Source organism: Miscanthus floridulus, chromosome 4 (assembly GCF_019320115.1).
Source record: "Miscanthus floridulus cultivar M001 chromosome 4, ASM1932011v1, whole genome shotgun sequence".
NCBI classification, from domain to species: domain Eukaryota; kingdom Viridiplantae; phylum Streptophyta; class Magnoliopsida; order Poales; family Poaceae; genus Miscanthus; species Miscanthus floridulus.
The window spans coordinates 15,010,689-15,070,845 of NC_089583.1; the positions used below are offsets into that span (position 1 = coordinate 15,010,689).

The 60,157-nt window shown below is 47.3% G+C and overlaps 1 pseudogene; it reads left to right on the top strand.

Annotated features, from left to right (window-relative positions):
- Window positions 1-4,161: 4,161 nt before the first annotated feature.
- LOC136548098 (D-amino-acid transaminase, chloroplastic-like) lies at window positions 4,162-43,993 on the top strand (annotated as a pseudogene).
- The last annotated feature ends 16,164 nt before the right edge of the window (window positions 43,994-60,157 follow it).

The following is a 60,157-nucleotide window of genomic DNA, read 5'->3' on the forward strand; positions in this document are numbered from 1 at the left end:
GACAAGAGAAGCACACAAGTAGGGGGAGCAAGCTCATGAACTTTGATTGATTGCATTTGACATGTGCATATTCATGTGCTTGCTTGTATTGCATAAGTTCTTAAATTCAATATGCATGCTTGTGTGATGTATGCTAGTTGTAGAATTTGATTGATGAAATGAAAACTAGCATGCATAGGATGATAGCTAGACACTTGGTATGCTTTTCAAGTAATGCTAGTACCTTGCTTTTAATATTGATCTCATGAGGTATCTAGTGTTTTTATTTCCAAGTGATATCTAGCTAACCATGGTGCTAATGCTGAACTTAAAGGTGCAACTCCGATTGGTATCATGCTTCAAAGGTTTATTCTATACACCTTAGCATCATTTGGTAGTAATTACTCTCCCACAATTTCAATCTATGCATATGTGTGAGCTTCAAACCAAACACTCTAGCACATATGTAGGGGGAGCTAATACTACCATTTTGGGTTTGTGGTACTTGTCCAAAATCATTTACACATGGTAAAATTGCTTGGCAAGCAACATGAATCCAAAAGAGCTTAATTTACATATCTTTGTAGAGTTGTCATCAATTACCAAAAAGGGGGAGATTGAAAGGTCCTTGTGTAGTTTTGGTAATTGAGTGAGAACCTTGGTGGACTAATTGTGTTTATATGAGATACACAGGTGATTAGTCCACATATACATGTGTGTGAGCAACATATGCCATGAAGGTGAAAATGGCGTGGAGATGTTGCAAAGCTCACACATGTGATGATGAAGGAGCTCATTGCAAATGAGACATGACATTGAGTCATGTGATCAAGGTGGAGAAGATGAAGACATGACTTGGCTTGATGGACTAGTTGCAAGCGTGAAGGGCAAGTTGGAGGCTTTAGAGCGATGGACCGCGTGGTGGTGAAGCTTGAGCAAGACTTGGCGCCGATGGACGAAGGCAACGGTGAAAAGCAAGTGAAGTCAAGATCGATGAACCAATATGATCACATGATGATATGAAGTGGATCATATCATTGTTGATTGTGTTGGTGCATGTGTTGCATCGACATTGGAGGAGATGGAATGAAATGCGCAAGGTAAAGGTATAACCTAGGGCATTTCATTTCACCGATCATATGTGTGTAGAGAAGTTGATGACCGGGTTTAGGATAGATGGCCATATTATCAAGAGGGGTAAACTTGTTTGCATATTGGTCATCTAGTGCCACTCGAGTGATCTAACTTTGCATCATCGCTAGGATTGAGTGGCGTGGCAAGTTGAGTGGCTAAACCTTTGAAAAATGATTGTGAAAATGCTAACACACATACACATGGTGGTGTTGGCACATTTACAAAGGTGATGAAGTTGGAGTTGATGTGGATCAACTCGGTGATGGAACGAATGCGAGAAAGGTTTGAAACTCCACCGGTAGAGTGTCCTCCCATAGAGTGCGGATAGTTCGATGGTGCCACCGGTGCCCTATATAGAAAATATAGGGTTTCTCAGTGTGCACCGGACGCTGGTCACGCAGTGACCGGACGCTGGGGACCTACGTCCGGTTAGTGGCAACAGTGAAGGCGCAGGCATCGGTCTTCGACCGGACGCTGGGTCACTTCATGACCGGACGCTGGGTGGCTGCGTTCGGTCCTACTGACGTGGTAGCAAAGAGAATAGGAGAAATGACAGGACGCTGATGTTGTGTCCGATCATGACCGACCGGATGTGTCCGGTCACGAATTTTCACCTCTGGACACTTACTGGAAGTGATCGGACGCTGGGGTCCTGTGTCCGGTCACTTTGAGCAGCTACATCCGGTCATCACTTGACCGTTGAGATTAAGCGACTGAGGTTGAACGGAGGCAACACGTGGCGAGCATCCGTTGACCAGACGCTGAGGTCCTACGTTCGGTCAATATGACCTGCGCGTCCGGTCAATCTGAAAATTGCCCAGTGAAGGGGTAACGGTTATTTTAGCCCATGGGGCTATAAGTAGAAGGGGGTCTTGGCCATGGCTGAGGTTGAGCACCTCGGGGGACTTTGTGTCCATGCTTGAGAGTGCTTTGGAGCCCTCCATCTCACATATGCTTGATAGTGATCATCCGATTGTGTGAGAGAGCGATTCTAGTGCGATTGAATCGTGAGGTTGCATCGAGTGGCACTAGGTGATCGAGTTGCAAGCCGGTGGTGCTTGTTACTCTTGGAGGTTGCCACCTCCTAGTTGGCTTTGTGGTGGTCTCCGTCGAAGCCCGCAAAAAGCTTGTGCGGTGCTCCAGAGTAGAGCTTTGTGAGGGCCATTGTGCTCGCCCCGTGGGAGCCGCGAAGAGCAACTCTAGTAAAGCGTGTCATTGAGCTACCCTCACTTTTGGGGTAGGTTCTTGCGGTGCCTGATGTACGGGCTTGGTGGGTGATGCTAATTAGCCGCCGAACCACCAAGTGAGTGCTCGAAACAATGTGGACATAGCGTGTTGGCAAGCACGTGAACCGTGGGAGAAAAATCACCATGTCAACCTTGTTCTTCCCATTGGTTTGCATCCTCGTTACACAAGTTTATAATTACTTTCATATACATTGTGCTTGTGTAGTTGCTCTTGTATTTAGTTAGCTTGTGTAGCTCACTAGTTACCTTCTTGCTTGTGTAGCATAGAAGTGGCTCCCTTGCGTGGCTAATTTGGTTTGTGTAACCTTGTTAGTCACATTGCTTAGTTTGTGTAGCTAAGTATTTGCGCTCTCTAATTTGGCAATTGGTTGTCTTGTTATTGAGCATTGCTAGTGAGCTTGGGTGGCTTTGTGCTTTTGCTTACTAGCATGTGTAGGAGCTCCCTTGTTGCTTAAAGTACTAGTGGTATAGGTTTGTGTGGCCTTGCTTCTAGAATTGGTTAGGTGAGCTCTAGCTAGCCCGACACCTTTGTTGCTTAATTAGTATCTTTGGAAGGTGCTAGAGAACATAAATAGAGGGGTGTAGTCTTGGCTAGACCGATAGTTTTAATTCCGCATTTGTTTTGGTTAGCCGACTCGATTAAATTTAGAAAGGACTATTCACCCCACTCTAATCCACCATCTCGACCTTACAGCAGTACAAATCTCCGACCGAAAGGCCTGGCCGAGGAGGAACGGCACCCGCTTCCGACTCCAGCCTGTCTCTCCGACCGGAGAGCTTGCTTCGGTCTTCAGCCCGCCTTCGGATGGCCTCTTCGACCGGAAGGCCTGGCCCAACACCACTTCTAACTCTGACCTGCTTCTCCGACCGGGGATGCATCGAACCCCTACTTACAACTCTGCCCTGGCTTACACAATCAAAGCCGACTGGGAACAACCGACTGGAGATGCCCGCTCGGTAGGGACCAGGAAACAAGCGGAAAAGGTAAGACAGGGCATCCAAGTCAACTACAATATATATGCATGTTGCAATCATATGTTTCAAGTGTTTCAGATATTTATAATGGCATACAGGTAAAAGACTCTTGCATATATATGTATGTTGCAATCATATGTTTCAAGTGTTTCAGATCTTTCATACGTCTATTACAAGTGTTTCATCAGGATTTTGCATATGTTTGCAATGATTTTTAAGTGTTTTTGCAAGTGTTTCAGACTCATATTTCAAGTGTTTTATCTATCTTCTTTTGTATATTTGCAACTGTTACATATGGATGTTTTAAAAGTAGATCGGAATGTTGCACATGTTGCAATGGCTATGCACGTATGTTTCAAGTGTATGATCTAAATGTTTTATCTGTATCAGACGTATGTTGCAAGTGTTTTTCATCTAGATGTAACAAAAGTATATCTAGATGTTGCATATAGAGTCTTTTACCTGTATACCATTATAAAAGATGGTCCTGACATATGAGCCACTAAAAAGTTTGAACGCACCCAGGTGCCACTGGCCTTAACTTCTTTGTCCCACATGCCATTTTGTCTCCATTATGTTTGGTTTTCACAGTTTAAGAACTCTAACATGTGGGACCTACCCGTGAAGATGTCCAAAATACCCCTCTCCATTCCATACGTTATCCTCTCCTTCCTCTTCTCCTTTACCCAATCCACCCAACCGCTCGTGCGAGTGCGCGCGCCAGGGATGTGGCGACCACAACCACGAGCCTCGCCGGCACGTGCATGCACGCCTCCAGCCACCAGAGAAATGGGCGGTGGTGTCCGGGCCTCCGCCGTACACGACCATGTACTCAAGCATGTTCAGTGGCATCATCCTAGACTGGGCCAGGATGGTGCTCCCCATCGACGACCACATGGTGCACCGGGGCCACGGCGTCTTCACGGCCATGATCCTAGACAGCGCCCTGTATGAGCTGGACACGCACCTAGACCACTTCGTCTGGTCTACCGCCACAACGCACTTGGGCACCCCGCCGTTCCTACACGACACGCTGCGGCGCATCTTGATCTAGATGACTGCCACCTCCAGCTCTAGGTTCCGCACAGGTTCCATCTGGCACTGGCTCAGCTCCGGGGCGGGCGATTTCCTGCTCTTCTCCAGAGGCTGCCCGAGGCCGGCCTTCTGTGGTGTGCTGATCGCATCGGAGTATGAGCAGTACGGTCGTGACGGCGACGGTGCCCATGAAGCCACTGTTGTTCACCACCATGAAGAACGTCTACTCCCTGCCCAACATGCTGTCCATCATGGATGCCGAGGACCGCGGTGCCTGCGTGTCCGTGTGGGTGGACGACAATGGGTTCGTCGCCGAGGGGGCGAGGGGCCCATGGTGAACATGGCATTCATCACCGCCAAGAGGATGCTCGTGCTGGCGCCTAGGCTCGTGGAGTCTGGCCTGCTCGCCGGCGTTAGCACCAGGACGAACACAGCGTGGAGATGGCGTTCGTCGGCAGTGGCCTCCCCATGCTGCCCGTCGTCTGACTGGGACGGCAAACCCATCGGATACAGTACTTAATTTGAATGATTGAATTGATGGAATGAACTAAACCATATGCATGGATCAAGGATCATTGACTGAAATTATTATGAACAACTGAAAGGATCAAGATGCCCAAGATGGGAGGTGAATTTAGCTAATTCTAAATTTTCTTGCAATAATAAAATCCTACGGTTAGCCCAATTAACCCCTTGTGCCTAGAAAAGTGTTTCTATTTATCTAACGCACAAAGGACTTGCAACCTATGTTCCAAACTTACTCTAGCATGGCAATTCTATGAATGTAAGAACAAGTATTGAATTGCTCAAAGTAAATGCTCAAAGTAAATAGAGAGAGAGAGAGGAACGTGGCGATGTTTTGCCGAGGTATCGGAGAGTCGCCACTCCCCACTAGTCCTCGTTGGAGCACCCGCGCAAGGGTGTAGCTCCCCCTTGATCCGCGCAAGGATCAAGTGCTCTCTACGGGTTGATTCTTCGACACTCCATCGCGGCGAATCACCCAAAGCCGCTCACAACTTGAGTTGGGTCACCCACAAGCTCCGCCGGGTGATCACTAAGCTCCCAATCACCACCAAGCCGTCTAGGTGATGGCGATCACCAAGAGTAACAAGCACGAACTCTACTTGACCACGCGAAGCCTAATGAGAAGATGGATGCACACTTTGCTACTCTTGATTCACTAATGAGGCTACTCTCTTGGATTCTCAAATCTCAATCACCTCACTAGGACCTTGCTCTTCTTGGCACTCACAAACGTGTTTCTCAGCTGTTGGAATGAGCAAAAGTGACTCCACACACGAGTGGAGCTTCTATTTATAAGGTAGCCTAACAAACAAACCGTTATGAGCTTCTGCGGGGTGACCGGACGCTCCGGTCATGTTGACCGGACGCTCCGGTCAGTTCAACCTGCACACCTGTGATAAAGTGTTGACCGGACGCAGTCAGGGTCTGATCACCACTGACTGGACGCGTCTAGTCGCATTAAACCCTCACTAGAACCTTACTGTACTCGACCGGACGCTGAACCCCTAGGGTCTGGTCAGTACTGACCGGACGCATCTAGTCACATATTCCCTTCTCTGGAACCTTACTGGAGTCGATCGGACGCTACCTCTCAGCGTCCGGTCACTTGACCACTCCAGCGTCTGGTCGCACCAAACACAATCACCTTGATCAAATGTACTGACCGGACCCTGCGGCCAACATCCGGTCGCACCGGAGCCAGCGTCCGGTCAGCATTTGACCCTCCATTCACTTCCAACTCTCGATCAAATGTGAATGAAGTTTGCTCCAAAGGATCTTAGGCATTCGTAGGAGCTACCTAGTGCTAGTTTTAACAAGTGTGCACCACACCTAACTCACTAGACTCATCTAGGTCAAGCTACCCGTCCATACCCCCCTTAATAGTATGGCCAAAGGAAAAACAAAGTCCTAAACTACTCTAAGTGTCTCTCCAACTCCAATTGACACTTAGAACTAGTCATCCTTAACCTTGTCATCCATCCTTTGAAAACCAAAATAATTTCCATCATAGGGGCATGACCACCTCGATTGCCCAATCGATCTTCATTACCATGACCTGTCGACGAAATATGGTCGGCAGTCTACCTAGGGGTAGGCCCAAGGTAGTAGATTGTTGGCAGACAGATGCGCAAGCCACAAACAAGACGGTGATGCAAGACAGAAACGAGGTTTTATCTAGGTTCGGCCGCCAAGAAGGCGTAATACCTACGTCCTGTGTCTGATTGTATTGCTGTATGTCAATGAGAGATGTTTTTAGAGGGGTCCCCTGCTGCCTTATATAGTCCCATGGGCAGGGTTACAGATCTAGAAACTAATCCTAGCCAGTTACAACTACCATAGGTGGCCGGATAAGGATTCCTATTCTAACTGACCAGGATCTTGCTTGATCTCCAAATCTGCCTTGACTCCTTGCGTGGGACTCCGAACAGGTTGGCCAAGCCGCGCATCGTCTTCCAGTGGACCGGACCCCCTGATCTAGGCCAGCCCAAGCCTAGCCGTAAGGGTATAGGGGTTAATACCCCCACAGCTAGTCCTCGAGCTCCATGTATTATGCTGTGACACGCCGTTGGATCTTCTTCGACTAATGCGATCCGTCTTCATGTCATCTTCAACTAATTGAAACATTGACCAATCAAATGCGCCAGCATTCTGATCAGAACTGATAGTAGTAGACCACGATTATAGCCGAAGATTCTGGTTGTCCGAAGAATGCATGGTGCTCTTTAAAGAAAAAAGAAAAAGATTCCTTTCCTTATCAAGTGTGCCCACTTGTATTTCTGATAAGGAATGTAAGTGACCCTTGGACAGTAGTAATCGTGACAATCAGTCAAAATGTAGGGGTCGATAAAATAAACACATTCACCGTAAGGTGAAGTGTGCCCACTTAGTCCCCGAGCCTGGTAGTAGGTGACGTAGGCACGTGGTGCCATGGTCTAAAAAGAATTTCCACTGAAGTTAAGAATCCAATCGTTGTACAATCAATACGAGATGCACCGGCAGGTGCATCATACCGATGTAGTCCCTGAGCTTGCTGGAAGGAGAAGTATAAGCCTTGTAGCAAGGTCCAAATAAATGCCTCTCGACTGTATGTGAGTACACATCACATGTAGCCGAGGAGAGCAGTCGCCAAGCACTCTTCGGAACAGTCCCCGAGCATGGTAGTGGTCGGAGCAGTCCCCAAGCACGGTAGTGGTCTGGGCAGTCCCCGAGCACGGTAGTGGTCTGGGCAGTCCCCGAACACAACAGTGGTCAGGACCATCCCTGAGCGTGAGACATGCAGCGAAGAAACGAACGCCGCTTGTACTATTATTTGGTGTATTTATTTATCTTCTTACTCTGTCAAGTTCAATCTGACACGTCTGGTCAAAAAAGCAGATGGGTATAGCACGTCATACTGTCTTCTTGTCCTTTCAAGCAAACAGACGCTTGGGAAACAGACGCTTGGCACCTATAAGGAGGTGCGTCAGTGTGGGCCCTCTCACACTAGCAATGAAGAGGCGCATACACTGATAACAAAGGGGCGCATATATTGGCATAGATCTTGAGGTTGTGAAAACAACCATCTGTGGCGCGTGCGCACGTCTTCCAAGAATCTCGGGCAGATGAAATGGCGAAACTCTTGGTTATTTATAATATAGAACTAGGAAGTTACTTTTTACCGATCCCCATTACCATTCGCCGCCACAGCCTTCTTCTTTCTCTTGCCAACCCTAATACCTCTGAGATCATCACCAATCACCCCTCCACCGTACCCACCTCCTTAGCAAGGGCGGATTCATGGTGAAGAGTGATGCCTAGAAGAAAGCCGGAGTCATGGCGAAGGAGTGGTGGAAGTCAAGAAGCAACGAGCAGACCATCGAAGACCTCGTCATCATGGGAGTACTCCACAACAAGGCACTTGCAGGATGGCGCACGCCGAAAGGAGAAGGGTACCCCGATCCACAACCAGGTGAGATTGTGGTTTTCGAAGATTTCTTCAAGCAGGGTTTTGGGGTTCTAGTGCACCCTTTCCTTCAGGGGCTCTGTTTGTATTACGAGATTGGGATTTGCAATCTACATCCCAACTCGATTCTTCTTGTCTCCACCTTCATTCATCTTTGCAAAGCATATGGTGGCTTCTAGCCCCATTTCGACTTCTTTCACCATCTTTTCTGTCTGCGGAAGAAAGGAAGCGGCGGCTCAAAGATAGCCGGAGGTGTGTACCTCAATCTGCGTGATGGGATGAAGGCCCATTATTTGCACTGCCCTTGGAACACATCGCTAGACAACTGGTACAAGAAGTGGTTCTACATCCACAAAGAGCCGAACACGATCACACTATGTGACGTGGGGTTCATTCTAGTGAAGAAGAACAGCTGGTCGGAGAAGCCCGAGCACTTGGAACAGATCTTAGAACTTCTTGGGATGATCCCGTGGAAGAAACTAGATGGTCCGAGCGTGGTCGGGAACTTCATCAGCCGAAGGATCCAGCCCTGCCAGAGGATGGTACATCCTGGCTACGAGTACCAAGGTAGCGTAGACCCAACGAGGACCAGGCAAGAGGCGCTTGACAAGATAGAAGTCAAAGCCAGGATTGGAGAGCTATTCAACTTTGCTGATCCGAATTATGTCAGGTTGAGCGACATCGAGCACGCTTTCAAGCTGGCCCAACCTCCCCCAAAGGTAAATTATGCTGCCTTGTACCCGTAGTGTTATGTTGTAATAGAAGCTTACTGTGGTATCACCTTTATGTTTCCCAGATTAATGGTCGTGATAGAGCAGCAATGTTTGTGTCTCCACCCCCCGGTGTGGATTGGTCGCAAGTTGCCGGCCCAACCGCCTAGACCCGTCGACTGGGCCGTACTCGGAGTTGGGGAGGAGGCAACGGCCAGAGCTACTGGTAAGCGGCCGGTGGCCAGCAAGCGTTGTCAGACCATCTTTACATTATCAGATGATGAAATAGAGGATGCAAACATCTTTTGACTCATCCCTCGAAAGAGGAGGAGGCAACTGGAGTCGACGGAGCAGGGTGGCTCCTCCGTGCCAGTGGGACTTGCATCGCCGACCACTGCAGTACAGAGGACTAGTGGCAAAGGGGTCGAGCATAAAGCCCCAACGCCAGTACTGGTCATAGAAAGAGACCTAGTGGCACCCGCAGAGCACGTGGAGAAAGCACGGCCGAAGAGGCGTGCCTTCGCCACATCATTCCATGCTTCCAAGCTATAAGTATTTGTAACCTTGATGTAAGCTTATAATTTATATTGAATACTATTGTCTTCTAAACTTATCTCTGATATATTAGGTCAGCGTCCACCGAAAATCCTGACCAACTAGCCAGGAGCGGCGTGGCTCCGCCAGCAATGTCGGAGAAAACTGCCCAGCAGCCGGTGATGGAGGAACCTGTAGCAGAAAGTCCGCCGGAGCCTCAGCAGACGAGTGACTAGACAACAGTCCTCGAGTAGTTGGTCGAGGGGAGAGCCGAGCCAAGTACTGGTGCTCCGAGCACTAACCCTGCTGAGGGGGACACTTCAGCGCCAAGGGTAGCAGGCCAAACCGAGGAGCAGCAGCCAGAGGTGGCATAGAGCATGTTTGCCGATGCTGCAGCCCGTGGGAAAGCCATAGTGATCGCAGAAGCTGCAAACTTCGGACCAGCACCGCTACCAGAAGAAGAGGCTGAAGAGGATGAAGTAGAAGAGGTCCTGGGCCATCCCTAGGACAAGCGACAACATGTATATGTGTCACGCTGGCGGAACGACCAATGGGTTATGCATGAGGAAATCCCAGAGGTCGAAGAGACCATGAAAGTTGAACGAGTGGCAAAACATCTGGTGATGGAAGTCCAGGTATGTTTTGCTTGACCACTTGATCCTACTATCCAGTCAAACTATCTGACTTAACTTTTTTACATGCAGGACTTAATGAAGACCGCAAGGTACCGAAAGAAGTGCTTCGACCAGATTGAGGGGATCACAGCAAGCAATAAAGAACTGGCGGCCGAGGTGGAACGCTTGCGCCACCAACTTGAAGCCGCCAACTAGGAGAGGACGGAGCAAGAGGCATAGAACTAGAACCTGGTCGTCCAGCTCAGTAACAAAGAGCAGGAAAAAACAAGTAAGTTGTCACTTTATCACAACAAGTGCATGACATGTGTTGTTGCATTGTTGGTAGTAACAGCTGTAGTGCAGGCTTAGAAGCTGAAGTAGTCCGTCTCCAAGAGGAGAATAGCCATGTGGCCATAGAGTGTGGTCGCCTAAAGGAGGACAACAAGAAACTGGCACACGACCAGTCGCAACTCCGGGACCGCACAACCAAGATGAAGGAGGAGCTGAAAAGTAAGTGTTCCAGACCACCTTGCTCACTCTGTTGCCTGCCTTATCTTGTCGTGGCATGACATTTTAATGTCTTGTGCGGTTTGCAGTTTTAAAAGTCAATGCCAAGAAGCATCTGGAAAACGTGATGAAAGATCGTGATGGCTGGAAGGCACGATGCCTAGAGATCACCGAGGATCGGGACACATGGAAGAACCGTTTCCAAGAAGTGGCAATTGGCATTTTGCCCATCCTCGAACTTATCGACCCAACGCTTACAGAGGAAGTGCCAAGGACGCCGTAGCTCGGACTGGTCGAGAGATGCCGAAAGGCATGGGGATGGTTCCAAGAGTTCGTGAAGGAGGTGGGTGAGTACATAGGTGCACATGTGCTAAGCATGGTGCATGCCCACTACCCCCTAATCGATCTCAAGCGCCTAGAGGCTGGGTACCCGAAGGAGGTAGACCCAGACAAGGCTGAGGAGCTTCGGATGACCTAGCTAGACCTGTCTTCAAAGATAATTAGCGACATTAACCTATGTGGAGGTGGGACAACACCTGTACAGGGTACGCCATCAACAAGTCAGCTGGAAACGCCATCAGTTGCGAGCCAACCGGCGAAGCCTGCGGTCTCAACCAGCCAGGCATCGGTGGGGCCATCCTCTTCGGCTCGACCAGTACAAGAGTCCCCGAGACTCGAGCAGGATGTTAGAAGCAGCGAGCAACAGGTACCGCGTGCCCCGACCAGCCAACAGGATAGGCTAGAGCTGTAGAAGAAGGACGTAGTTGTGTTATTGTAAACTTGGGCCTCTTCAGGCAAGCTTGTAATAACGTAACTGTATATCATCATAAGCTTGTTTGTTTTGTATAAAACGTATTTAAGCTTGAAACTCGTGTTGGTGTAACTAAGTGAGAACATGTTAGCGTTCTATTTAGTTGTACTAGTTTACTCGACACGTCATCCTAAAAAGTTTGTACGGCCTTGATTTGCCATGTGGTTGGAGTGTGAGGTTCATGACCTGTGCACACATAGACGCGGACAAGTCAAACCAGGGGGGACCTACCGATCACTTGTAGCTTAGAGAGCGGATCACGTGCACACGTTGGGAGGAATCGGAGACAGGGCCTGCTCTGAAAACCCGAGAAGGAATGGTGGTCGGCTTTGACTAGCTAAGTTAGAATAACCGTAAAATTCGAAGTGACACATCAGAGTGGTCGGGTAAATCATAATAGCTTTATTGAATTAAATCAAAAGTACAAGAAGAGTACATATCTTAGTAGTTAAGCATAGAAATGCCTAAGCTTGTCGATGTGCCATGAATTGGGTACTGTGGGGTATTGACCCCTATACCCTTACGGCTAAGCTTGGACCAGCCCGGATCGATGGGTTCGGTCCATCTGAAAGACGACGTGCGGCTCAGCCAACCTGGTTGGAGTCCCGCGCAAGGAGTCAAGGCGGATTTGGCGATCAAGCAAGATCCTGGTCGGTTAGAATAGGAATCCTTGTCCGGCTACATATGGCAATTGTAACTGACTAGGATTAGTTTCCAGATCTGTAACCCTGCCCCCGGACTATATAAGGCGGGCAGGGGATCCCTCTAAAAACATCTCTCATTGACATACATCAATACCAATCAGACGTAGGACGTAGGTATTACGCCTTCTTGGCGGCTGAACCTGGATAAAACCTTGTGTCTGTCTTGCATCACCGTCTTGTTTGTGACTTGCGCATCTGTCTGCCGATAATCTACTACCTTGGGCATACCCCTAGGTAGACTGCCGACCATATTTCGTCGATAGTGGCGTGCCAGGTAGGGGGTGTGCGTATTGCTCTCCAAGCAAACAAGACGGTCATCACCTCTGGCTCCATGGCTATGCCCAATGGCCTCATGTTCACCGTCGGCCAGATCACCTGGACCACCGGCTCCAACAACGCCATCGCCATGACCACGAGGGAGACGTGGATTCATTCTGCGCCGACCACTACTTCACTTGCGTCGGCTACGGCTCCGACCACTACGGATATAGCTCCGACCACTACGGCTACGGCTCCGACCATGATAGATCTAGCTCCGACCATGGTACATCTGGCTTTGACCACGCCTACGTCACCTTCAGCCACGCCAATAACCCGTCATCCGCTTCCCTGCTACAAAGGGAAGCAGATCGACAACACCGACCTGCTCGACTCCATCGATTGGGTCGGCACCAAACTCGCTGAAACCCTAGCTCTGGTAAGTATGATTCAAAGTCAACCTAATGAGTAGGTAACCGCTCCCCACAACAGATCTATCCGACCAGCTTGGACCAGTCGTCCTATGTGACTTGGAACAGATCTCGTGGTCATATTTACTCCTGAGGGGCGCTCCGCTCGTCGCCAGCTGACCTTCGCAATAGGTCTCCGACTCTCCGAGTACGAAGCCTCGACGGAGAACCACCAGGTCCAACCCTACGGCCTGCAAAATGCTGCTTCCAGCTACGCGTACAACCTACAACGCCGCTCGGATCTGTGTTTTATGCGCCGACCTCGGAAGAAGCCATGCAACTTCGTCAACATGGTCCGGATTGAAGATCATCGTGAAGGATCCGTCCACACGATCCAAGAGGGTGACTCCAGCTTCTCGTTTGGCACCGCATCTGATGCCTCCGTCCACACCAAGCTCTAGCATCACGAGGATGAAGGCATCGAGTACAATCTGAATATCCTAGATCACGCCCCGAGATTCCCGCAATTCCCGTCTTTCCCACCAAGGCGAGGGGGTTTGATCAACGTAGTCAGCAATGATGAACCACCAGCAGTTGGTGAAATAGAACAAGAAAGGACTGCACGCAAAGCACGCAACATTGACCGGTTTAATCGCCGGCAAATTGAAGCCAAAGCAGACCAGGAGGCACGGCGCATAAGGGTCCAGCCACGTGACCTCAACGACGCTTTCGACAGGGTGGGAGACAAACAAGTCTTCAGGACTCCAAGTGCTAACATAGCCGTCACCATGGCGATAATGCAACGGCTACCGAACACCCCAGAAACCCAAGCAGCTCGCGATGAAATACAAGCCTATCTGATGGCTGCTATGGCCCAGACCACGGAGATTGCAAACCAAGCTCGGGCTCCATCCGTGTCAGTTGAGTCAAGCCACAGCCGCCAGCACCCAAGTCATTCACAGCCACTCAACCAACGTGGCTCGCGCAACAACGATGGCCATGATGGTGGCCAGAATGACAACCATCATCGGGACAATGACCGCCGGGACAACCACGACAATCACCACGATAACCACGATCGCAGAGCTAATCCAGATGGCAATCGGGATCACCGCGATGGCAATAACGATCTCCGCCATTACCTCAGTGGACGGGATCTGCGCGCTCGCATCAACCAGAGAGCCAATGATCGAGCATCCTACGAAAGCCACCGCCGTATGGAGTATGACACTACCCACGGTCTGCCGGGTCTGAAGCAGTTTACTCCACACCTTCACCAAGTCATATGGCCCAAGAATTTCAAGCTCAAGAAACTTTAGAAATACGACGGCAAGGAAAACCCCGAATTATGGGTCATGCTCTACGAAACTGCGTGCCGATTAGCCATGGCTGACGAGCACGTCATGTCTAACTACTTCCCAGTCGCTGTTGGTCATGCAGGTCACCAATGGCTGGTTAGCTTGCCGGCGAACTATTTTGATTCTTGGCAGGAGCTCAAGTAGGCCTTCATCGACAATTTCATCGCTACTTGTGAACAACCCAGGCAACAAGTATGATCTGCAATGGATCTGAGATCGGAAAGACGAACCACTGCGCGAGTACGTTCGACGTTGCTTGGAGATGCGCATCAAGGTCCCATCAATCTCCGACAACGAGGCAATCGAGGCTTTCGTCACTGGTCTCCGCTTCCATGACGCCCTAAGAGACAAGCTCCTCTGGAAGAGACCCGAATCAGTCACAGCGCTCTTGGCCACCACTAAGAAATATGTGGACGCCGACGATGCTAAAAAGATAATTGTTGAAGAAGCAGCAAGGGTTCCACGCTCCGACCACCCTCCACGCCACGACGATTACCGCGGTAGTTATGGTCGGAACGACAATTTTGACTGCCGCAACCGGCACAATGACTCCCGCGACCACCGTGACCAACGTAATCAGCGGCGCAACCGCCGTGACGATTACAGGAGCAAGCGTGCTCGGGAAGATGACGGCGAGGTCAATACCGTTAAAAAGGGGGGCGGACGTCGTAACTATGAAGACAACTACGCTAAAGCATTGAAGGGGCCCTACCAGCTCCATCCTAAGTCGAACCATACCATGGAGAATTGCCGCGTCCTCAAGACTATCTACACGCGTCAACAGGCTTCGGATATGTCCGACAAGCCTAATGACGTAGGGGAACAGCGCAACGAGGATAATGACGACGACGATGCAGACCCTCGTCACAAATACGTCAAGCCAACCGATCGTGTGCACACCATCATCAGTGGCAAGGTGTCCATTGAGACCAAACGAGAACACAAGCTGCTCGCCCACGCTTGCTTGAACATGGCAAACACCAACAACCTTCTCACCGATCCGCGGCTCCCACCGTGGTCTCACTATGAAATCTACTTCAGCAGGAAGGACCAATGGGCCGCCATACCTGAGCCAGGGCGTTTTCCCCTGGTCCTTGACCCTTGTATCAACAAGGTTCAGTTCGACAGGGTACTAATCGATAGCGGTAGCTCCATTGATATACTATTCAAGAACAGTCTGCCCGCCCTGAAAATAGCCCAGGCGGACTTGAAGCCGTATGAAGCACAGTTCTGGGGCGTTCTCCCCAGACAGAGCTCTACACCTCTCGGGCAGATCACGCTACCTGTGCAATTTGGGACTCTGGACCACTTCCGCACCGACTACATCAACTTCATGGTCGCTGACTTCGACGGCACCTACCATGCTATTCTTGGTCGACCGTCGCTCACCAAGTTCATGGCCATACCTCATTACAGGTATCTGGTGCTCAAGATGCCTACTAAGAAGGGAGTTCTAACCCTCAGGGGCAATGTATACGCAGCTTATACCTGCGAGGATGACAACTTCAAAATAGCAGAGGCCCACGACCTCTCTATTCACATGGCCGAGACCGTGCTCGATGCTAAGGAGACCTCAGCCGACCACCTAAAGATCCTAGACCTCGAGACTCCACGCAAGAACATCAAGTCAAAGGAGCACAAGGTGATCTAGCTGGTCGATGGTGACTCCAGCAAAATGGCCCTTATTGGGGCCAACCTGGATCCCAAATAGGAAGACGCACTCGTCGGGTTCTTGAGGAGCAACGTGGATGTGTTCGCATGGAAACCTGCCGACATGCCTGGTGTACCTCAGAACTTGATCGAGCACTCCTTAAATGTCAACAGCAAGGCCAAAGCAATCAAGCAGAAGCTACGACGGTTCGCTCGCGACAAAAAGGAGGCGATTAGGGTAGAAGTCACACGGCTTTTGGCAGCCGGATTTATTAAAGAAGTGTATCATCCGGAGTGGTTAGCCAACCCGGTTCTTGTACGCAAAAAGAATAATGAATGGAGAATGTGCGTTGATTATACCAATCTCAACAAACACTGCCCTAAGGACCCCTTCGGCTTACCTCGCATAGACGAGGTCGTAGATTCAACCACCGGTTGCGAGCTGCTTTCCTTTCTCGATTGCTACTCTGGTTATCACCAGATCGCTCTCAAAAAGGATGATCAGATCAAGACGTCTTTCATCACGCCTTTCGGCGCCTACTGCTACACGACTATGTCGTTCGGGCTCAAGAACGCCGGGGCTACATACCAACGCGCCATTCAGGCCTGCCTCGCAGACGAGATAAAAGATGACCTAGTAGAGGCCAATGTGGATGATGTAGTTGTCAAAACCAAGGAAGCACATACCCTTGTTGACAACCTAAAACGTACCTTTGCGGCCCTCAATACATTCCAATGGAAGTTAAACCCAAAGAAGTGCATCTTTGGTGTTCCTTCTGGCATATTGCTAGGCAACGTCGTCAGTTACGACAACATATGCCCTAATCCAGAGAAAGTCAAAGCTGTCTTAGACATGAAGCCCCCCAAGAAGGTGAAGGATGTTTAGAAGCTTACCGGATGCATGGCCGCCCTAAGCCATTTCATATCAAGATTAGGAGAAAAAGGGCTACCGTTTTTCAAACTGCTCAAAGCATCCGAGAAGTTTGAGTGGTCGGAAGAAGCAGACGCTGCCTTTACGCAGCTAAAACAATACCTTACGTCACCTCCGGTCCTCACTGCTCCTAGAGAAGATGAAACACTCCTGCTTTACATTGCAGCGACTAATCGAGTGGTCTCCATGGCCATGGTGGTCGAGCACGATGAGCCCAGCCACGTCTACAAGGTACAGCGACCAATCTATTTCATCAGTGAGGTACTCAATGAATCCAAGACCAGGTACCCATAGATTCAAAAATTGATCTACGCCATACTAATAACATCTCGAAAGTTGAAACATCACTTCGATGGATATCGTGTGGTGGTCATGACTGAGTACCCTCCGTGAGACATCATTAGCAACAAGGATGTGAACGGGCGCATCATCAAATGGGCAATGGAGCTATGCCCCTTTTCCTTGGAATTTGCAAGCCGTACTACAATCAAGTCTCGGGCACTCGTCGATTTCATCGTCGAGTGGACAGACTTAAGCACGCCTGCCTCTCAGGGGCCCGACGAGTATTGGAAGATGTACTTCGATGGCTCTCTCAACATCGATGGTGCAGGAGCAGGAGTCCTTTTTGTGTCACCATCCAAGGAGCAGCTCTGGTACATGCTCAGGATTTATTTCCCAGCATCTAATAACGCCGCCGAGTATGAAGCATGCCTGCATGGTTTACGCATTGCGGTTGAGCTTGGTGTTAAACGTCTCTATGTCTATGGAGACTCGGCTCTGGTCATCAACCAACTCAACAAGGACTGGGACACGACCAGCGAAAAGATGGACGCATACTGCAAATCGATAAGAAAGCTGGAAGGCAGGTTCTATGGCATCGAGTACAAACACGTGGTCCGGGACAAGAACCAAGCAGCGGACGCGCTGTCAAAGTTAGGATCATCCCGAGCCAAAATCCCACATGGCATATTCATCCAAGACCAGCTCACGCCTTCCATTGAAGAGGAAGATTCCACGGTCGACAAAGCTCCAGACCAGCAATTGGTGGCTACGGTTCCGGCGCCAAGCACAACCGAGCCGCCTCCGACCACTCATGAGCTAGACGTACTTAACAGATGGCAGCGGTTATACTGATCGGACAGAAAACGAGCGCCTGATGCATCGCAGTAAGCAGTATCTACTCGTCGATGGCAAGTTATGGCGCAAAAATGCAAAGGAAGAAATCCTGATGAAGTGTATAACCCAGGAAGAAGGCGAACATCTCCTAGACCAAATCCACTCTGGCTCCTGTGGCAACCACGTGGCCTCAAGAACACTGGTCGGTAAGGCTTTCCTAGCAGGGTTTTATTGGCCGTCAGCAGTAGCCGACGCAGAGAAGCTAGTTCGCCACTGTGAGGGTTGTCAGTTCTTCAACAAAAGAATCCACATACCAGCACATGAGATCCAGACGATACCAGCCTCTTGGCCTTTGCATGCTGGGGACTGGATATGATCGGGTCCTTCAAACTGGCTCCTAGGAAATTTACATGTGTTTTTGTGCTGATTGACAAATTTTCTAAGTGGATAGAATACATGCCTTTGGTACAGGCATCTTTGGAAAAGGCTGTCATGTTCCTCAACCAGGTCATCCACCGTTTCAGCATACCCAACAGCATCATCACCGATCTGGGTACTCAGTTCACCAGGAACATTTTTTGGGACTTCTACGATGAAAGGAGCATAGTAGTAAAATACGTCTCGGTGGCGCACCCTAGAGCTAATGGACAAGTCGAGCGGGCAAATGGCATGATCTTGGACGCATTGAAGAAGAGGATGTATAGAGAAAATGACAAAGCCCCTGGAAGATGGCTCAAGGAGTTACCAGCCATGGTCTGGGGCCTCCGAACTCAGCCCAGTCATAACACCGGCGTCTCACCATACTTTATGGTTTACGGCGCTGAGGCAGTCCTCCCACCAGATATAGCTTTTAGACCAGCAAGGGTAGAGAACTTCGATGAGGGCAAGGTCAATGAAGTATGAGAGCTAGAAGTAAACAGCGTAGAAGAGAAAAGGCTCGATTCTTGTGTACGTACGGCCAAATACCTTGCTGTTTTGCGCAGGTACTACAACAAAAATGTTAAAGAGCGGTTCTTCATGGTTGGGGATTTGGTCCTGAAGTGGAAGACGAACCAGGCTGGTGTCCACAAAATTGCAACCCCATGGGAGGGATCATTCATGATCAAGGAAGTCACACGACCAACGTCTTACAGGTTAGCTCGCTTGGACGATACGGACGTACCAAACTCGTGGCACATCGACAAGCTTAGACATTTCTATGCTTAACTACTAAGATATGTACTCCTTTTGTACTTTTGATTTACTTCAATAAAGCAATTATGATTTCTCCGACCACTCTAATGTGTCACTTTGAATTTTATGGTTATTCTAACTTAGCCAGTAAAAACCGACCACCACTCCTTCTACGGTTTTTGGAGCAGGCCCTATCTCCGGTTCCTCCCAATACGTGCATGGGATCCGCTCTCTACGTTACGGGTGATCGACAGGTCCCCCTTGGTTTAACTTGTCTGCGTCTACGTGTGCACAGGTCACCGGACCTCACACTCCGACCACATGGAAAACTAGGGCCGCACAAACTTTTCGGGATGATGTGTCGAGCATGATGGTACAACTAAACAGAATGTTAATACGTTCTTACTTAGTTACACCAACATAAAGTATCAAGCTTAAATACACTTTATACAAAGCAAACAAGCTTATAATAATATACAGTTACATTATTATAAGCTTGCCTGAAGAGGCTCAAGTTCACAATAACACAACTATGTCCTCCTTCTACAGCTCTAAGCCTATTACATTGGCTGGTTGGGGCGCATGGCACTTACTGCTCGCCGCTTCTGATACCCTACTCGAGTCTCGGGGACTCTTGTGCTAGTTGAGCTGAAGGGGATGGCCCCGCCGGTGCCTGGCTGGTCGAGACCGTAGGCTTCGTTGGTTGGCTTGCAGCTGATGGCATTTCCAGCTGACTTGTCGATGGCGTACCCTATACAGGTGCTGTCCCACCTCCACACAGGTTAATATCGCTAATTATCTTTGACGACAAGTCCAGCTGGGCCGTCCGAAGCTCCTCTGCCTTGTCTGGGTCTACCTCCTTCGGGTACCCAGCCTCTAGGCGCTTGAGATCGATCAGGGGGTAGTGGGCACGCACCATGCTTAGTACATGGGCACCCGTGTACTCACCAGCCTCCTTCACGAACTCCTGGAACCATCCCCACGCTTGTCTGCATCTCTCGACCAGCCCAAGCTGGGGCGTCCTTGGCTCTTCCTCTGTGAGCGCCGAGTTGATAAGGTCGAGGACGGGCACAATGCCAGTTGCCACTTCTTAGCACCGGTTCTTCCACATGTCCCGCTCCTCGGTGGCCTTGAGGCATCGTGCTTTCCAGTCATCACGCTCTCTGATCACGGCCTCTAGGTGCTTCTTGGCATTGACTTTCAAAACTGAACACAGTACAAGACATCAAATGTGAAAACACGACAAGGCAAGGTGGGCAACAGAATGAGAAAGGTGATCTGGAATACTTACTTTTTAGTTCCTCCTTCATTTTGTTGGTGTGGTCTTGGAGTTGAGGCTGGCTGCGTGCTAGCTTCACGTTGTCCTCCTTCAGGTGACCACACTCTGTAGTCACACGGCTATTTTCCCCTTGGAGGCGGGCCACTTCAGCTTCTAAACCTGCATTACAGCTGTTACTACCAAGAATACAACAACACAAGTCCTGCACTTGCTATGATAAGATGAAACTTTACTTGTTTTCTCCAGCTCTTTGTTATTGAGCTGGCCGACCAGGTTTTGGTTTTGTGTTTCTCGATCTATCCTCTCCTGGTCGGCGGCTTCAAGTTGGCGCCGCAAGCGTTCCACTTCGGCCGCCAGTTCTTTATTGGTCGCCGTGATTCCTTCAATCTGGTCGAAGCACCTCTTTCAGTATTTTGCGGTTTTCATCAGGTCCTGCATACAGACAAGCTAAGTCAGACAGTTAGACTACATAACAGGGTCAAGGATTCAAGCCAAACATACCTGGACTTCTGTCACTAGACGCTTGGCCGCCCGTTCGACTCTTAGGGTCTCTTCGACCTCTAGGATTTCTTCGTGCATAACCCATTCGTCGTTCCGATAGCGCGACACATATACATGTTGTCACCTATCTTGGGGACGGCCCAGGACCTCTTCTACTTCTTCCTCTTCAGCCTCCTGTTCGGGAGGCGGCACTGGTCTGGAGTCTGCAGACTCCACAACCACCAGGGCTTTTCCACGAGCCATCGCGTCGACAAGAATGCTCTGGGCCACTTCTGGCTGCTGCTCCTCGGCTAGATCCGGCTCCCTTGGCGCCATGGTATCCACCTCAGCAGGGTTTGTGCTTGGAGCACTTGTACTCTGCTCGGCTATCTTCTCGACTAGCCGCTCGGGGACTGGTGTCTGGTCGTCTGCCTACTGAGGTCCAGGTGGAGTTCCTACTATAGGCTCCTCCACGGCTGGCTGCTGGGCAGTTTGTCCCACCGTTGCTGGCGAAGTTGTGCCGCACCCGGGTAGCTGGTCGGGGTTCTCGGTGGATGCCGACCTAATATATCAGAGACAAGTTCAGAGGATAATAGTATCCAATGCAAATTACAAGCTTACATCAAAGATATAGATACTTACAGCTTCGATTTGCAAAATGATGTTGCGAAGGAGCATCTCCTCGACCGCCCCTACTCCGCGTGCTCGACAGGTTCCACCGGGTCTCTTTCCACCTCCGGTACAGGCATCGGGGTTTGATGCTCGACATTTCCCTCGCTTGTCCTCTGTGTTGCAGTGGTCGGTGATGCGACCACTGCTGGCACAGAGGAGCCACCTTGCTCCGACGATCCCATCTATCTTCTCCTCTTTCGAGGGACGAGCCAGAAGATGTCCGCATCCTCTGCTTCATCGTCCGATAGGGGGAAGATGGCTTAGCGTCGTTTGCTGGCCACCGGACGCTTGCCAGCGGCTCTGGTCGATGCGTCCTCCATAGTCTCGAGTGCCGCCCAGTGGACGTCGTCGGTCCTGGTGCTAGTCTGGGCGGCTGGGCCGGCAGCTTGAGGCCAATCTACACCAGGGGGAGGCGACATGAACACTACTGCCCGGTCACGACCATTACACTAAGGCACAAAGCAGGGACAATAGTCAATTTATGGTTACAATATGACTCTACAATTAAAAGGAGGCATCATTTACCTTTGGGGGAGGTTGAGCCAGCTTGAAGGCGTGCTCGATGTTGTTCAGCCTAACGTAATTGGGATCGGCTAGGTTGAAGAGCTCCCCAATCCTGGCCTTGATTTCCATCTTGTCGAGCGGCTCCTTCCTGGTCCTTGTTGGATCGGTGCTCCCCTGGTACTCGAAGCCTAGATGAACCCTCTTCTGGCAGGGCTGGATCCTTCGGCTAATGAAGTTCTCGACCACACTTGGGCCATCTAGCTTCCCCATGGGATCATCCTGAGCAGTTTGACAATCTACTCTAGGCTCTTGGGCTTCTCTGTCCAGCTATTCTTCTTCTCTAGAATCAGCCCCACGTCACACAGGGTGATGGTGTTCGGTTCTTCACGGATGTAGAACCACTTCTTGTACCACTCATCCAGTGAGGTGTTCTAGGGGCAGTGCAAGTATTGTGCTATTATGCCGTCGCAAAGATTTAGGTAGACGCCTCCAGCTATCTTTGAGCCACCGCTCCCTTTCTTCCGAAGACAGAACAGGTGGCGAAAGAGGTCAAAATGGGGCTGGAAGCCACCATAAGACTCGCAGAGATGGATGAAGGTGGAGATAAGGAGAATCGAGTTGGGATGCAGATTGCAAATCCCAATCTCATAGTACAAGCAGAGACCCTGAAGGAAAGGGTGCACTGGAATCCCGAAACCCCGTTTGAAGAAGTCTTCAAAAACCACAATCTCACCTGGTTGTGGATCGGGGAAGCTTTCTCCTTCCAACGCACGCCATCCCGCGAGTGCCTTGTTGTGGAGCACTCCCATGGCGACGAGGTCCTCGATGGTCTGCTCATTGCTCCGTGACTTCCACCATTCCTTCGCCATGACCCCGCCTTTCTTCTAGGTGTCTCCCTTCGCCATTAGTCTGTCCTTACTAAGGGGGTGGATGCGGTGGCGAGGGGATTGGCGATGATTTTCGGAGGAATAGGGTTCGGCAGGAGGAAGAAGAAGGTTGTGGCGGCGGATGACAATGGGGAACGGTGTGAGTAACTTACCAGATCTACATTATATAAAACAAAGAGCTCCGTCGTTTCGTTCGCCCGAGATTATTGGGAGTCGTGCGCACGCGCCGCAGACGGTTGTTCACACAACCTCAAAATCTACGCCAATAAACGCGCTCCTTCGTTACCAGTGTACGCGCCTCTTCGTTGATAGTGTAAGAGGGCCCACACTGACTCACCTCCATACAGGTGCCAAGCGACTGTTTGCCAGAAAAGAGTAAGAAGACAGAATGACGTACTATACCCATTTGCTTTTTTGATCAGGCGTGTCAAACTGGACTTGGCAGAGAATAGAGATAAATAAATACAACGAATAAATACATTTATGGCGTTCGAGTTTTTGATGCCTGTTTCACGCTCAAGGATGGATCAGACTCTTACAATGCTCTGGGACCGCCCAGACCACTGCCATGCTCTGGGACCGCCCAGACCACTGAAGTGCTCGGGGACTGCCTAGACCACTGCTGTGCTCGGGGACTGCCCAGACCACTGCCTTGCTCGTGGACTGCCCAGACCATTGAAGTGCTCGAGGACTGTCTAGACCACTGCTGTGCTCGGGGACTGCCCAGACCACTAACGTGCTCGGGGACTACTCCGACCACTATCGTGCTCAGGGACTGTTCCAACAACTGATGTGCTCGGGGCTATCCCGACCACTGATCGGAGAATCATTCTCCTCGGCTACATGTGATTTGTACTCACATACAGTTGAGAGATATTTATGTAGACCTTGCTACAAGGCTCATACTTTGCCTTCTAGCAAGCTCAGGGACTACATCGGTACGATGCACCTGCCGGTGCATCTCGTATTGCTTGTTCGACAATTGGGTTCTCAACTTAACTGGGAATTCTTTTTAGACCCTGGCACCACGTGCCTACTTCACCTACTACCAGGCTCGGGGACTAAGTGGGCACACGTCACCTTGCGGTGAATGTGTTTGTTTTTCGACCACTACGCCTCTGATGATCAAAGATGCTACGCTCCAAGACGCACTTACATTTCTTTTCAGAAATACAAGTGGGCACACTTCCCGGGACAGAAATCTTTTTCTTTTTTCTTAAGAGCACCATACATTCTTCGGACAACCTATTTCTCCGGCGATGATGGTGGTCGAAAGATGTCAAGGACTCGGGCATAACTTGTCGGAGAAGGTTGAAATGGCATGTCGCAGCATAATACATGGTGCTCGAGGACTAGCTGTGGGGGTATTAACCCCTATACCCTTACGACTAAGCTTGGACCGGCCCGAATCGATGGGTTTGGTCCATCCGAAAGACGACGTGCGGCCCAGCCAACCTGGTTGGAGTCCCGCGCAAGGAGTCAAGGCGGATTTGGCGATCAAGCAGGATCCTGGTCGGTTAGAATAGGAATCCTTGTCCGGCTACATATGGCAATTGTAACTGACTAGGATTAGTTTCTAGATCTGTAACCCTGCCCCCCGGACTATATAAGGTGGGCAGGGGATCCCTCTAAAAAACATCTCTCATTGACATACAGCAATACCAATTAGACGCAGGACGTAGGTATTATGCCTTCTTGGTGGCCGAACCTGGATAAAACCTCGTGTTTGTCTTGCGTCACCATCTTGTTTGTGACTTGCGCATCTGTCTACCGACAATCTACTACCTTGGGCATACCCCTAGGTAGACTGCCGACCGTATTTCATTGACAGGTACGTCCGTACCGTCTAGGTGAGCTAACCTGTAAGACGTTGGTCATGTGACTTCCTTGATTATGAAGGGCCCTTCCCATGGAGTTGCGAGTTTATGAACACCAGCCTGATTCGTCTTCCACTTCAGGACCAGGTCCCCGACCACGAAGAACCGCTCTTTAACGCTCTTGTTGTAGTACCTGCACAAAACAACAAGGTATCTAGCTGTACGTATGCAAGAATCGAGCCGCTTCTCTTCTGCACTATTCACTTCTAGCTCCCGCACTTCATTGACCTTGCCTTCGTCGAAGTTCTCTACCCATGCTGATCTGAAAGCTATATCTACTGGGAGGACTGCCTCAGTGTTGTAAACCATAAAGTATGGTGAGACGCCGGTGTTACGACTAGGCTGAGTTCTGAGGCCCCAGACCATGGCTGGTAACTCTTTGAGCCATCTTCCGGGAGCTTTGTCATTTTCCCTGTACATCCTCTTCTTCATTGCATCCAAAATCATACCGTTTGCTCGCTCGACCTATCCATTAGCTCTAGGGTGTGCCACCGAGACATATTTTACTACTATGCTCCTTTCATCGCAGAAGTCCCAAAAGGCGTTCCTGGTGAATTGAGTACCCAGATTAGTGATGATGCTGTTGGGTATGCTGAAGCAGTGGATGACCTGGTCAAGGAATGTGACAGCCTTTTCTGAGGATGCTTGTACCAGAGGCATGTACTCTATCCACTTTGAAAATTTGTCGATCAGCACAAAGACACATGTAAATTTCCTAGGAGCTGGTTTGAAGGGCCCGATCATATCCAGCCTCCAGCATGTGAAGGGCCAAGAGGCTGGTATTGTCTGGATCTCATGTGCTGGTACGTGGATTCTCTTGGTGAAGAATTGACAACCCTCATAGTGGTGGACTAGCTTCTCTGCGTCAGCTACCGCTGACGGCTAATAGAACCCTGCTCGGAAAGCCTTACCGACCAGCGTTCTTGAGGCCGCGTGGTTGCCGTAGGAGCCAAAGTGGATTTGGTCCAGGAGATGTTCACCATCCTCCTGGGTTATACACTTCATCAAGATTTCCTCCTTTACGTTCTTGCACCATAACTTGCCATCAACAAGCAGATACTGCTTATTGCGACGCATCAGGCACTCGTTTTCTGTCCGATTAGTGCAACCACTGCCATCTGTCAGGTACTTGATGAAAGGTACTCTCCAATTGGGCTCATGAGTGGTCGGAGGTGGCTCGATGGTGCTCGACGCCAGAACCGTAGCCACCAATTGTTGGTCTGGAGGCTTGTTGACTGTGGAATCTTCCTCTTCGATGGAAGGTGTGAGCAGGTCTTGGACGAATACGCCATGTGAGACTTTGGCTTGGGATGATCCTAACTTTGATAGCGCATCTGCTGCTTGATTTTTGTCCCGGACCACGTGTGCGTACTCGATGCCATAGAACCTGCCTTCCAACTTTCTTATCGATTTGCAGTATGCATCCATCTTTTCACTGGTCGTGTCCCAGTCCTTGTTGAGTTGGTTGATGACTAGAGCCGAGTCTCCATAGACATAGAGACATTTAACACCGAGCTCGACCGCAATGCGCAAACCATGTAGGCATGCTTCGTACTCGGCGGCATTATTAGATGCTGGGAAATAAATCTGAGGACATACCAGAGCTGCTCCTTGGATGGTGACACAAAAAGGACTCCTGCTCCTGCACCATCAATGTTGAGAGAGCCGTCAAAGTACATCTTCCAATACTCGTCGGGCCCCTGAGAGGCAGGCGTGCTTAAGTCTGTCCACTCGACGATGAAATTGACGAGTGCCCGAGACTTGATTGTAGTACGGCTTGCAAATTCCAAGGAAAAGGGGCATAGCTCCATTGCCCATTTGATGATGCGCCCGTTCACATCCTTGTTGCTAATGATGTCTCACAGAGGGTACTCAGTCATGACCACCACACGATATCCATCGAAGTGATGTTTCAACTTTCGAGATGTTATTAGTATGGCGTAGATCAATTTCTGAATCTATGGGTACCTGGTCTTGGATTCATTGAGTACCTCACTGATGAAATAGATTGGTCGCTGTACCTTGTAGATGTGGCTAGGCTCGTCGCGCTCGACCACCATGGCCGTGGAGACCACTCGATTAGTCGCTGCAATGTAAAGCAGGAGTGTTTCGTCTTCTCTGGGAGCAGTGAGGACCGGAGGTGACGTAAGGTATTGTTTCAGCTGTGTGAAGGCAGCGTCTGCTTCCTCCGACCACTCAAACTTCTTGGATGCTTTGAGCAGTTTAAAGAACAGTAATCCCTTTTCGCCTAATCTTGATATGAAACGGCTGAGGGCAGCCATGCATCCGGTAAGCTTCTGAACATCCTTCACCTTTTTGGGCGGCTTCATGTCCAAGATAGCTTTGACTTTCTCTAGGTTAGGGCGTATGCCATCATGACTGATGATGTTGCCAAGTAGTATGCCAGAAGGAACACCAAGGATACACTTCTTTGGGTTTAATTTCCATTGGAATATGTTAAGGGCCGCAAAGGTGCGTTCCAGGTTGTCAACAAGGGTATGTGCTTCCTTGGTTTTGACAACTATATCATCAACATAAGCCTCGATGAGGTCATCTTTTATCTTATCTTTGAGGTAGGCCTGTATAGCGCGTTGGTAGGTAGCCCCGGCATTCTTGAGCCCGAACAACATGGTCATGTAGCAGTAGGTGCCGAAAGGCGTGATAAAAGATGTCTTGATCTGATCGTCCTTTTTGAGAGCGATCTGGTGATAACCAGAGTAGCAATCGAGAAAGGAAAGTAGCTCGCAACCGGCTGTTGAATCTACGACCTCGTCTATGCGAGGTAAGCCAAAGGGGTCCTTAGGGCAGTGTTTGTTGAGATCAGTGTAATCAACGCACATTCTCCATTCATTATTCTTTTTGCGTACAAGAACCGGGTTGGCTAACCACTCCGGATGATACACTTCTTTGATAAATCCGGCTGCCAAAAGCCATGTAACTTCTACCCTAATTGCCTCCTTCTTGTCGCGAGTGAACAGTCGTAGCTTCTGCTTGATAGGTTTGGCCTTGCCATTGACATTCAAGGAGTGCTCGATCAAATTCCGAGGTACACCGGGCATGTCAGTAGGTTTCCATGCGAACACATCCACATTGCTCCTCAAGAACCTGACGAGCGCGTCTTCCGATTTGGGATCCAGGTTGGCCCCGATAAGGGCTGTTTTGCTGGGATCACCGTCGACTAGCTGGATCACCTTGTGCTCCTTGGACTTGATGTTCTTGCATGGAGCCTCGAGCTCTAGGATCTCCAGGTGGTCAGCCAAGGTCTTCTTGGCATTGAGCATGGTCTTGGCCATGCGAATAGAGAGGTCGTGAGCCTCTGCTATTTTGAAGCTATCGTCCTCGTAGGTATAAGCTGCGTATACGTTGCCCCTAAGGGTTAGAACTCCTTTCTTGGTAGGCATCTTCAGCACCAGATACCTGTAATGAGGTATGGCCATGAACTTGGTGAGTGATGGTTGACCCAAGATAGCATGGTAGGTGCCGTTGAAGTCAGCGACCATGAAATTGACGTAGTCGGTGCGGAAGTGGTCCGGGGTCCCAAACTACACGGGTAGTGTGATCTGCCCGAGAGGTGTAGAGCTTTGTCCGGGGAGAACACCCCAGAACTATGCCTCGTATGGCTTGAGATCCGCCTAGGTTATCTTCAGGGCTGGCAGACTATTTTTGAACAGTATATCGATGGAGCTGCCACCGTCAATCAGCACCCTGTCGAACTAAACCTTGTTGATACAAGGATCGAGGACTAGAGGAAAACATCCTGGCTCAGGTATTGCGGCCCATTGGTCCTTTCTGCTAAAGGAAATCTCACGGTGAGACCAAGGAGGGAGCCGTGGATCGGTGATGAGGTTGTCGGTGTTGGCCACGTTCAAGCAAGCATGGCCGAGCAACTTGCATTCTTGTTTAGTCCCGATGGACACTTTGCCTCCAATGATGGTGTGCACGCGATCGGTTGGCTTAATGTAGATGTGACGAGGATCTATGTCTTCATCGTCGTTGTCCTCGTTGCGTTGTTCCCCTGCGTTGTTAGGCTTGTCGGACGTATCCGGAGCTTGTTGATGCGTGTAGATAGACTTAAGAACGCAGCAATTCTCCATGGTGTGGTTTGACTTGGGATGGAGCTGGCAGGGCCCTTTCAATGCTTTGGCATAGTCTTCTTCGTAGTTACGACATTCGCCACCTTTTTTAATGGTGTAGACCTCGCCGTCGTCTTCCCGAGCATGCTTGCCCCTGTAATCATCACGGTGGTTACGCCGCTGATTATGTTGGTTGCGGTGATCGTGGGAGTTGTTGCGCTGGTTGCGGCGATCAAAATTGTCGTTCTGACCACGGTTACCGTGGTAGTCGTCGCGGTGTGGGGGTGGTCGAAGCGTGGAACCCTTGCTGCTTCTTTGATAATTATCTTTTTAGCATCGTCGGCGTCCGCATATTTCTTAGCAGTGGCCAGGAGCGCTGTAACTGATTCAGGTCTCTTGCATAGGAGCTTATCCCTTAGGGCGTTGTGGAAGCGTAGGCCAGTGATGAAAGCCTCGATTGCCTCGTTATTAGAGATTGATGGGACCTTGATGCGCATCTTCGAGAAACGCCGAACATACTCTCGCAGTGGCTCATCCTTCCAATCTTGGATCCACTGCAGATCATATTTGTTGCCGGGTTGCTCACAAGTAGAAATGAAGTTGTCGATGAAGGCTTGCTTGAGCTCTTGCCAAGAATCAAAGTAGTTCGCCGGCAAGCTGACCAGCCATTGGTGACCTGCATGGCCAACAGCAACTAGGAAGTAGTTAGACATGACGTGCTCATCAGCCATGGCTGATCTACACGCAGTTTCGTAGAGCATGACCCATAATTTGGGGTTCTCCTTGCTGTCATACTTCTGAAGTTTTTCGAGCTTGAAGTTCTTGGGCCATATGACTTGGCAAAGGTACGGAGTAAACTGCTTCAAACCCGGCGGGCCATGGGCAGTATCATATTCCATACAGTGATAGCTTTCGTGGGATGCACGATCGTTGGCTCTCTGGTTGATGCGATCGCGTAGATCACGTCCTCTGAGGTAATGGCGGAGATCATTATTGCCATCGCGGCGATCTCGGTTGCCATCTAGATTAGCCCTGCGACCGTGGTTATCGCGGCGATTGTCGTCCCGGATGTCGCGGCGGTTGTCCTCCCGACGGTGGTTGTCGTCCCGACCACCATCATGGCCATCGTTTCCGCCTTGATGGTTGTCTGATAGGTCGTTGTTGCACGAGCCACATTGGTTGGGTGGCTGTGAGCGACTTGAGTACTGGCAGCTGTGGCTTGACTCGACTGAGACGGATGGAGCCCGGGCTTGATTTACAATCTCTACGGTCTGGGCCATAGCAGCCGTCAGATAAGCTTGTATATCATCGTGAACTGCCTGGGTTTCTAGGGTGTTGGGTAGCCGTTGCATTGTCGCCATAGCAATGGCTACGTTGGCGCTTGGAGTCCTGAAGATCTATTTGTCCCCCACCCTGTCGAAGGCATTGTTGAGGTCGCGTGGTTGGACCCTTATGCGTCGTGCCTCCTCTTCTGCTTTGGCTTCGATTTGTCGGCGATTAAACCGGTCAATATTGCATGCTTCACATGCAATCCTTTCTTGTTCTATTTCGCCAACTACTGGTGGTTCGTCATTACTAACAACATTGATCAAATCCCCTCGCCTTGGTGGGAAAGACGGGAATTGTGGGAACCCCGGGCCGTGGTCTAGGATATCCAGATCGTATTCCACGCCTTCATCGTCATGATGCTGGAGCTCAGTGTGGACGGAGGCATTAGATGCGATGCCAAATTAGGAGCTGGAGTCACCCTCTTGGACTGTGTGGACGGATCCTTCTTGATAATCCTCAATCCGAATCATGTTGACGAAGTTGCGCGGCATCGGCCGAGGGCGATGTGTAAAACACAGATCTGAGCGGCGTTGTATATTATGCGCATAGTTGGAGGTAGTGTTTCACAGGCCGTAGGGCTGGGCCTAGTAGTTCTTCGTCGAGGCTTCGTACTCGGAGAGCCGGAGACCCGTCGTGGAGGCTGGCCAGTGACGAGCGGAGCACCCTTCGGGAGTAGATATGACCACGAGATCTGTACTGAGTCGGGTAGGATGACTGGCCCGAGCTAGTTGGGTAGATCTATTGTGGGGAGAGGTTACCTGCTCATTAGGTTGACTTTGAATTGAACTTACCAGAGCTAGGGTTTCAGCGAGTTTGGTGCCGACCCGATCGATGGAGTCGAGCAGGTCGGTGTTGTCGATCTGCTTCCCTTTGTAGCGGGGAAGCAGACGATGGGTTGTCGGCATGGCTGAAGATGATGCAGGCGTGGTCGGAGCCAGATGTACCATGGTTGGAGCCAGATCCATTGTGGTCGGAGTCGTATCCACCGTGGTCGGAGCCGTATCCACCGTGGTCGGAGCCGTAGCCGATGCAGGTGAAGCAGCGGTCGACGCAGATTGAATCCGCGCCTTCTCTGTGGTCATGGCGATGAAGTCGTCGGAGCTGGTGGTCTAGGTGATCTAGTCGACGGTGAACATGAGGCTGTTCGGCGTAGCCACGGAGCCAAAGATGATGACCATCTTGTTTGCTTGGAGAGCAGTACGCACACCCCCTACCTGGCGCGCCACTGTCGATGAAATATGGTCGGCAGTCTACCTAGGGGTATGCCCAAGGTAGTAGATTATTGGCAAACAGATGCGGAAGCCACAAACAAGACGGTGACGCAAGACAAACACGAGGTTTTATCCAGGTTCGGCCGCCAAGAAGGCGTAATACCTACGTCCTGCGTCTGATTGTATTGCTGTATGTCAATGAGAGATGTTTTTTAGAGGGGTCCCCTGCCCGCCTTATATAGTCCAGGGGGCAGGGTTATAGATCTAGAAACTAATCCTAGCCAGTTACAATTGCCATAGGTGGCCGGATAAGGATTCCTATTCTAACCGACCAGGATCTTGCTTGATCTCCAAATCTACCTTGACTCCTTGCGTGGGACTCTGAATAGGTTGGCCAGGCCGCGCGTCGTCTTCCAGTGGACCGGACCCCCTGATCCGGGCCGGCCCAAGCCTAGCCATAAGGGTATAGGGGTTAATACCCCCACATGACCTAACTTAATTGCCTCTGCAAAACACACGTTAATCATAGTAATCTTGTATTGACATTAATCACCGAAATCCAACTAGGGGCCTACATGCTTTCAATCTCCCCCTTTTTGGTGATTGATGACAATACCACCTCGTGTATGTGAAAGAGTGAGGTTTTTGACGGGCTTGGTTCATATAAGCTTTTGTCGATAAGAACAAAAGAGTTAGGCAAGCTTATATGACCCAAGCCAACACGATGTACTCAAAGGATATGAATTAAGCATGAGTACAAGTAACAAAGCTCATTTGCATCGGAGTATAAACGCGGAAGCAAAGGCAAATGAGCATAACACAAGTGATATGACATATAAATAATGCAAAGTAGAGAGCACACATGTCATATATCACAATCACGTAGATATCACTATCACATAGATATAGTAGTATGCAGCAAAGTAAACACACAAATGCATAAGTAATAGTGTATCACACAAATAAGACTCCAAATGTATATAATAGACTAATAACTAACTAAGACTCCCCCTAAACGTTGCTCCCCCTGAGTCAACATACTCGAACCCTCTCCCCCTTTGGCGTCAAACACCAAAACCTAAGGGTCGGTAGGCGGGGCTGCAGCGGACGAGCCGGGCGCTGAAGTACGTGGAGCAAGATGAAACTGGGCACCATCATCATCTGACCCTGAGCTCTGTACTGACTGACCCTCTATAGCTAGAAGCATCTCTAAAGCGGTCTAGGTCTAAGCTGGGGTAGGTGCTGCCTATGATGCTGCTGGTACGTCTGTTGTAGGATATGAAGAGGCGATAGACGAAGGGAGCCTCTGAGTAGTCATGGCGACAGGGGCTGCTATAGAAGGACCAGCGGTATGCATATGAGGCGGTGTAGGCATGCCTATCAACTCGCTGAAGGATGCTCCAAGACTCCTAGAGACTGACGTGTCAGGCACAAATAGCGAGGAAGACTGATCCGGTGAGAAGCCCGTATGATATGGTGTGAACTGTGGGGCTACCACTAGTGAGGACAACCACTGGGACACCTGAACTGTGGGTGAAACAAATGAAGCTAGAGGCTATCCCTGAATCTAAAGCCCACTGGGTTGTACTACTAGAGTCATCGTAGTGGTGGCAGGCTAAGCAAGCTGGGGCGAAAGCTGTGGCTGTGAGGCCCCAAGTGCTGTTACTACATGCTACATAAATCCCATAAGCTGCTGCTGCATGAGTAACTGCTACTGATGCATCTGCTGCTGCTGAAGGAGCTGCTGCTGCCACTAGAACTCATCCTAATGAGCCTAAAATTGTGCAAAGTTGGCAGCGGTCTCCTGAGCCTGTCATGCCTGATCCTGCTGCATCCGCTCAAGAATAGCAATCAAGGCAGGGTCCGCCTACGGTGCAGGTGGAGCTAAGCTAGAACTGTCGGCCTCTGCATCATGTCTGCGTGGAGGCATATGAGGAATCGACAGATAGTCGTCATCCGAACTATCACTAGACTCTGTCACCTCCTGCTGTGCCTCAAGCTGCTCCTCCTCAGTAGTGGCTATGCCTCTGATAATCTCGTCCTGCTGAGCTACTAACTCTGGAACATCTAGACGATGGCTAGGCTGAGTGGGTGCCTATGGTGTGATGTGCCTGATCCTCTGTGCCATGTTATAAGCTAGAAACTCTATGGTGGCACCTCTGTACTCGGCAACCATCTCTGGGGTCCTAACCTGCATAGACTTGAGAATTAAGAATGTGATCCAATGTGCATATGGAAGCTGTCTACGACCCTTGAAGCCCTCAGCTATAGTATCCTCCATCTCTGATAGAAGGAGGTCCCAAATGTCGAACATGGTCTACTGCATCAGGGCGTTGAGGAGCCAAAGCTGTAGGCGAGTCAGACCCTCTCTATATCCCAACCTGGGAAGTAGTGTCCTCCTGATGATAGCCTCTAGCACACGAGCTGTAGGAGTAAGGTCACTGGGGTTCCTCCTCGACCCCTCACCAAAGGGATCCTTGAAGCAATGTCGCACAAGATAAGTAGGGGGCACCAACCCTCCATGAGGATGCCTGGGAGGCTCCTGCTATCCATAACATACCTCATGTAACCTGATAGGCTGCTCCTATAGCCTCAGTATCTCCCTGGCCCTGAAACTCATCACCCTGTAGTCTCTGCCTCTGAATGCAAAGTGTATGAAGTTATGATGCGGGTCAACGTAGAGCGAAGCATAGAACTACCGAACCCAAGATGGTACATATAATCCTATCCAGCCAATCAGATCTATCAGCCCTGGCAAATATGATAAGTAGGGGCGGATATGCTCTCCAGCTGCTGCCACAATAGCCTTAATACTGTAGACTCTCTAAGATTTGAACACTGCCCCACTGTTGAGATAAGCATTGTAGAAATCCTCCTGCAGTGGCATGTAGAAACCCTCTACTGCTCTCTCATCCCTCCTCAGAGGAAACCACACCTCAAACTCTACAAACCTCAGCTGCCGAACCTGCTTGGCCATGGTGGCCCTCAAGTCAAGATGTACCACTGGAGGTAGACCCTGTGGTCTAGGCAGTGGACGCGATCCCCTCCTCTATGTCGGTGGCCTCGGTGAGATAGGAACATGGGTACGACCAGAGCGGTGTAGCTGGGGTGCCTGCTCAGTCTCCTCGGCCTCCTCGGCCTACTAGCCCTCCTGAGTCTCCTGAGCTGGCTGAGTCTCTGCTGGTGGGGGCTGCTGCTGTGGCTCCTACTGGGACTCCCCCTGAGGCCGAGGCTCCTCAATAGCCAGACAACGTCCTGCCATCATGACAGTCCCAGGTGGACCACCATGACGACGCTCAGCCTCCTCAACTGCTGCCCTCTGTGCTGGTGTAAGCTGGTGATCTACAATGACAACACCACTGCGAGCACCGCCTCTCTTGGCACGCTCTGCAGCCTCAGCGACTGCTGCTGCTCTCGTTGTCTCTGTGTTGGGGTACTTGCTCTTCTTAGAAGTAACCTGCTTCATCGCCTTGCCTTTGGTTCCTGTGGGCAAGCGAGGCGGGGGCCTTCGATCATCATCTCCTGGACCACCACCAACATTCTTGGTGTGAGCCATCTGATCTGACAAGAGAAAAAACTGCCGCTGACAAGATCAACTATCCACTGACACTTTCGAGGCTTGGCCTCAATCCGTACTCGCGAGCTTAGCTCCGAGTTAACTGACAACTGCACTTGTCACCTCAATGGCACCGACTCGTTGCACGATGGAATAGATGGATATACAAGTAAATACGATATATCTAAAAGGTGCGAAACCCTATGAGAGCAAGCAATGTAGGTACGAAATAGAAACGACTGGCTTGCTACCTGACGAACCGATGATCCGAGAAGAGAAGAGACGTCACATGGGGAACCTTCGGAAGCGGCTAGGGTTAGGGTGGAGCGGTGAATTGATGGCCCTGGTTGCAATTTAGGTCAAATAATTGAAAACGATCTAGATCAAATGAAGAGGATGCTAGGGCATGTCCTTACCGACGCTGTGAGAGCTTTGCAGTGGCAAGGGAGCATGGTAGGCGCGCGAGAAGTGGATGGGCGCGTGAGAAGTGGATGGCGGTGGAGCTCTGCGCTGTGGCTCGGTGGCGCTTGGTGCTCGGGAGCAGACGGCGGTGCACGCGGGTTGCTAGAGATGGTGAGGACGCACGGGCACGGCGGTGTGTGGGCAGCGCGTGGAGTTGAACGGCGACAAGGGCACGGGATGCGCGCGGGAGGCTTGCAGATGCAGCGGACGGTGCAGCTTGTCGGTGATTGGGGCTGGCGGTGGCTCGGGTGGCGCAATAGATCAGCAAGAATGACTCGTGCAATTAAATAGGTCCCCCGACGCGACAAGAAAGGAAACGGATAAAGAGTCCTAAAGCCACACGAGATCTACTGACCGGACGCTCCGGTGGTAGCGACCGGACGCTACCACCCAGCATCCGGTCGATTCCAGAGAGGTCCAATTCCTTTGGAATCACGACCGGACATGTCCGGTGGTCCATGACCGGACATAGGCAGGGTCCGGTCAGCTGCCTTGAACGCCATGTAGATCGACCGGACACTAGAACCCTTCTTGACCAGACGCTCAAACGTAGAGTCCGGTCACTCCTTCAGCTTCTGTTCACCTCCTGTGAACTGACCGGACGCTGGACAGCAGAGTCCGGTGCAGCGTCCGGTCACTCTTTTCTAGCAAATCTTCAATGTTCCTCTATGCTGCCTGTTCCCAATCAAGTCCCAACATGAATAAGATCCAAATAAACACTAATTGAGACTGATGTGAGTGACCTCTCTCAAACCCTCAAGTTTTTCAAAATATTTTGCCTTAGGCTATAATTCATTTTAAGAAAATAGGCAATAAGAGTGCAAATAGAACAAAACGACAAAACAACATCCATGGATATGCTATACTTGTAAGTAAATCTAGTTGCTTGTCAAGTTTGATCCAAGGTTAAGCTTCTTCACACGCTTTTCGGCGGTTATCTTAACCATGTTAGACAAGCCCTATATGCATTACCAAAATTTAAACATGTTGTATATTACAATGAATGCAAGGGACAACACAAGCTCAATTTTTAGTGAAGTTACTAAAATCAAGTACATTGAGCTCATTCCACAATCTACAAAATGTAGCCTCATCTAGCGGTTTAGTGAAGATATCCGCTAATTGATCTTCGGTTCTTACACCTTCTAGTGATATATCATTTTTAGCAACATGATCTCTTAGAAAGTGATGGCGGATATCTATGTGCTTGGTGCGAGAGTGTTGAACCGGATTATTTGCAAGTTTTACCACACTTTCATTGTCACACAAAAGAGGTACCTTTTCTAGAACTACACCATAGTCTAGCAAAGTTTGTTTCATGTATAATATTTGTGCACAACAAGCACCCACGGCAATGTATTCCGCTTTGGCGGTGGACAAAGCCACACTATTTTGTTTCTTGGAGGACCAAGACACAAGTGATCTACCAAGCAAATGACACCCTCCGGATGTGCTTTTTCTATCAACTTTGCATCCGGCGTAATCCGAATCAGAATAGCCAATTAATTCAAATATAGCTCCTTTGGGATACCAAAGGCCAATGCTTGGTGTGTGCTTAAGATATCTAAGGATTCTTTTTACGGCAATTAAATGTGTTTCCTTAGGATTAGCTTGAAATCTAGCACACATACACACACTAAATATGATGTCGGGCCTAGATGCGGTTAAATATAACAAGCTACCAATCATGGAATGGTAGAGAGTTTGATCAACCGGGTTACCTCCCTCATCTAGGTCGAGATGTCCATTGGTAGGCATTGGTGTCTTGATTGGCTTACATTCATCCATCTTGAATCTCTTGAGAAGATCTTTTGTGTATTTCTCTTGAGAGATGAAGATGCCTTCTTTCATTTGCTTGACTTGAAAACCAAGAAAGAATGTAAGCTCACCAATCATTGACATCTCGAACTCCTTCGATATCAATTCACCAAATTCTTTGCATGAGTCTTCATTTGATGATCCAAAGATGATATCATCAACATATACTTGACAAATGAAGATATGCCCATCAAGCTTCTTGGTGAATAGTGTGGTGTCGACCTTCCCAATGGTGAAGCCCTTCTCAATGAGGAAGTCCCGAAGGCGCTCATACCAAGCTCTTGGGGCTTGCTTAAGCCCATATAGTGCCTTGGACAACCTATAAACATGATTAGGATATCTAGGGTCTTCAAACTCGGGAGGTTGATCAATATAGACTAGTTCATTAATAAAGCCATTTAAAATGCACTTTTCACATCCATTTGATATAGTTTCATTTCATGATGTGATGCATATGCAAGTAGGATACGGATGGCTTCTAATCTTGCAACCAGTGCAAGGGTCTCTCCAAAATCCAAACCTTCAACTTGGGAGAACCCCTTTGCAACTAGTCTTGCCTTGTTCCTCACAACAATGCCTTGATCATCTTGCTTGTTGCGGAACACCCACTTTGTTCCAATGACTCTTGCACCTTTTGGTCACTCTTCAAGAGTCCAAACTTCATTGCGAGTGAAGTTGTTCAACTCTTCATGCATGGCATTGATCCAATCCAGATCTTTAAGAGCTTCTTCTACCTTGGTAGGCTCATAGCAAGAGACAAAAGAGTGATGAGCAATAAATGAAGTAAGTTTTTGAGATCGGGTCATTACACCCTTTGATGGACTCCCTATGATGAGATCTTGTGGATGATCTTGTAGAAGAGGTCTATTTCTTCTATTGACCACTTGAGGAGGAGGTTGTGGAGCATCAACATCTTGTGCTTGTACCACCATTTGCTCATGGGAGATATGAGTATCTTCATTTTCTACTCTCCCATCTTTTTCACCATCTTGTGGCACACTTGATGAAGAAGGTTGATCAATGACTTGTACATCATCTTTTGGCTTGATGTCTCCCATCGGAATATTCTTCATAGCCTCCCTCAATGGTTCATCACCTACATCATCAAGATTCTCATGTGCTCCTTGGGAGCCGTTAGATTCATCAAATTCCACATCATATGTTTCTTCAACCAAGCCGGTGGCATGATTAAATACTCTATATGCTTTGGACTTCGATGCATAACCAACAAGAAAACCAATATCACAACGTCTTTGGAACTTCCCTAGGTGTTGCCGCTTCTTGTAGATGTAGCATTTGTAACCAAACACCCTAAAGAAGGAGACGTCTGGCTTCTTCCCATTGAGCAACTCATAAGGTGTCTTGCCAAGGAACTTTTGAAGGAATAGGCGGTTGGATGCATAACATGCGGTGTTGATTGCTTCCGCCCATAGAGCTTCAGGGGTGTTGTACTCATCAAGCATAGTTCTTGCAAGAGTGATCAATGTCTGGTTCTTCCTCTCTACTACACCATTTTGTTGAGGAGTATAAGTTGTAGAGACTTCATGTTTGATTCCAACTTCATTAGAATAGGCTTCAATGTTTGTGTTGTCAAATTCTTTGCCATTGTCACTTCTTATCTTCTTGAGCTTCACTTCAAATTCATTTTGAGCTCTCTTGGCAAACTTCTTGAAACAAGATGCAACTTTGGATTTGTCATGAAGGAAGAATACCCATGTATACCTTGAATAGTCATCAACAATCACAAGACAATAGAGATTCCCTCCCAAACTCTTGTATGTTGTTGGTCCAAATAAATCCATGTGTAGGAGTTCTAGCACTCTTGTGGTTGACATGAAAGCTTTGGTTGGATGAGTATTTGTAACTTGCTTGCCGGCTTGACATGCACTACAAAGCTTGTCCTTTTCAAACTTCACATCCTTCAACCCTCTCACCAAATCATTCTTCATAAGCTTCTTGAGTGAGCTCATCCCAACATGAGCAAGTCTTCTATGCCATAGCCACCCAAGTGTTGTTTTGGTGAATAGGCAAGTCTTCAAATTTGCATCTTCGAAGGTGAAGTCCACTAGATATAAGTTGTATCTAAATCCATTGAATATCACTTGATTGTCATCTACCTTGGATACAACAACCTCCTTCTCGGTGAACAAGCATTGGAAGCCAAGATCACATAATTGTCCAACAGACAGCAAGTTGAAGCTCAATGAAGCAACATATAGTACATTGGAGATGGAATGATCATTTGATATTGCCACTTTACCCAATCCTTTAACCTTGCCCTTTGAATTATCTCCAAATGTTATTTTCTCTTGTCCATCTACCTCTTTATCTAGTGAGGTGAACATACGAGGATCACCGGTCATATGTTGAGTGCAACCACTATCAATAACCCAATGACTTCCACCGGTCTTGTAGTTCACCTACACATAAGAGATTCAAGCTTTAGGAACCCAAACTTGTTGAGGGCCCTTCACCTTCTTAACAAGTGACTTAGCCACCCAAATCTTCTTAGGCCTATTCTTGTTAGGGGGTCCTAAGAACATGACTTTCATCTTTCCACTAGAATCCTTTCTAAGCATGTAGTGAGCATTGAAAGCAAAGGGTCTAGCATGCTTGGGCAAGGGTTGTGGCGGTAGAGTTTGGCACTCATGAGCAAAGTGGCCTACTTGTCCACACTCAAAACATCTCTTTGGCTTTGGCTTCGGCTTTGATTGTTGTTGTTGAACTTGAGCCTTCTTCTTCTCTACACTTGCCACATATCCAATGCCACTTCTATCCATCTTCATGACGGTGTTCATGAGTAGCTCACTTTGGAGATGCTTGCCTCTTGCAAACTTGCTCAATCCCACCTTGAGATGCTCTTTCTCCATCTTGAGCTTCTTGTTCTATTCCTTGAGAACATCATTGTTCTTCTCTTCCTTGAGCTTCTTGTTTTCTTCTTTGAGCTTCTCATTCTCAAGGATCAACTCTTCATCATGATCATGAGTTTCTAGCATAATGGCATTGTGGCTTTTGATCTCTTCAAGATCTTTCTTGAGCTTCTCATTATCACTCTTGAGCTTGACATATTCATCATAGTCATTGCACTCAACCACTTGCTTGCCTTTGCCACTAGATCCTTGCTCAATGCTCTCATCAATTAAATCATCACATGATGTAGCTATATCAATCTTAACAACATGGTTAGTAGCATCATGTGGCTCATTTGGTAAAAATTCTTGAGCAATAACAAGAGTATCATGATTGATCTTAAGAGTAGTGTATTCATCTTTTAGCTTGTTGTGGCTAGTGATGAGCTCATTGTGCACCCACTTAAGTTTATCATGTTTATCTTTAAGCTCTTTCTTAGAAGATTTGAGCTCCTTGAGTTTGGATGATATAGAATCATTTGTTTCTTTGAGCTCAACATTAGCCTTTTCCAATGTATCACATTTTGCTAAAAGTGAATCATTTTTAGCATCAAGCTTTTCATTTTTAGCTCTACTCTTTCTAATGATCTTAGTGTATTTTCTTAGTATTTTGACAAGATCATCATATGCAGGTGAATCATCATCATCGCTATCGCTATCACTATCATCATCACTAGCATGTTCATCATCACTACTATCACCATCATTTGATACCTTGCGTTCACCCTTGGCCATAAGGCATAGGTGTGTAGAGGATGATAGCGATGGTGGCGGTGAAGATGAAGGATCAATAGCAATGGCGGCCACCTTCTCATTGTCACTATCATCATCGGATGATCCACTTGATGAATCAATGTCTGTGAGCCAATCACCGACGATGTAGGCCTTTCCACTCTTCTCCTTCTTGTGGAAGTCTCTCTTTTTGCCATCTCTCTTCTTGTATGGCTTGTTCTTCTTCTTCTCATCTTCATCTTCATTGCTTGAGTCATCTTTCTTGCCCTTGTTCTTGTTCTTGAACTTGTCTTTCTTGGGCTTTGTGCATTGATGAGCGAGATGGCTAAGTTTGCCACAATTGTAGCAATCCATCTCAGAGATTGGCTTTCTTCTTGAGCTTGTGAAGAACTTCTTCTTCTTCTTGCCATCGAACTTGATGCCACTCTTGTTGAGCTTCTTTAGCATCTTGGTGGTCTTCTTCACCATGAGAGCAAGGCTTTCATCATCAACTTCATCTTCACTTGAGCTTTCATACTTAAGTCTTGCCTTGCCCTTCTCTTGGCTAGCTTTGAATGCTAAGTCTTTGTCTTTCTTCTTGTTAGAGGATGAGCCATCTTATGGCGTGATGTGCATGTACATCTCATGAGCATTGATCTTTCCTAAGATTTGTGTCGGTGTAGTGGCGGAAAGATCACCTTGATGTAGCACGGTCACAATATGCCCATATTTGTCAATGGGGAGGACACTCAAGATCTTTCTCACAACGTCGGATGGTGATATTTGAGTAAGTCCAAGCCCATTGACTTCCTCTACAAGAACATTTAAACATGAATACATCTCATTAGCACATTCTTTGGGAAACATCTCAAATAAATTTAACTTTTTGATTACAAGATGATAGCGTTCCTCATGCTCACTCTTGGTTCCCTCATGGAGCGCACAAATGTCCGACCATAGTGCATGGGCGTCTTTGTGGTTCCTTACGTGGTTGAACACATCTTTGCAAAGGCCTCTAAAGATGGTGTTTCGAGCCTTTGCATTCCATTTTTCATAATTAACCTCATCGCCTTGTAAGTTAGTAGCATCCCAAGGTTTTGGGAAGCCTTGTGAGGCGGCTCTAAGAATATCAACGTCTAGAGCTTCCAAGTACGCCTCCATGCGGATTTTTCTATATGGAAAGTCATCTCCCTCAAAGATAGGAGGAGGTCCATCCCTGTGAGACATCTTGCTCTAAGCGATTAAGCTTAAAAACGTGAGCATGAGGCTCTGATACCAATTGAAAGGATCAAGATGCCCAAGAGGGGGGGGTGAATTGGGCTAATTCTAAATTTTCTTGCAATAATCAAATCCGACGGTTAGCCCAATTAACCCCTTGTGTCTAGAAAAGTGTTTCTATTTATCTAACGCACAAAGGACTTGCAACCTATGTTCCAAACTTACTCTAGCATGGCAATTCTATGAATGTAAGAACAAGTATTGAATTGCTCAAAGTAAATGCTCAAAGTAAATAGAGAGAGAGGAACACGGCGATGTTTTGCCGAGGTATCGGAGAGTCGCCACTCTCCACTAGTCCTCGTTGGAGCACCCGTGCAAGGGTGTAGCTCCCCCTTGATCCGCGCAAGGATCAAGTGCTCTCTACGGGTTGATTCTTCGACACTCCATCGCGGCGAATCACCCAAAGCCGCTCACAACTTGAGTTGGGTCACCCACAAGCTCCGCCGGGTGATCACCAAGCTCCTAATCACCACCAAGCCGTCTAGGTGATGGCGATCACCAAGAGTAACAAGCACGAACTCTCACTTGACCACGCGAAGCCTAATGAGAAGATGGATGCACACTTTGCTAGTCTTGATTCACTAATGAGGCTACTCTCTTGGATTCTCAAATCTCAATCACCTCACTAGGACCTTGCTCTTCTTGGCACTCACAAACGTGTTTTTCAGCTGTTGGAATGAGCAAAAGTGACTCCACACACGAGTGGAGCTTCTATTTATAAGGCAGCCTGACAAACGAACCGTTATGAGCTTCTGCGGGGTGACCGGACGCTCCGGTCATGTTGACCGGACGCTCCGGTCAGTTCAACCCACACACTAGTGATAAAGTGTTGACCGGACGCAGTCAGGGTCCGATCACCACTGACCGGACGTATCCGGTCACATTAAACCCTCACTGTAACCTTACTGTACTCGACCGGACGCTGAACCCCCAGGGTCTGGTCAGTACTGACCGGACGCATCCAGTCACAGATTCCCTTCTCTGGAACCTTGCTGGAGTCGACCGGACGCTGCCTCTCAGTGTTCGGTCACTTGACCACTCCAGCGTCCGGTCTCACCGAACACAATCACCTTGATCAAATGTACTGACCGGACCCTAGCGGCCAGCGTCCGGTCGCACCGGAGCCAGCATCCGGTCAGCATTTGACCCTCCATTCACTTCCAACTCTCGATCATATGTGAATGAAGTTTGCTCCAAAGGATCTTAGGCATTCGTAGGAGCTACCTAGTGTTAGTTTTAACAAGTGTACACCACACCTAACTCACTAGAATCATCTAGGTCAAGCTACCCGTCCATACCCCCCTTAATAGTACCACCAAAGGAAAAACAAAGTCCTAAACTACTCTAAGTGTCTCTCCAACTCCAATCGACACTTAGAACTAGTCATCCTTAACCTTGTCGTCCATCCTTTGAAAACCGAAACGATTTCCATCGTAGGGGCATGACCACCTCGATTGCCCAATCGATCTCCATTACCATGACCTAACTTAATTGCCTCTACAAAACACACGTTAGTCATAGTAATCTTGTATTGACATTAATCACCGAAATCCAACTAGGGGCCTAGATGCTTTCAATAATGATGCGTGGTGGTGCAGGGAAGATTGGGTAGCTGATGCAGGCGCTGTCTGATCTGCTGTGGGAGGACATGAAGTCTGGTCCTATCAGGATATATCGCCGTTCCATACAAGCAGCAGCAAGCCACCTTTTTCCCTTCCCGTATATGTACAATGAAATGCAATCCCGGTCGTTCGTTACAATTTACAAGAAGCTAAACCTGAACGGTTGTGACTTAAGTGCCGTGGACGCCGCCGACTCGGCCGTGGAAACGTAGGAGCTCGCCGCGGACCCGTACTCGTCATCGTCTGGCGCTGGCGTTGGCGCTCCAATGGACGCGAGGAGGAGGCGCGTGCAGGGTGCCGCGACACGAGGAAGTTGGCGCCATGCACCTTAATATTATTTTTATTTTGATTTTAGTCATACCCGCTAGATCGAAAATATTATTGTAGGAATATGTTATTTAATATAAGAGTGCGAGATTTTCAAATTTGTGATATTCAAAATTAAAAAATATTGCAAATAATTTAAATACAAATTAGTGCGGTAAAAAATGGTCAATGACAATCAGTTTGGTGCCAAAACACTCAGCCAGGGAATGACACATGGGAAAACAGAACTTTATTTCATTTCTCTAGCCTAAGGGCATTTAAGTCTTTTCTCAATGCCGTTAGTGAAAGTGCAATCAAGCCCTAATTGTGGGTTTTGGTGTTAATGACCACGGAGAACTAATGAGATTTATCAAGATGACAAGTTGGGAATTCATGTTCGAGGATGCTACACGAAATAGAGGAGCCCCCAATTACAAATGTAAATGGCTTCAAAATCAAAGCATGTTTAATTTTTTTATATTTTGAATTTAAGTATAGGAAAAGTTGTACTATAAAGGGGGACACAATGCTTAAGCTAATATGTTCTACCAAGTACTCAAACATACATATGCATCCTCAGATTCACAGCCAAGACAGTCTATACTTCACTCTTACCCTTGTTGTCTTGCGTGGTGCAACACTGCCGCACTTGAAGAGAGGCACTGCCGCACTTAAGCCGCGGCACTGCCGCGACTCAAGTAACCGTTGGGGGCTGGGGGGGTATTTATACCCTTCTCCTTCCTTTCCAACGGCTCACTGCCTCTTCTTCCTCAGTCTAGCTCATCCAAGACAGAAAGGAGCCACTCTCTCTCTTCCTCCATTGTTGACCTTAATCCCCCAAGCAAATCCATTGATTTCTCCATCAATCTTTGAGGGAAAAGGGTCCAAAACTCGATTAGAGAGCAACTCCATTGATTCCCCAACTCTAAAGGGCACTTGGTTTACGTTTTGGCGGGCGGTTGTGTTTGTTACTCTTGGAGCTTGGCTCCTAGCCAGCTAGAGCGTTGCTCGTGGAGCTTTCTAACTTGTGTGGCAGCACCAGGAGGTTTGTAACCATCTCTAGAAGTTAGTAAACTCATCTCTTAATTTGAGAACGAGGAAGGGTTGGAAAGCCCTAAGCCTTAGTGACTAACCTCAACAACGTGGAGGTAGGCAAGTCTTGGTGGCGAGCCGAACCACGGGATAAATCATTGTGTCATTTATGCTTAATTTACATTACTTGCATAACATATTGTGGTTGAGGTGATTTCTAGGGTTTCTAGTCGATCTACTTGTGTGTGGTGTTTCTACCATTTCTAGCTCTTGATCTGTGATTGTCATACCTGCAGTAAGCTAGAAAATTTCTCCGATTTAAGTTTTCGTTCATGGATTTTGAACTGTGACTCGAAGTTGTCTGTAGGTGCGGCAGTGCTGCTGTTCTAGCCAGGCAGTGCCGCAGTCTAGCAGTGCCGCCCTCTAGAGCGGCAGTGCCGCAGGGCGAATTTGATAAAAGTTTAAATGTTTGTTTTGATAGGCCTATTCAACCCCTCTCTAGGCCAACCAGAGATCCTACAGTTAGCCACCGTTAGCACCTAAAGTGGACGAAATGGCATGTGAGACAAAGAAGTTAAACCTACTGGCATCTAGGTGCGATCAAAATTTTTAGCGGCCTATAGATCAGGACCATCTTTTATAATGGCATACAGGTCAAAGACTCTTGCATATATATGCATGTTGCAATCATATGTTTCAAGTGTTTCAGATATTTCATACGTCTATTACAAGTGTTTCATCAGGATTTTGCATATGTTTGCAATGATTTTCAAGTGTTTTTAGTTGTTTTTGCAAGTATTTTAGACTCATATTTTACGTGTTTCATCTGTCTTCTTTTGTATGTTTGCAACTGTTACATATGGATGTTTTAAAAGTAGATCGGGTGTTGCATATGTGATGCACGTGGGAAGCGACTAGCGACGCGGGTGACATCCAGGATGGCACAGGCTCGCAATTGTGTCGCTCGCTCGCAAGCCCGACGTGCTGGGGTGCTGCTCGCTCATTGAGCGGGTACCCTCCGACACTAGCGCCCCAGCTCGGACGTTCGGGCGCTAGCAAGTCCATTTATTATACTAGTAACATTGAAACTTTTTTACAGTAATAACTCTACTATTACGCCCATCACCATTAGTTTTTTTGACAAGTTAACAAAAACTTAAGCAAATTAAATTCCAATTCTACTACCATAAATTCCACATTCTTTGCAAGTCCATTGGCTCATTTCTGGTTGGCCACTCTATCTAATAATCATTTTAGTAAAAAATGATGACAAAAGCTGCTCTAACCAATTAAATGGTTTCTTTGACATCTATGTGGATATATAATATAGCATTGGAGAGTATGTATCATTACTTAGAATATTTGGGTCCATTGGGGAATTTCATGTATTAGTCTTTTTCTAGCGTGATATGTATTTAGTTGAAAACCTAATGTTAAGATATATATATAAACTATCGGGTTCATAAACCCGAGGTCCCTCATGGACTGGCATCCTAGCAAAGGCTCGGCCCAGCAGACGAACGCTATGAATGACACGCAGCTCTTGGGCCGGCCCAAGTACCTAAACGATAGACCAGAACGGCGGTCCAAATCTCTGACCGAAAGGCCTGGCCGAGGAGGAACGACACCCGCTTCAGACTCTAGCCCGCCTCTCCGACCAGAGAGCTCGCTTCGGTATTCAGCCCACCTCCGGACGACCTATCCGACCTGAAGGCTTGGCCCAACACCACTTCCGACTTCGACCCGCTTCTCCGACCAGGGATGCGCCGAACCCCTGCTTACAACTCCGCTCCGGCTTACACAATTAGAGCTGACTGGGACCAACCGACCGGAGATGCCCACTCGGTAGCGACCGGGAAACAAGCGAAGAAGGTAAGACAGGGCACCCAAGTGAACTGCAATACCAAGGACCGTACCCTGTACACCTATAGGACTGTACCCTGCGACCTCCCTGGCATGGCAGAGCCCAAGCAGGGTTGTAGGCGCCGACATTTTCCCCTACAGTGTTGTGGGCGCCATAAATCCCATACCAGACAAATACAGTAAGGCTCCCCCATGTGCCTCTGAGGCATCGACAGTGTTGTGTGCGCCGCCATTTACCATAGCAAGGGAACATGATAAAACCCCTCACATGCCTCTAGGCATCAACAGCATAGCAGGTATCGACATCTGTCATACCTGAAGAAGACTACGCAACCTCCCACGTGCATCTAACATTCAACAGAATTATGGGCGCCTACCATCGTCTTATACCCGCCGCCGTGGGCAGCAAGACTGAAGCAGCGAACGTACTCCATCCCTCTCACTTGTAAAGCCATCCCCTTCATCTATAAAAGGGGATGCGCTCTCTTCCAACAGATAAGTTGATTCAGATCGATCAAGTTCACTAGTACACAACAACAGAACCACCAAGTTCAAACCATGAGCATATGCTCGAACACTTAGCACAAAGTGGAGCTCCCGTCGCTCTCGGTCCCTCTGACCAGAGTCTGACCGGACCTCTTGTACCCCATCTTTCTCCTTCTCATTTGTTACCCCACTGCAAACTTCGAGCACCTAGGCTCAGGAATAAAGTCACCGACCGACTCGAACTGGACATAGGGCACATTGCCTGAACCAGTATAAACTCTGTGTCATTGAGTGCTAGGCCACCTCCGATCACAACGTACGTCAAAACTATAAATATTTACATGTTGGTCACTTTCTGCACCGACATAAACTCTTATTGTATCCTTTTCGGTGGCTTCATGAATCTGTAGTTTAACTTTTGACTTTTAATTAAGTTGTAATTTTTGAATTGTTAAGTAGAAATTCTAGTATTCTATATCCTTTATTCAAAAAATATTTTTCATTAAAAGTTTTGGTCCCAGTAGCATCGTTTTCCACATGTTAAGTTAGAGCATCTCTAAGAGTTCCTTAAACCTCCTCCTAATCCTAAGTTTTTAGAAAGATCCACAAAAAATCCATCTCCAACAACTCCTAATATAATCTCCTAATATTTTAGGAGTTGGAAAAAACCCCCCTCATTCGCGTAACTTTACGTGCCGCAGCCTCGCGCGTATCCTTCGACTCCCGCTCGGTTTCCTTTGCCTCTACTCCCTCCGGATCCTCCCTTGCCGGCCGCGAGCATATTTGCCCCATCCCCGGCGGCGGCGTGGTCCTATCCCAGCGGTGGCGCGTCCTATCCCGACGGCGGCGCCTGCTCCGGTCGCTCAGACGAGGCTCCAATGGCACGACAGGCGACTGGTGTTCCCTCCCTCGCTCCTTCCCTTCCTCCTTCGCTGCCGGCGAGCGCGGGAGCCCCGGCCAGCGAGCGCGGGTAGCCACGGTCTGCGCGGCGCGGCGAATCGCTCGGGACTCAGGGCCCAGCCCTAGCGGCAGGCGCGACCGCAAATCCAGCACAGAGGACGCCGCGGCCTACTGCCCCTTCATCCCTAGCAAAGCATGTTGCCTCCCGCATGCCCTCGCCTCACCTTCGCAGCCCCGTTGCCCCTCCTCCTTCGGCAAACCCGGCCACCGCCCACACGACGCGCCTCAGCTCCGCCCCCACGCCTCCTAGGCCGACACGGCGTGGATAGGCTCGGTTGGAGAGCGCGGCACGGCCAGCACCGACCGGCGAGCTCAGCACGGCCAGCCCCGGCCAACGAGCACGGCACGGCCAACCCCCGGGGGCGAGCGCGGCCTGCCCCAGCGAGTGAGTGTGGCATCCCTGCTGTCGAGAGGAGGAAGATGCATGTTGCTGTCTATGACACGTGGGGTCCGCCTGGAAGTGAGAGGAGGAAGATGCATGGAAAAGAAAAAAAGCCGCAACATAATTCATGTGGGCCCCAAATTTGATTTTTAGATGTCATTTATTAGAAACTCTTGGAGATGACCTTCTTTTTTCCTCCCCGAATCTTTTTAGGAGTTGCCAAACTACAAGTTTTTAGGAGAAAAAAATAGGAAACTCTTGGAGATGCTCTTAGAAACTCAGCTTGCACCTTGGCGTTGAGCATGTTGAATTTGCTATATCACAGGATTATATGTGTATTATTGTTTTATATATAGGGTGCTCAAATCAAATTACTAATATTTAAAATAACTATTCTTATTGACCTCTATAGATTTTTTATCCCCAAGATTAGGTGAAACTACTGTGTTTATTGTATCTTTTATTAACTCTTATTTTGTCACTTTTTAAAATAAAGATTTTAAATTGTAGAGTGTGTTCTTAAATACTACAATAACATAAGAAATCATTTAAAACCTACACCATGACGCTTAAGAGAAGTGATAGAGCTTGAATTGAGATCGCACTTTTTGTGATAGAAGATGCTGATAATTTGGATGTAAATTTAAGGTGATATTTAGTTCTTGTAGTAATGAGATGAAAATGAGGTTACCGAATTATCTATCATAATAGGAGGACGTGGGTAATTAGATACAAATTTAGATCTATTTTAGATCATGTGTTTCTTAATGACATAGGGGTACCTTAAATTAAATATAGAACCATTGATTACTTTATATTTTAAATTATATTTCATAATGACAAAGCTAGGCAATTTAGATGCAATGTTAGGAGGTTATTTTGAATTATGTTTCATAATAGCAAAAGGTTAGTAATTTAGTGCAAATTTAGGTGGTTATTCTGAATTTTTTTTTTGTAATGGCAGACATGGATAGTTTATAAACTGATTTTGAATTATCTTTTATAATCGTAGATGTGGGTAATTTAGATGCAAAAGTAGAGGATTACTTTATGTATTTTTCATAATGACAGATGTGGGTATTTTTTCATTAAATATAATAGATCTAATGTCTATTATGGGTGATGATGATTAGAGTCTACTAAATTAAAGGCTAGAAGTTTCTGGCTACTGTGAGAATTTCTAGGATTTATTTTTTCTTAGCGTATCTAATGAGAATTAATGTGATATGTCCATCGGGACCTCTGCAACCTATAAATCAAGTGCTAGCTATTCAAGCACGGTACATTTTTTCCCCTCATGACTACTAATCACTTGATGATTGATGAACCATCTATATATGAATTACCTTCTCTCTGGCAGCAGCATGTATTGCCTGTTTGAACAAAGACATGCCTACTTCATTGAAGTGAAACTTTTTCATGACAGAGCAACACTTTGCATCCAGAGTTCTGCTTCTTCAGAATTTGGTCTATATGCGCAGGTACGAATTCTCCTTGCACATCCTGCAAGGTTTTTTGTTACAATTGTGTAATAATTTCAGTTCCAAAGAGAATGACTGCACTCGATGTGGTTAGAAACGCTTTTCATGTTATAATAATTAAGTGAGATAAATTTTAAAAAATAGCCTTACACAAACCTCCATCTACCTCGGTTCAGTATCAGCAAGCATGTAAGTGCTGCGCGACTCATTGCTTCTCTTTTTGTAAACACTCGTCTGCCTATGTAATGGGAAACCAATCAGCTGGATGAAATGGAATTTTCAAGAGCACCTCAACTACCTCGACCATGTATTCAGGGAAAGTGTCCTCCACAATCTAGGCCTGGGCCTTCATAGAATAGCAATCCATTTTAGCGTTAACAAAGGCACAGTGCCTGTTGTAAAGTTTGGATCTAGAGTTAGAACCAAGTTCAATATATAGATATCAACAACTTTGTTGACAAGAGTGAGATCTATAATATGTCCCTCCCTATAATTGTCAACCTATCAAATCAAGGGATTCCACAATCCAAAAATATATATTGTTACTTACAATCTAAAATTATTCTTTGGGTGGAGATGTAAGGCACAATGAAAATAGATCACAATTATAACACCCCAAAATTTGCCACTTTTGAAAATAGAGTTAAAATGATTTATTTGTGAATTTTTGTGCTCATGAAAACATAGGAAAATAAAAATTTTCATGAATTTAAAATCTATCATAAGGTGAAAACATGTTTGTTGCATTCATGTCGGTCGCACCTCGTGTTTCTATGTGCAAAATGTGTGTTTTTATACATTTAGGAGACGAATATCTATCTCTAGGAATTTTTTAGCTTCTTTCTAGAATTTAATTCCTACCTCCTTCACCTTAATCTTTATGTTCCAAGTTCCAAACAATATTTTTATGAGCTCCAAATACTTTATTTGGGTTCATCATGTTCCAAAGTGTCTCTGAGAATTTTTCTCAAATTTTCGGAGGTCTCGGAGTATTTTTCTTGGCTTAAATATCAATTCTAGACTTTTCTAGAATTATTTTATCCATGAAATTAATTAATTTCGAAAATAATAAATTTCTCATTTTTTCCAATGCTCAAAGCTCATGTGCAATAATCTTAATAAATCCTAAAGGCCCATGCATTTATTTACTAATGGGGTTTAATGATTATTTAGGCCCATTAGTAAATGTGGAGGGGTAACATCAATTAGTACTATATCGCTAGTTGACGTGGATGTAGGGAGTTTTTCTTTCTATATATATCAACCAACCCCTTGGGCAAAGCACACCAAAACTATTGTATGCGGAGCCCCTAGTTTGGAAAATCTCTCGTGTAGTAAATTATATTTTTCCCTTCTTCCCTCGCCGTTGTCGTCACCCTCACCGTCGCCGTCGCCGTCGCTGTCGCCGCCGCACGCCACTGCCATCACAAAGTACCTCTCTTCGTTCTCTACATCTTAGCATCCTTAATTGTATCAATCCGTTATATGACCCATTCCCTTGTTTTTCTCTATTTTCCGATGAGAATTCTGGCGAACTCCATTGGTGTGCACTGTGCTTATTTGTTTTCTGGCCATCTTCTCAGTTGCTCGTTGGCTGTTTTCTTGTTGTCCTCAAGCTCGCCCATAACCACCACCGTCTCGCCCTTGCTGCTCGGCGAGACCGGCAAGAGGCTTCTGCAGCCCTGTGCAAGCCGCCGCACCACCACGGTCACTTATCGTTGCCCGATTTATCGCTCGGCGTTCATCCATCACTCGAGGTGAGAATATTACTACCTTCCCTATCCTTGTTCCGTTTTAGATCGCATCTATATGTCTCTTGTGCCCTCTGTAACATCATCGCTTAGTTTCCTTTTTTCTCTGCATATCTATGGGTGCTCCCCGTTCCCCGTTTTTTTTTGCCGAGCTACCATGGCCAAAAGTCTGCCGGCGTACATCCACCGTCCCAAGAAAGCCATAATCAGCGCCACAAGTTTCATCTTGTCTTGGCTCGATCGAGTGTCGATCTGTGCCAAGCAAGCTGTTCATCCATCCATATGCTGCTGCTTTCGGATCACCGAGCCAGAGCAGTCATGCGTGCTTCTTGCTAGCTTGATGATGTCATCATCACGTCACCCACACATTATGGTCGTTTTCTTATAGAAAAACAAATCCAATAATACTATAGAAATACACCACTTATAATCAGCGATGGATCCCCACCGTTTCTTCGTTCTAACTCTGATTTGATCCACTACTAGAGAACAGACTTTAGAACGATGTCCCAATTTGGCATTAGCCTCGGCATTTTTTTGCCCCCGGGACTAAAGGTCCCTACCCAACGGTCGTCCGCGGGGCAGGGATCTTTAGTCCCGGCTGGTATTACCAACCGGGACTAAAGGTACCTTTAGTCCCGGTTGGTAATACCAGCTGGGATTAAGCTTTTAGTCCTGGTTTGGGTGATGCCCCGGGAATAAATATTAATCTTTAGTCCCGGTTTTGCCCCCTAACCAGAACTAATTATCCCGGCCTATACACCAGCTCATTTCTTCCTCCCCGAGCCTGAGCCATTCCATTCAAACTCACTGTCTCTGTTCTTCAGCTTGCTGTTGTTCTTGCTCTCTCCCCCTCCATTGGTGTTGCTCTTCGATTTTGGAGGTAACAAACTTAATCCTCTTATGTTTTATCAGTAGCTTATCTCATTTTGCGATGTAGATGCATATGTAACTTTATATGTTGGACTTTATTATGATTTTATATGTCATTTTTAGCTCAAAATCACATAATGATTTGCATATATGTTTGGATAAACAAAAGTTAAATTAGTTCATCAAAATCACGCCTCGCTCGTCCTCGCTGGAGCACGCGCCATCCTCGTCCCCGGCGGCTTACGTGATCTTAGAATTAATTTTTCCATGAAATGAAAAACTTAGAAAATAGTTAGAAAACTGTAGAAAATCCGTACTAGTTGAACTTGCGGACCGTGTTCAGCTCGGCGAGCATGTTCTCTGCCGAGCGGTAATGGACGTCAAGGAGGAGCTTTGATTCTATGAGGGAGAGCGGCAACGGTCGTGGAAGACTGTGTTCCCTTTCTCGTAGAATCGGAGCTCTTCCTTGGCCAAGTATGGTGCCGTTCGGTGAAGAAATGCTCGCCGAGATGATCACGTAAGTAAGGTCAACTAGTACGGATGGTTATTTATTTAAAACATGTTTTTGAGCTAAAATTTGATGGATATTTGATAACTTCAGACCTACAAATGTCATCTACAAATGTTACTATCCTCGGCAACCTAAACGCCCGCGAGCTCGCCGATATCGAGCAGGTTACTTAGAATTATTTTTTCCATGAAATGAAATACTTAGAAATCATGCCTTTTATTTTTTAGAATTAAATTTTCCATGAAATGAAAAACTTAGAAAATAGTTAGAAAATTATAGAAAATCCGTACTAGTTGAACTTGCGGACCGTGTTCATTTCGGCAAGCATGTTCTCTGCCGAGCGGTAACGGACGTCAAGAAGGAGCTTTAATTCTACGAGGGAGAGCGGCAACGGTCGTGGAGGACCGTGTTGCCTTCCTCGTAGAATCAGAGCTCTTTTTTGGCCAAGTACGGTGCCGTCTGGTGGAGAAATGCTCGCCGAGATGATCACGTAAGCAAGATCACTAGTACAGATGGTTATTTATTGAAACATATTTTTGAGCTATGTGATTTCTATGTCATTTTTAGCTCAAAATCACATGATGATTTATAATAGTAAAATCACTTGATAGTTTGGTATTTTACTATTATACATAGTACATATTTCATGGTTTAGTTAGATAAATAAATAATTTTAGTTTTGTTTAAATATATTATTTTAGAAAATGTGAAATTTACACTAGTTTGCAAAAATAAGTATAGAAAGTAGATGACAACTGGTACTGGATCATCGGCCTCTCGTTCGATTGCGAAACGACTGAGGCCAGAACTCCCTCTCGTTATCTGCGGCAAGTGTAAGCAGAAGATTGTGATGGAGTACCGAGTCAAGAGACAGGGACCCAACAAGGGTCGTGTTTTCTACAAGTGCCCGGATCGTGATGTGAGTTTCTTACGCATTTGATTATTATGGCTAATTGACCTGTTTTTCTTGAATATTTTTGACTAAATATTTTTTTGGCTTTAATTTTAGTGGGAGGGCAATGGATGCGATGGTTGGTACTGGGAGGAAGATTATGCTACATACGTGCAGAATTCGGGTGCGCTTGAGGTAGTGGCTGCTGATGATGAGGCAGTGAGCCAGTAGGAGAAGCTTATTGATATTCAACAGACAAATGATTTGTCTGTTTTAGTTGCGTACGGTCACGAAATAATTATGTTACTGAAGTGCATTGTAGTTTTAGTTTGTTTAGTAATAGTTGGGATTGCTTACGTTGTAGCCAGGCTTAGTTAATTAATCAACCATGTGTGTGTCATCTATGTTGTGTAATAAAATACTTAATTATGTTCAAGGTTTTCATAATTTGTCGTGTAATGCAGATTATGTCACGCCATTGGATGTACAATGCCGATCGCAGCTGCCAAGACTTTATTGAGGACGTGCACTATTTCTTAGGTGTGGCCGAGGCAAATAAGTGGGATGGTTTCATGTGTTGTCCATGTGCCATATGTAAGAATTTAAAGGAATATTCAAGCTCAATGAGTCTTCATTCACATTTGCTTAAGTCAGGTTTCATGTCAAACTATATATGTTGGACTAAGCATGGAGAAAGCGGGGTCATGATGGAAGAAGGTGAAGGAGAAGATTTAGACATTGATGACATTATTGCTCAGTATGGTGCCTTCGATGATACTACAATGGAGGGAGATGAAGAAGAGGTAGCGGCAGAAGATGATCTCGGTGATGCTCTTGGCGATGCCATTCATGATGCACAACAAGAATGCGAAAGTGAAAAAGAGAAAGTTAAGTTCGAGCGCATGCTTGAGGATCATAGGAAGTTGCTATACCCGACGGCCGAAGAGGGGCAAAAAAAGCTGGGTACAACACTGGAATTCCTACAGTGGAAGGCAAAGAATGGTGTATCCGACAAGGCATTTGGGAATTTATTGAACCTCATAAAGAAGATGCTTCCGAAGCCAAATGAATTGCCCACCACTACATACGAAGCAAAAAAAGGTTGTCTGCCCTTTGGGATTAAAAATCCAGAAGATACATGCATGTCCTAAAGACTGCATCCTCTACCATGGCAATGAATACGAGAATTTGGATGAATGCCCGGTATGTAAAGCAGCGCAGTATAAGATCAGGCGCGATGATCCTGATGACGTCGAGGGTGAACAACATCCTAGAAAAAAAATCCCTGCCAAGGTTCATCCATCACTCGAGGTGAGAATATTACTACCTTCCCTATCCTTCAGGTGTTCCGTTTTAGATCGCATCTATATGTCTCTTGTGCCCTGTAACATCATCGCTTAGTTTCCTTTTTCTCTGCATATCTATGGGTGCTCCCCGTTCCCCTTTTTTTTCCGAGCTCCCATGGCCAAAAGTCAGCTGGCGTACATCCACCGTCCCAAGAAAGCCAGAATTAGCGCCACAAGTTTCATCTTGTCTTAGCTCGATCGAGTGTCGATCTGTGCCAAGCAAGCTGTTCATCCATCCATATGCTGCTGCTTTCGGATCACCGAGCCAGAGCAGTCATGCGTGCTTCTTGCTAGCTTGATAACGTCATCATCACGTCACCCACACATTATGGCCGTTTTCTTATAGAAAAACAAATCCAACAATATTATAGAAATACACCACTTATAATCAACTATGGATCCCCACCGTTTCTTTGTTCTAACTCCGATTTGATCCGTTTAACTTGCGTTAGGTTCGTATTTACGTTGTCTACATGTTTATACCACTTTTAGATATGTTTTCAACTTTTAAAATTCGAGATTAGATTTAATCTATTATTTTAATAAAAGAAATCTTGTTTATTTCATAACTTCTGCGTTTTAGTTCTGAATTGGCCCATTCAAGTTGTGTTAGATTCATTGTAACAAGATCTACGCGTTAGTAACCGTGGTTACCATGTCACTATTTCTGAAATTTCATGGTTTAAATTCTAATTTGAATAATAATTATACAACCGGGTTTTGTAAATAAAATATAATTTGTTTTACTTTAGTATTATAATTCAAACTTAAATATGACTTAAATTATATTATCTATACAATATCTTATATATGTTTTTTATATAATTAAAACACATGAAGCTAATAGTTTTATGAGTAGATCTTTCGGTAGATGCATTTTTTTCACCATAGCTCCGAATAGAGTGCTTTTCGTGTCTGTGTGCTCGTAGCGAGACGTAGATTCGTTTCACAAATTTTTCATCTTGATTTTATGTTTGGTGTACTATTCTAATTTAGATCTATTGTTTGCTTCGTGTATGATTGTATGGATGCTTGTGTGGTGATATATGGTTCAGTCAGTCGATAAGTTATACGTGGCGATCAAGAAGAAGAAGAACGTTGAAGATTAAAGTTTACTGAAGGATCGGTGTTTAAGGCAAGTATATCATGGGATTTTCCTTGTTGTCCTATACACCTTTAATCATTTAATTCATACTGCATGTGTCTACCTTGACTGTCACTAAGAATTTCCTAGTGCTTTGTTACCCTATACCTTGATACCTTTGGGTTATTGCATTGAGTAGTATGATGCTAGTGCTCAACTAAAGCCATGATCTTATAACTTGACTAATGTAATATGCAATAAACATTAAAAGAAGCTTTTTAGAAACATGAAACAAGGGGGCTAGAGCATTGGGCTGTTTTTATGGTGCTCTAGATTCATCTCTCTAAGGACTTATCTGTAAGTGATCATCTGGGACTTACAGTACAACTGTGAGGGCTATATGGCTCTGGCTTTAACTTAGTATGAGGACCTTTTCTAGCTTGTTAGTGGTTACCTTTGTGGCGCAAGAGGGGTGTGTTCCGGGTTGTTTATAGTGTGGCCTCTGTCCGTCAGTGTATAGGCTGCGCGTCATTGTGCCTGTCGAAAGGGGAGCCCTACATTCGCAGGCCACAGAAACCTAGCGGCCCTAACTTGTTAGACGAACCTTTGGAAGGCTTCATAGTGAACCCTGCCGACCTTCCTTGGTAGTGGGTCAAGAGGCTGATCACCTCGGGTGAAAGGGTAAATCATGACTCACAGTGAAAGTGTACAACCTCTGCAGAGTGTAAAACTGGTATACCAGCCGTGCTCACGGTCATGAGCGGCTTTGGAACCCTTACGGAATATATGATGGACACTAATGATATGGATGATGAAGATGCTCCCTAATGGTTAATTGTTTATGCTATTCATTATTCATGTTTACCTGATCATGTGTTTATGGGCTTGTGATAAACTTGTTGCTACTCGATTGCTAAAAGATGACTCATTAAAAACTAATCGTAGTTAACCAGTGTCAGCCTTTTGAGCCTCATGAACCCCGTGTTATATTTGTTGAGTACGACATGTACTTACGCTTGCTTCATTTTTAATTATTTGGATAAAAATCCCAGATGGGTATCAGATTATTAGAGTTTGGAGGAATTAGGCTTGTGATCAACCGGTCAGTTGTCCCTGTGGATTTGGAGTCTTCGCCTGAAGATCGGAGTTGTCTTTACGCTGTCTATACTCTGATGTTATAATCTTTATACTATTACGCTATGTATTTAAGCATTGTCTTTTGATATTACCTTTATTTATAGCTATATGTGAGATTTGACTTCCTGAGCTCACATATGGTGTGTATCTGGTTTTGTTCTTAAAACCGGGTGCGACAACAATCAAGGGGAAATACAGCTCATGCGAATCAACAAAAGGTTGAAAGGCATTAAGATCTAAGGAGATATGAGCAGGCCAGGACAGGAATCAAAGAAATCATAAGTTTGAATCACCACTATAGCACCTCCTCATCATTGCATTCATTCAGAACATCACCATGTCCATGTGGGAACTGTAATTATGCACACTGTATTGCATTTTTGCAGGACGAAACGATTTTATTTTTGCTTGCAACATACATCCCCATTCACTTGTGTTCGATATGATCCTATCCTGAAAACCATAGGCATAAAGCATAGGAAACAGAGACTGACCATAGTAGGAAGAAACTGAAACGGGAAAGTAGCAGGCATCATGCTGAACCACCTACAGGGCCATGCTGAAGTACGCTGCAAAAACCCCACGGTTTCATCGATTTGCTGAACAAACTTTGAGACATCATTAGATTTGCTTTGCCCAGGAAGATAAGCCTGTTGAACCTATGAAACAGCCTGCTAGATGGTTGGTGAGTTGTGGCGATTACTGTCTTCCCATCCTGCAGAAAAAATAACAAAATTAAATATGGACTGAACGGATGACATTTTATCCGGCATTACTTGTTACTTCCACATCACCTGCGCTATGTCATGAAGAAGCTGAACGATCCTTCGAGCTGTAGTTACATCCAGCCCAGATGTTGGCTCATGCAGAAACAGCAAAGATGGCTTGTTGCAATCTCAGTTCCAATGCAAACTCTTTTCCTTTGCCCCCCTGAGACCCCATGCCCATAGGAACGCACCAAACGGCAGGGCAGCAAGGCGACGGAGGCAGCTGGCACGAACTGGGGAGACGCGTGGAGGCCGCGCCGGCGAGACCAAAGGCGGAGGAAGCAAAGACACCGCGGAGCGGAAGCCGCGGCGCACCCGTGCGGTGGCCGCGGCCGCAGCCACGCAGCGGGCGGCGGCACGCGCCTGGGCGCAACGGCAGCACAGCAGCCCAAGGCACAGCGACGGCGGGACGGCACGAAGAGAACCGTACATGGTAGATTCAGGAGGCTTTTACCAACGTGCCATTATAAAAGTGGGTAATTATCTATAAGCCACTAAAAGTTGAGTTCTCACAGGTGCCACTGCTGTGAACTCTTTTGCCATCCACACCACTTCTGTCAGATTTGGCTCCAACGGTGTCAAACCGCGGTTGCGAAAAGTCGAAATTACCATCAGATCTGAATATGCAATTAATTTTTTTGGGTATCTTAATGACCTCAAATGAAAAAACTAAAAACTAGAAACTTGTAGATCTCGACAATATCTACAATTTTTATATAAAAATTATCTTCATTTAATTCTGTACAAAAATATAATTTGATATTATTAATGTCTTAGAAAAATCACATTTTTTGTACGGAATCAAATGAAGATAATTTTTATAAAAATATTTTAGATCTCAACGAGATCTACAACTTTCTAGTTTTGAGTTTTTTCATTTGAGATTATTAAGATGCTAAAAAAATTAATTGCATATTTAGACCTGAGGGTATTTTTGACTTTTCACATCCGCAGTTTGACACCGGTAGAGCCAAATCTGACAGAAGTGGAGTGGAGGGCAAAAGATTTCAGAGCAGTGGCACCTGTGAGAACTCAACTTTTTTTAATGGCTTGTAGGTAATTACAAACTTTTATAATGACACACAAGTAAAAGCCTCTAGATTTAGTGCACTAGAGTAAGGGGAGAGAGAGAGAGTGTGTGTGCGAGAGAGGGAGGCAGCAAACCAGCGAGCAGACAGACAGAGGAGGAGGCACGCGTACGACGTGCAGAGGCCACGCAGGGGAGCGAGGGACGGCCGGCGGGCGCGGCCACCAGCATTGCCCGCCAGCGCCGCGGCGTGCGGTGCAGCCTGCGCCGGGCACGCCACGACGGGGCTCTCCCGCGGCGCACCGTGCCAGGGGTGGCCACCGGCAGCACCGCCACGCGCAACGCGTGCAGACAGCCGCGGCGGGGCCCGGCGGGTGCACCACCACATCGAGAGAGAGAGAGGGAGAGGGAGAGGAAGGGGAAGGGGAGGCGCGAGCGGCGGAGGCGGCGTGGTGCGAGAGGAGGAGGGAAGCCGTGC